This window comes from Felis catus, chromosome A1 (assembly GCF_018350175.1).
Source record: "Felis catus isolate Fca126 chromosome A1, F.catus_Fca126_mat1.0, whole genome shotgun sequence".
Lineage (NCBI taxonomy): Eukaryota > Metazoa > Chordata > Mammalia > Carnivora > Felidae > Felis > Felis catus.
In genome coordinates this window covers 7,077,099-7,138,046 of record NC_058368.1, presented here as the reverse complement: position 1 = coordinate 7,138,046, position 60,948 = coordinate 7,077,099, and the positions used below count along the sequence as shown (strand labels likewise).

Genomic DNA, 60,948 nt, shown 5'->3' with positions numbered 1-60,948 from the left:
ACTCAATCAGAGAAAGCCTAAAAAAATTACGCAATGCTACAGGTATTAAGAAGAATGGATTAAAATGAAGGAAAATAAGGAAGATTGCTTTTATCATCCAGTGTTAAATCACATTACGAGTAAAAAAATAAGAGGGTAAAAAAATTTTTTTTTCATTTTAAAAAACTAAAAAAATTAAAAGGTGATAGAAAAAGATTGGTTTGGGATCGGGGAAAATTCAGCCAACACAATCTCACCGACTGCTGTTCCTGAAAGGCTTGTCTGTGTCTTTTCTGCGAATAACACACTTTTCATAGGTATGTTTTCTGTGTATGACTTTACTAGCTAACATTTGCCAAGCACTCCTAAGTGCCAGGAACCGAGCGTGTCTGCACGCGTGCCGTGGGTATTTTTTGAATGTTAGCAAGCCCACATGGAAAATACTTTTGCTATCCCTATGTGGCCGACGACGAAACACAACTGTACAGGGTACATAACTTGAGCAAAGGCACGCGGTGGCCAAACTAGCAGAACGTTAAGTCACTGGTCCGGGTTTGCACTCGTGCTGCTCAGCTTTTTTGGCAACCGATGGGTGGCCGTGTGACTCTTCACACGTCCTTCCACACGTCAAATTCTTCGTTGCCCTGTGTTTCTTTCTCTGGCTTTGTTGCATTAACAGCATGAACGTGTCACTTAGCCTGTTAGAGCCGTTCCTTCTGGCCATCACTCTTGCCTGAGGCTCGCGTGTAAGCCTTCTGGCCACACTCGGGGTGTCCAGGAAGCAAGGAGGGCCTGGCCTCCCCAGATTGGGGCTATGATGCAGCTGCTGTTACACCACCTGTAACTCAGCAGCTCTCCCCCATTCAAGAAAGCAAGTGACGGGGTGCCTGGGTGGTTCAGTCGGCTGGGCATCCAACTTCGGCGCAGGTCATGATTTCCCAGTCCGTGAGTTTGAGCCCCGCGTTGGGCTCTGTGCTGATGGCTCAGCGCCTGGAGCCTGCTTCAGAGTCTGTGTCTCCCTCTCTCTGCCCCTCCCCCTGCTGATGCTCTGTCTCAAAACGTAATAAACATTACAAAAAAATTGAAAAAATTAAAAAAGAAAGCAAGTGAGCTAGAAGCCAATTATAAGAAGAGTAACTTCGAATCCATGTTAATTTGTAAAAAATATTAAATAAGTGAATTCAGTGCCAACTTCTATGACTTACGCTATTATTAATATAAACTGACATGCACCCAGCATGACATGATGGTTGAGTGTGAAAGGGATACTATGAATGCCAGAGGCTATCAATTACAGTCACTAAGTGACATATCAGAAATGTGAGGCACACATACCTTTATCTCCATTATCCCACATTATTCTGTTGCATGCCTCATATTTATGATGCATCACTTCTAGACTATAATAAAGTTGCAGTTATAATTACACATGGGTCCATTTTATGACGTCAGGTTTGGGTTTTTTTCACCGTGAGCGTTACTACCAAAACCTTTGACCAAGTCAGTCATAAAACGCATCAATTACGTACAGAAAATTAAAGAAATTGTTAGACTGGGTTTTCTACTGTGCTGTGAACTTTCTGCCTTAGAGGTAGCAAGGGGAACCCAACGTTACACACGTGTGATCACTTAATAATCCTTTTGAAAGTAATGATGATGATTACATGGGGTGTAGGCTATAATGATAGAGCCCCTAATGTAGTAATTAATACAAGGAAACTCAAAGCCCCAGTTGTTACTCCTCTTTAAGACAGTGGTTACTATCCTTTTGTGATATTTTTCACAGATTGTTTAGACTTTCTATGCTTCTTTTTTTAAGCTTGTTTGTTTGCTTGTTTATTTATTTAGAAAGAGACGGAGCACAAGTTGGGGAGGGCAGAGAGAAAGAGGGAGAGAGAGAGAATCCCAAGCAGGCTCTGCCGTGCCAGCGCAGAGCCCGACGCGGGGCCCGAACCCACAAACCATGAGATCATGACCTGAGCCGTAATCAAGAGTCAGGCGCTTAACCTACTAAGCCACCCAGGCGCCCCCAGACTTTCTCCGCTTCTAATTCGGGAACGGTAAATCACTACAGTAGCAAGCACGGAAGTTTGTTTCAACAAAAGATGCCTCCTTCTTTTGTGCTTCCCATAGTGGTTTAGAAAGGCTCCTCCTACAACCATAATAAAATACCTAGCCGTCTCTTATTAAGTACTCTCACCTCGGAGCCAGAGAAAAAGGGAAGGGAAGCCGCTACGAGACACGAAGTCCTGCACCAAAGCTCACACACCTTATCCAAGAGAGTCTGCTTTCTCTGATTCCAGAGACCGTTTGAAAAGGCTCCGTTGTGTATTTGACAGCCCACAACTGTTCAGCAAATATTTAATGCACACTAAAGGGATGCGGGCCTCTGGCTGGCGCTAGAACAACCTCGGCAAGGGTGTGTCCCTGCCTCTTAGGGGCTGACAATGTCAAGGGCAGGAAATGCCAAGTATTCAAGCAACTGTATGCGGAGGCAGAGAAAAATGAATGCTACAGAATAAACATACATAAGACGGCAGGGGTCGCCCAGTTGCACTAAGGGAAGGCTTCATGGAAGAGGGAGCATTTGGGCTAGGGCTGAAAACGTGGCTCTGTACTCCAGGCAGAAAGTAGGGCACGAACAGGCACAGAGGCAGGACAGCACAAAATGCAGTTCGGGACCAGCAAGTCGGCGGTGGTGGTGGAGGAGGGAGGGTCAAGCTACAAACATGTCTGGTTGCACTGAACGGAACGTTATTGTAAGAAAATCCACCTAAGAGGTATCTGCAGACGGGAAATGCAGACCAGTGGACTCCACGGGGACTGGAAATGGGAAGTTAGAAATGAAGGCTCCTACCCCAATTTCCACGGAGCCCCACTCCCTCCTGCTTTTCTGTGTGGTTCTTCCTGCATGTCTGTTTCACCCTCCTGCCTCTCTCTGCAGACCAGCCCATCTGCATGCAGAACGCCAGCATGCGCGTGGCATGAGCCCGACTTGTGAAACAAACAACTTTGTAAGACTTTTTGTCCCAGTCATGTGTTGTCAGGAGCAATATAAAAGCTTGTGTCTCTCGCACGGTCAGTGAATCCAGAGGCACGGCGTGCTGGGGTGTCGGGACCCAGGCTCGTCCTATCTCATTGCTCTGCCAGGCGTGGTTTCCATTGCAACGAGCCCCCCCTGCTCCAGATGCCATCCAAGCTCCAGCCATCATGTCCACCTTTCAGCCGACAGAAAGGAAGGGGAGGAGAGCACACTCTCCTTCTGAGGACACTTTCTGGAAATGCTACGTACCACAGCTGCTTATTTAGGATGACCATGGGATGTGCCAGGTCAGAGTGAAAGAGGTTTATGCTGGGATGGCAGGCATAAACTAGGACCCCCCCTGCAGCTACGGGGAAGAAGTTACATATGAGCAGGTATACACAGATTCCACTGGCCAGAACTTGGTCACGTGGCCACAGCTGTCAGGGAGGCTGCACATACCCTCCTTACCCCGTGCAGCCATGTACCCGCTGGAACCCGGGAAAAGGCAGGATGAATATCCAATTAGTATCTGTCTCTGCCAGAAGTATCCTTTGACACCCAGCAAATTTCCTGGTTGGAATGTGCAAGTTGTCACAGTCTGTGGACTAGATTCTTGTAGGTCAGTCTTCTCCCCTAGTGCAACCAGGCGTGGACAGGAAGAGGGAACGAGGGCAGGAATTTGGGTCTGGATGGCTCCCCTTTCAGGGGTGGAGGAAAGGGCCTGGGCAAAGCAGGCAAACTGAGTGACCTGTCAACTCCAGTAGGTTACAGATATATCGAAGAGGGTGGTAAATGCTAGACCAGACGCTCACAATCCAATTGAGCAGGTGGATGAGGGAACCCGCCAGAAGGAAATGGGGGGGGGGCGCTGAAGCTTTACCCAAACAAGGTTAGCCCGGCTGCAGTGTGAGGGCTGATTTGGAACAAGGACATTTGGAGAGCAGCAGTCTCCTTAAACAACCCCTGCATTAGGCCAGGTGAGACGGAACTTGACTTTGAGCAGAACGTGAGAAGGTGGGGAGAACTATAAAGCTAGGTAGCAGGGTACCAACAATAAGGGGACACTGACAGTATTATGGCAAGAGAGGAGTGAGAAAACCTATGACAAGCAAAAGTTTCAAGTTCAAAACGACTGCAGTTTGGTACAGTGGCACTTGATATAGGCACGACTATATTACACAGCACCATGTAACAATGGATGGTCATAACGATGGCCTTGTTCTTTAAGAAACTCATCATACCATGTTTCAGGATGCAAAACGCTGTAATACGTTATATAAGACACTTTTATTCAAAGTGGTTAGAAGTTCTGTGTGTTTCTGGAAGGTATGCTTAGGTACCTGGAAGATTCTCTCATGCAAAACATAGTATTTCCCGAATAATAATTAAATGAGTCCTCACTGTACCTAAGGCAAACATGTTGTCAAATGCATATTACAGTACATCACTTAGATTGTTTGATTACACTTACCCTTCCGACCATCAGAGCAAAACTGTGGCTCTGGCAACCCAGGTTCGGTATTCTAAAACCTCAGCCCCGTGAATGTACAAAACTCACCAAAAAGAAGTCGAGCCTCTTATCGTAGAAATGCAGTTAAATAATACCTGAAGCCTTCACGTGTCACAAGACCCTCAACATCAGTTCTAGGTAAATCATACCTTTTGAAAGGTGTGTGTTTCCAATTGAAAGGCTAGAGTTGACAGGACTCTCTTCCCAAAGACCGATTTCCGAAAGATTTCAGTCCGTGGAGAGAAAATATGGAGTGCTAGAATGAAAACGGCATGAAGGACATATGCAGAAAACTATGGCTACCTCCTTTGCTTGCACGGAGAAATAACACACAACTAGTGATGCCTGGTGTTATGCTCGAAATGGAAAGAAACACACACGTGGAAACTTAAGAGGGGGCCTCTTTGGTAACTTTGAAAAAAACAACTGGGAAAACTAGGCTGGGATGGTTGAAAGTAAACACACACAAAGAAGCTTCTAGAAACTTGAGCCCCTGCATCTGACTGCTGAAGCATTCCTCCATTTCTAATGGGGATTTTTTTTTTCAACATCCCTCACAGATTATTTTTGACTTAGCCAAGCAGGGAGCCTATTCTAAAGCCTCCCAATTTGAAAATCACGGAAGCTTTATAAAGTCCCCCACCTGCACCTCTCTTTAGGAACACAGTCCTTTCTTCTCTATAAAGGATGAAAACCTCCAGCATATAAAAACTTTGTTAGGCTGTCACTATCAATAGGGCAAAAAAAAAAAAAAATAATAACCGTTGACAAAGAGGAGACAAATTGCATCTTCGAATAAGTTTGCTTGAAGCTCTTGTTAAAAGCTATAACCTCCGATGTTAACTAAATTTAACCCATCCTGACCCTCGCGGTGGCCCTTAACCTCTTCTTTCTTCTGCTTCCTCAGGCTGCTGGAGACAACGGGCCCAGTCCTTGGAAAAGCGTTCTCTGTAGCACACAAAAGGCCCAGCCTTCCCGCTACCCCGCCAGGAGGCCCCGGCTCAACCGAGGGGTCAGCACCTGTGCGGAGAAGCAGGTGACAGTGGACCGCCGGCGTCCGTCCCGAGCGCGCTGTAAGAGTGTCTACCCTGCAGCCACTCCGCTGCAGTTTCAGGCATTCAAGCCACTGCGGTTCAGGTTTTCTTTGTGAACGCAGACTTTAAACAAATTAACCTATTGCTGTTCAACTGACTGTAAAATTAATAGATTTACTGTTGCAAAAAAGAAAGAAAGAAAGAAAGAAAGAAGAAATACTGAGAGCTTTCACTTCCACTTTGGTAAGGTCACGGATGCGTCCTAAGCTGCCAACAAAACGGCCCCGAAAATCTTTGCAGCAGAACCTAGCAACTTTAAGGGAGGGGGTGGGGGGGGGCAGGCAAACAATGAAACGTACAGTGGAAATCTTCCCGACCCGGTGAGCATGTTAAAACTTCACATCTGACGAGCTGCTCAAAGTGAGAGGACAAATCTCGTTACTCACATTGTAGTTGCCTTCCTTAAAGAGCCTAGCTAGAAAATCTCACGTGTCGGCAAACGTTAGTGGGTGTTATTTAAAATGTAAAATGCTAAGAACTTGGTCCTGTTGTGCTTGGATTTACCCAGCAGGCATTGTACCTTCTGCAAAGTTTCCCATGCCAGCTGTTGGCAGTTTAGCATCACGTCCTATGACAGGAATGGGAATTACGTTCACGAAGGGTCTCGTTTTTCCGGTGGGGGCTCTCGAGGCTATTTTCTGCCTCGTTCAGTGGCACAAGACTTTTCACAGAAGATAAATGGATCTTCCCGATAGACCTCTCTTTCATTCGGCAGACCTGAAAGCTTTGCAAAACTTTATTACAACAGGTCATTCATTGTAGATGAATTTATCTCCCTTGCTCGCAACCGCCATCATGTTTTAATAATTGGTGCCATCATTTTCTGACAAGAGGAATGATTGGTCTGGAGCCTAACGTTACGGGAAGCTTTGCACGTGGTCCACGTATTCTGAATCTAGCAACGGTTGGGGAGGACGGAAAGGGTTTTCACGCAGATGCGGTCACCAGATGTTCTCCGGCTCTTCTGGGGAATCGGCACACGCAGCCCCACGATGGATTTAGGTTGAAGGAAGAGATTCATTCCCTCGGTCTTTCAAAACAGTGAAATGAGCTCCTACGGAAGGCTGAATCTCCCTGCCTCGGAGTTTTCTAAGTGTGTGAACGTTTACACGCCTGGAATAGATGAATCACAGTTCCCCCTGGGGGTCACCAGTAGAGCTCCGGTGAGAAGGTTTCCAGCTTTCGTGTGTTGTGATAACGGGCACATGGTACTGGGCCGAGGGTATCTTCAAGGTGTCTTTGACGCGTTAGCTCACACTCAGCCACGCCCCCTCGCGCACCTTGCTTTCCGTGCCCCTCTTGACAAGCTTGTAAACACAGATTAAGGAAAGCGTGGACCCTCTTAGCGGTTAAGAAGGCACCGTAATGAGAAAGTTGCCGCCACTTAAGACAACTGCCGTCAGCTAGATTTAGTAGGGACTACGTAGGATCTCACACACGATGGACTTCAATTTCCCTATTTTCACCGAACTGTCCTGATGAGAGCTTACGATGTAACGTTGGAGGGGATACACAAGCTAGCCGTGATCCGTTAACAACTAGGTGTCGAAGCATATGCTGAATGTGTGAAGCCGCGCAGGCTCTGAGTCACCTATGTGACCTCAAAGTAAACACAGGATTTCATTAGTGGAAGATCAGCCTCTTAAAGTTATTGTCTGTAGTGACTGTGGCATCACGACAGAGTCGAGTGTTAATCACTTTTTGAAGAAATCGCCCGTAGAATAATTACTTTGTGGAGCGGGTACATTGCGCCCCAGTGACCTCAGGCCGAGACTGTCTCCAGGGGCTCCTCTGTTCCAAAGATTCCCACCATGCCTGTGGAGAGAGGGGATTTTCAAGGCGAGGGGCAGAATTTCCCTTTAATCCTTTCTCAGAGCAAAACACCAACGTACACATTGTGTGAGAAACCGTGTCATTTGGGGACCAACCGTGGGAATTAACCGGGAAATTACTCTGTGGAGGAAAATGCAAACGTTTTAGAGTCCCCTGGATTTGAGTTTTATTACTTCTGTTTGGGTTTTTGGTTTTGGTTTTTGTTTTTGTAAATTATGGGTAGAAACAATAGCAACTGAGAATGTGTGTAAGTTCCTGAGAGCCCTAGAGGCCATATATACAGGAAGGGGACCCAAGCGAGCCAGTTACCTGCTTTACTATCTTTATTCCAGGGTCTCCAAAATCTGCCACCACGGAGCTGAATCCAAGACTCCCAATGACTTTTTAAAAGCTGCCGCATCTCATTTCAGCTGGAGGTCAAGGCCGAGTTCAAGAGAAGAGATTTAGAACAAAACAAACAAAAAAGCTTCTCTCTGAGGGCATGTCTGCAATGTGTGTATTTTCCGGCTCATCTGCTTCCAGGAACACTAAAGCACCTCCTCCTTGAGATATCTGATGATGACAGTCTAGGAAACTTCTCGAATCATCTACACCGGACACACAGCCTTCAAAGAGGGGATACCAATGGGGTCCTGGCAGGTAGCTCCAGTTACCTAACGATTGCTTCGTGTGAATTCATTCAAATTGCAACCTTACCAAATTTCAAGTCCTTAATTTGGGCACTAAAGCCCTTTAATCTTACATATTTCACAAATACCTTCACAGACTTGTAACCCCCCTGCTTTCTTAGTTGAGTCTAGCAGTGGAAGGAATATTTAGTATTAAGACTACCAACTCTGGCTTCAGGCTGCCTGCATTCCTTTATTTATTTTTTTTATTTTTATTTTTTTTAGTTTATTTACTTTGAGAGGGAGATAGAACCCATGAGCAGGGGAGAGGCAGAGAAAGTGGGAGAGAATTTCAAGCAGATTCTGTGCCGCTGTGGGGCTCAGACCCACCAGCCGTGAGATCACGACCTGAGCCAAGGTCAAGAGCCAGACGTTTGACTCTGCTACCGGTACATGACCTTGGCTGAACCTCTTTATGCTTCAGTTCTCTCATCCGTGGAACAGGGTGAGATGCTTGTATTGAGGATTAAGTGATTTGAGAGAAGTAAAATGCCTAGAACGGTGCCTGGCAGGTAAATTCTATAAATGGGCATATGCATAATTGTTGAGCACCTACCCACGGTATCTCATAGTCACTCTATCCCCGTATCTACACTAAACAAATTCATATCTTGGTATTACGGAATAATTTTGGTAGGGTAACATGAATCTCTAACTCTTCTGGTGTAACTTGGAAATGGCCAACATGCAAATACTAACCGTGGACTTCGGGCCACCTACACGCTGTTTCTGGGTTTCCCACTTCACTATTTCAACAAAACAGCACGTAAGATGCCAGACACTGGGACAGAAACTTGGGCCTCTGCTCTCAAGGAGCTACTTAAAGCTGAACTCGTGTTTTGATCTGCAATAAAGCAGGTAGAATCGGATGCAAGAAGTCATTTAACGAGAATAGAGCAATGTGTTGGCGGGGCTATAACATCCTCTAAACGTGGTTTGCTCGCAATACGGTAAATTCCCTAATGATGTAGCTTCACTAAGTCACGACGGCAGATTTCCACTGGGCGCTGAGGAATTTCCGATCGAAGACGAGGTGAGAGGGCAGGAAATTGACACCCACAGAGCAGCCTCGCGGACAAGCAGGTGACACCTGGGAGCACCCGACTGCACCCGAGTTTTGGGACCGCCCCACGAACTCCGGACGAACCACTTCACCACCACCGGCCCGTTTTCGCCTTCGTAAAACCGACGGCCTGCCGGAAGCTCTCCCAGTTACATCCACTGAATCTCACACGCCCGGCCCCATCTCCGGATCTATCTCCTGGGACCCAGCGCTCGGGAACCTAAGACGGTCTTTTATTTCTCGGATCTGTTTGCTCACCTGCAAACCGGGGGCAGTGCTCCTTAAATCACGGTAACTACAACAACACTGACGAAATATTTTAGTCAACGTTAAATTAAAAGAGAGGAGGCGCAGGAACCGCCCCTCGCCCTCTGCACTTTCTGTCGGAGGACCTCTGCCCGCCGGCTGGAAGGCGCTCCTCCCTACGTCACCTTTCCTTTAAAAGACGCGGGCCGAAGCCCCGCCCACTACGGAGGGCGAAGAGGGCCTCCCCGCGAGGGCCGTTCCCCGGCTTCTTCTGCCAGACCTACCAATCGTCGGCCCGGCACAGGTACAGCTAAAGGCCAGGGGCGCCGAGGGGGTGAGGGGGCCTGTGGCAGGAGGGCTTGGGCTTAGGCACAGACCTGCGGAGGGAGCGGCCTCGCGCTCGGCCGTGTCCCTGGAAGGTCAGCGCCGCCCTAGCCGCCGAGCGGAGCGCGGAGGGGCGCCGCAGGCCCTGCCGCGGGGCTGGGGATCCGGCCGGCCTCTAGGGCCGTTTTTGGGACCGGGACGCCGCGGAACCGAGGCTGGACGCCGGCCTCCTCCCGCTCCCCTGGGCGGCCCGCCCCGCCATCGGGGCGCACGTACGGGCACGCACGCACGCCCCACGTCCCCACGCCCCTTCTCTGGCAGAGGCGCGCCGAGACCCCCCCCCCCGCCCCCCCGCTCCCCCGCTTCCCGGCGTGGGCGTGGCCGCAGCCGAAACACTTGACCGCGGTCCGTTCTGCGAAGCGCTCCGCGTCCTGTACTGTAGTCCCTGGCTTCGGCCACATGCCTTTTCTAGAACCCGTAGCCTCCGGAGGAGGCCCTGGCGGGGAGGGTTACTGAGCGATTGCGGGATCTCGGTTTTTCCGATTTACTGTTTAATAGGCTCCATGGCTTAAGACTCTTGAAAGAAGTAAATAGCTTTCCGACTTGAAAAGCCTCAGTTCCACGTTCGTGGAAGGCCTCCGTCTAAGTACAGAGAGTGGAGGGGAGTCTGTAAAGTCAACGACTGTTTCTTGTGCCGCGGACGATACCGTAAAAGATAACAGATTCGTTCCCAGCCTCCGAGAACTTGCCGTCTAGTAAAGGAGAGAAACAGCAGTAAGAAAATCACAAAATTGTAATTGCGATAAGGGTCATAAAGGACAGATAAACTATACTGCACTTGATGTTGAGCTCCACAAACAGATGAGGGAGCAGGGAGAGTAGTGACTAATGGGCGTAGTTTGGAAGGTAATCCGAAGAATGCCCAGAGAAAGGGAGCACTGAGCAATGATCTGGCGTTTCCTTAGCTTAAGGGAAGAGCATTTCTACCCTGCACCGCCAGTGTTGTTTAGACAAGGAAGAAGTTTGGTATAGAACGATGCTAGAGACGTGGCAAGAGCCTTTGGCCTCATGAACGATGTTGGCCTGTAATTTGGGGCGGTTTTGAGGTGAGGAGGGCATGGGGTGTGGTGAGAGCAACGCAGAGACGGGAAGGGATTGCAGGGTTCAAGTGTGTAGTTAGGAGACTGGTGGGAATCCAGACGAGAGGTCCAAGTTCAAGATGTCTTGAACTAGATTGGTGGCAGTGGTTATGGAGAGAAGTGGATGGATTTTGAGTGGTGTTAGGAAGTGAAATTTGTGAGACTTGGTGTTGGGTTAGCTAGGAGAGTGAGGGAGAGCAAAAACGGAAACGATGTGGCTCTGGGTGGACTGTGATGCTGGTCCCTGAGATGACGGTTGTGGAAGAGGAAATGACCGTGTAGAAGATTCATGTACAGGAATAAGTCCGACGTTAATGTTGAGTCTGTAGCTCTGGATTTTAAGGCTTTAAAAAAAAAAGTTTCTGGATGGTCGGTTATTAAGCTATTGCAGTAAAATAACTAAAATAGAAAATAAATGAAAAATGTCGTAGCTAAAGAAATGTGGTTAAGAAATTGGCCAGAGACATGTGTTGGCTTTTTCCAGTGTTGCAAATCAACGTTCTAGCTCTTACAAAGCCAACCTGAGTATGGAGAGTACTTTGTTCTCCTTATGGAAGAGCAAAACCAGGGCCAAGGGACAGCAGCGGGCAAGCTCAGTGACCATGCTTCAGTCCTCTGGGATTAAAGCTGTACAACTCAAACCCGTTGGAATGGGGCAGATGGATAGTTGGGAGGTCGACAGGCAGAAGCAAGGACTTTGTGAAACTCCTGTGAGAGGTGTGAGAGGCTTCTTAAAGCCCTAGGGATTGGCGAAGTTAATTTCACAAATACTTAGTTCACTAGACTCTATGTAACTTTGATCCAACCTCTCTGGAAATAACATCAGTAAATACGAGCTTATGAATATCAGCAAAATCAGAAAGAAAAGCAGTGAGGGTGCAAGCAATTTAATCTCTTACAGGACAGGATCATAACCTGTATCGTATCCACATATCATAACCACATATTTAAATCATTTTCCGAGAAGGTTCGTGACAGTACCTCCTGAAGAGATACCACCAAAAGTAATGCAAAATAATCTATCAAGGGGAATGCAGCTGTCCTTTGGAGCAGTAATAACTTGGCCACTTTTTTTTTTTTCTTGTATATGACCAGCAACCTTCCTCATAATAGCCCCAAACTAGGAACGGTCTAAATGTTCCTCAACAGAAAACTGGGTTTAAAATCTGGAGTATATTCATACACTGGGACAATCCTCTGAAATAAAAAGGAACAAACTGATGATACTTGCAACAACACAGCTGAGTCCCCAAAACATGCTGAGATGCCTTTCAACAAAGAGTACATACTGCGTGGTTCCATTTATATGAAATCTTAGGGCAGACTGGTGGAAAAATATCAGGACAGTCTTTGCCCCTGGCTGGGGACGGGGACTGACTTGGAAGAAGCATGAGAGAACTTTCTGGGGTGATGGTAATATTCTACACGTTGGCAGGAGTTTTGGTTCCAGAGATGTTGGTACTTGTCAAAACCGATTAAAAGATACAGTTAAGGTTTGTACATGTCATTGTATGTACATTTTGCCCCAAAGTGAAAGGAATCGTAAACAAATAGTGAACCCTAGTTCATGGTGTGCATGCAGAAGTATTTGAGGATGAAGTGTACCAATGTCTGCAATCTACTTTGAAATGTATCCAAACACAAAGGGATGGAAGAAGGAATAAATAGATAAATAAAACAAGGATAGCAACATGTAGCATCTAGATGAATGGGTATTGGGTGTTCACTGTATAGTCTTTCAACTTTTCTGTATGTTTAAACATTTTCATAATAAAAATGGGAAGAAACTAGTCCTCAAAGAATATTGTTCATTTTAAACAACTGCAGACCAATGTGACAAGATAACGCAGCCCTAAGCTCACCAGAAATACACAGCGTATGGCTCACCAGAAATACACAGCGTATGGAAGTAGCCACATGTTTATTTCATAATGTCCCGCTTTACGGCTTAATATTTAGAATCATTTCAATTTCTTATGGAATGTGTGGGTCAAACAGTACAGCTACTCCACGTTGTGTGCATTTGGACTAATGCAGCTGTCATTTTTCTCTCATGGTCCCAGGCAGGTTAGTGATGGTGTTGAAGAGATCCAAGCAGTGGAGAGAGGACCGAAATTAGTAGGGGTGAAAGGGTTTGAGGGCACTTGTCAGTTTATCCTCCAGTGCTCGCAGAATACATTTTGGGCGATCCAGTCTCAAGTAAATAAGGAATAAAAAAAAAAAAAAGAAATTATATGGTTGGTTTTTTTCCCCCTAGAGGTAGAGTTAGCTACCGAATTAAAAACTACAACTAGATGCAGATCCCCCCAGTTTAGGATGATCTTAGTAAGGTCTGAGTTACCATGAGACCAGAAATGGATACCCATACTATAAAATTGTGTGATTTAAGTAAACGACTTTAAGATAATTGGCTTTTAAAATAGTTTTGGGTGTCTCAGAAGGGATAGCTGTGGCAGAAGGTAACCAAATGCACCAATATTGTCATGAGAATGTAAGCATTTCTATTTCGATTTAGACCGCTGGCTCATTCAGCCTACTGTTTGTTTGACAGAGTATCGGAGACATTTAATCAGAGAAATCTTATGAGAGAGCAAGGCTTCCTATTTTACGTCCACCTTGAAAGGGTTCTTAACCTTTGTTCTCATAACCCCAGACATCCTATAGCTTAAACTATTTGAACCCACTTAACATTATCGTGTTTTATTCTTGGGGCTCCTGGATGGCTCAGTGTGTTCAGTGTCCAACTCCTGATTTCAGCTCGGGTTGTGATCTCAAGGTTCATGAGTTGGAGCCCCACATGGGGCTCTGTGCTAACCGTACAGAGCCTGGTTTCGGATTCTCTGTCTCTCCCCCTCTCTCTGCCCCTCCCCTGCTTACCCTCTCTGTCTCTCTCAAAATAAATAAATAAACTTCAAAAAAAAATAATAATGTTTTATTACTTATTTCCTTATGTCTTCTTGTTTTGAGGGGGTCCTGACCCAGCGGGTGTTTGTTTGTTTTTTTGCGGAGGAAGGGCAGAGAAAGGGAGACACAGAATCTGAAGCAGGCTCCAGGCCCCGAGCTGTCAGCACAGAGCCCGACGTGGGGCTCGAACTCACGAGCCGTGAGATCACGACCTGAGCTGAAGTTGGCTGCTTAACCGACTGAGCCACCCAGGCGCCCCTGACCCAGGGGTTCTTAACAAGAGAGGAAAAAGGAAACACCTCGTGTGTTGAAAAAGCATCCCCAGATGATGCTGGTAGGCCTCTGGTTTCTGAGAAACACTGCTCCAAAACATGTTAACTTTTAATCAGTTAGCATCGTACAAGTTCTACCTCAGACTGAAACCATCTCCATTTACGACGGTGGGACACTTTGAGGCTGCTTTGATGAAAACTAGATGGGGAAATAAAGGCGATCTGCATTATTAAAAACTTCAGACTTTTAAATCTGTTAAGTCCCTAGACATAGGCTTCATTTAGATACGGCACTGAAACTAATGAAGAGAACATTTTTTAAAGGTGCGTAAAGCCAGAGTGCCAGCTTATTAAATTATAGTGAAATCTGTAGCCTGTTTAGACTGGAACAGTCATAATTGCATGACTAGTGGACTTTTTCCTTCCCGTGGACAGTTGCTTCTCTTCTAAAAACTTTCTTCAAAATTTTTTAATGTTTATTTATTTGAGAGAGAAAGAGAGAATTAGCAGGGGAGGGGCAGAGAGAGAGAGGGAGACACAGAATCCGAAGCAGGCTCCGGGCTCCGAGCTGTCAGCACAGAGCCCGACGCGGGGCTCAAACTCACAAGCTGTGAGATCATGACCTGAGCTGAAGTCGGACACTTAACCGACTGAGCCACCCAGGTGCCCCTAAAAACTTTTTAATTATGAACAAAATTATACAGAGAGGTTGTAAGACTGGTAACAGAACACCCGTGTAACCATAACGTAGATTCAGCAAGTGTTGCCATACTGCACGTATATTTTCCGCCACATCCTGTCAGAGTAAGTGGCAGATGTCGCAGTCCTCTACCCCGCAAACAGCCAAGTCCCCTCCCAAGAATGGCATTGTCCCTGAGACCATGCACAGGACTTCTCTGGTAGCATCTGGTCCATCAGGAATCTCGTCCATATCCAGCTTGTCCCCTGTATCTCTCTTTTTTTCTTTTACAATTTATTGTCAGACTGGTTTCCATATAACACCCAGGGCTCATCCCAACAGGTGCCTTCCTCCATGCCCATCACCCACTTTCCCCTCTCCCCACCCCCCATCAACCCTCAGTTTGTTCTCAGTGTTTAAGAGTCTCTTATGGTTTGCCTCCTTCCCTCTCTATAACTTTTTCCCCCCTAGTCTTCTGTTGAGTTTCTCAGGATCCACATATGAGTGAAAACATATGGTATCTGTCTTTCTCTGCCTGACTTATTTCACTTAGCATAACACTCTCCAGTTCTATCCATGTTGCTACAGATGGCCAGATTTCATTCTTTCTCATTGCCAAGTAGTATTCCATTGTGTACATAAACCACAATTTCTTTATCCGTTCGTCAGTTGATGGACATTTAGGCTCTTTCCATAATTTGGCTATTGTTGAAAGTGCTGCTATAAATATTGGGGTACACGTGCCCCTATGCATCAGCACTCCTAAATCCCTTGGGTGAATTCCTAGCAGTGCTCTTGCTGGGTCATAAGGTAGATCTATTTTTGATTTTTTGAGGAACCTCCACACTGTTTTCCAGAGCGGCTGCACCAGTTTGCATTCCCACCAGCAGTGCAAGAGGGTTCCCATTTCTCCACATCCTCGCCAGCATCTATAGTCTCCTGATTTGTTCATTTTAGCCACTCTGACTGGCGTGAGGTGGTATCTCAGTATGGTTTTGATTTGTATTTCCCTGATAATGGGTGACGTTGAGCATCTTTTCATGTGCCATCTGGATGTCTTTGGCGAAGTGTCTATTCATGTCTTCTGCCCATTTCTTCACTGGATTATTTGTTTTTCAGGTGTGGAGTTTGGTGAGTTCTTTGTAGAGTTTGGATACTAGCCCTTTGTCCGATATGTCATCTGCAAATATCTTTTCCCATTCCGTCGGTTGCCTTTTAGTTTTGTTGATTGTTTCCTTTGCAGTGCAGAAGCTTTTTATCTTCACAAAGTCCCAGTAGTTCATTTTTGCTTTTAATTCCCTTGCCTTTGGAGATGTGTCGAGTAAAATTGCTGAGGCTGAGGTCAGAGAGGTTTTTTCCTGCTTTCTCCTCTAGGGTTTTGATGGTTTCCTGTCTCACATTCAGGTCCTTTATCCATTTTGAGTTTATTTTTGTGAATGGTGTAAGAAAGGGTCTAGTTTCAATCTTCTGCATGTTGCTGTCCAGTTCTCCCAGCACCATTTGTTAAAGAGACTGTCTTTTTCCCGTTGGGGATATTCTTTCCTGCTTTGTCAAAGATTGGTTGGCCATAGATTTGTGGGTCCAATTCTGGAGTCTCTATTCTATTCCATTGGTCTATGTCTGTTTTTGTGCCAACACCATACTGTCTTGATGATTACAGCTTTGTAGTAGAGGCTAAAGTCTGGGATTGTGATGCCTCCTGCTTTGGTTTTCTTCTTCAATATTACTTTGGCTATTCGGGGCCTTTTGTGGTTCCATACAAATTTTAGGATTGCTTGTTCTAGCTTCGAGAAGAATGCTGGTGCAATTTTGATTGGGATTGCATTGAATGTGTAGATTGCTTTGGGTAGTATTGACATTTTAACAATAGTTATTCTTTCAATCCATGAGCACGGAATGTTTTTCCATTTCTTTGTATCTTCCTCAATTTCCTTCATAAGCTTTCTATGGTTTTCAGCATATAGATCTTTTACATCTTTGGTTAGGTTTATTCCTAGGTATTTTCTGATTCTTGGTGCAATTGTGAATGGGATCAGTCTCTTTATTTGTCTTTCTGTTGCTTCATTATTGGTGTATAAGAATGCAACTGATTTCTGTACATTAATTTTGTATCCTGCGACTTTGCTGAATTCATGTATTAGTTCTAGCAGACTTTTGGTGGAGTCTGTCGGGTTTTCCATGTATAATATCATGTCATCTGCAAAAAGTGAAAGCTTGACTTCGTCTTTGCCAATTTTGATGCCTTTGATTTCCTTTTGTTGTCTGATTGCTGATGCTAGAACTTCCAACACTATGTTAAACAACAGTGGTGAGAGTTTTGTCCTCTATGTCTCAACATACCTTTTCAGTTGCTTTTTTCAAACACACTGTATTTTATCATTATGTCTCCTCTGTCTTTTTAAATCAAGATTAGCCCCCCCCCCCTTTTTATTCCCCATAACACTGACTTTTTTTAAAGACACCGAGCCAGTTGTCTTGTCCTACAGTCTGGATCTGTCCGATTGTTTCCTTGTGCTGTCATCTGATTTGTCCCTCTCTGAGTCTGGCCCTTGTATTCCTTGGAAACTGGAAGCTAAGTGTAGAGGCTAGACCAGGTTCCTGTTAGACCTTTTCCAGCCAGGACTGCTTTGCAGAAGGCACCGAACAGGTGCCACACTGCACAAGGAGGCATGCCCTAGGATGTTGGCTTCTTCCCACCGGCGGGATGCTGAGTCTGACCTTAGGTCAGGCAGGGTGACGGCCAAAGTGTGTTTTCCCCATTTCGATTTGCAGGTAATCTTTGCGCCGCCCTTCGGCACCATATGAATACCTCGTTTCCTCATTAGCTTTTTACCTCATGATTTTGCCTCCATCCGTGCCTGAATCCGTGATTTGATTGAAGGTGGCAAAATGGTGATTTGTAAATTACTTCTCTTCTCCATTTATTAGCTGGCATTCTCCTCTAACGAAGAGCTTTTCCTTCACCAACTGGGGATGATTACTGATTGTAGTTCTTCCTAAAGAGGTAGGATGACGCTTCGTTCTTTTTCTTGACCAATTTTCACAGTGAGGAGTCAGGGTAATAGTCACGCAGGGCTCTGGCAAACGATCTTTCTTTTTGATAGATTTTTGCGCATTCAGTGTGTTGAAATAACTTTCAGCCATTATTCTTTAATGTTGAAATTACCGCACATTTGGCCAGTGGGAGTCTGTCCATGCTACCGACCCGTGAATGAAATGTCAACAAACGATATTAAAGTATTATTGGGGCAATCAGAAAATTGGATATTTAAAGGAATGATTATTAGTTGGGGTAGCGTTATCATGGTTATTAAAAAGATAAAAGGGGGGCGCCTGGGTGGCTCAGTCAGTTAAGCATCCCACTCTTGACTTCGGCTCAAGTCATGATCCCAGGGTCATAGGATCGAGCCCCACATCGGGCTCTGCCCTGAGCATGGAGTCTGCTTAAGATATTCTCTCCCCTCCCCACCCCCACCCCTGCCGCTCAAGAGCTCTCTGTCTCTAAAATAATGTTTTTTTATGTTTAATTTTGAGAGAGAGCCACTCATAGAGCATGAGCAGGGGAGAGACAGAGAGAGGGAGACACAGAATCCGAAGCAGGCCCCAGGCTCCACGCTGTCAGCACAGACCCCGACTCAGGGCTCGAACCCACGAACCGTGAGATCATGACCTAAGCTGAGGTCGGGCGTTCAACCAGCTGAGCCACCCGGGCGCCCCTCTCTCTAAAATAAATTTTAAAAACAGATAAAAGAGTCCTAACCTCCTAGAGACGACATATTGAATGACATATTGAAGTATTTGTTGGCAAGATAGGATTTACCTTGAAGTGGTTCATGGGTGGCTGGCAAGGGGGGTGGGGGGAGGGGAATAGCCCAGGCCGAGAGGAGGTGGGTTTGGCCACATTCTATTAATTATGAGGCTGCGTGAGGGATGCTTAGGGTTTGATTATCCTATTCTTCCGGGACATGTTTGAAACTTTTCCTAATGACAAGTTTTTAATTATTTGAACCTAAGGTGGGATTTGCGGTTCAGATTGAGTAATCTCGCAGCTCTTTTTTCTTAACTGTGTATTTATGTTTTTAATCTATGAAAAGCTTATTTTGAAGGAATGTGTACCTGTTCAGCTTTGCTGACGTAAAGCCAAAATGGAGCTCGTATTGGAGCTTAATTGCTGTGTAAATCCAGGAAATTTGAAACTCTCTAAAATGTAAGTAATGGTAAAGAACTTAAAGAAAAACGTGGTTACGATATTTCTCTACCTTTTCCTCTTCTTGGAAAGTGTTTTTAAAGCTTTAAAAACAATTCCCCATCATTATTCTGAAATAGTCTTTACTTTGTAAATAAATGTACTAGTATAAAAAATACTTCTTCCAGGGGCTCCTGGCTGGCTCAGTGGGTAGAGCATGTGACTCTTGATCTCAGGGTCGTGAGTTCAAGCCCCCATTGGGCGTGGAGCCTACTTAAAATAAAATTAAAACTAAATACATAAATAGAAATACTTCTTCCCTGTAAAAGATTGAGGAAAAAAATGACAAGAAGGATAGGGGGACAAAATCACTTGGGTCTTCGACCACAGACAGCCAGGGTCTTCATAAATTTCTTTTCATCTTTTTCCTATGCCTTGTCTGTTATTTGCTTACTTGTCAAAAATCCTACATTTGGAATTAATATTATCTGTTTTAATGTATTGAGGATTCATTACACACGACGCGTCAGCTTTCATCTGTTATTGCCGGGGCCGTCCTAACTCACTGTGAAATTCGGTGCTGTGGCTGTTTTCCTGACGATAAATGGAAAAAAGGTCATCTCTGGTCTCTTCAGACTGTCCTGCTTTTTGGGTTTGGGGGCTTCCTCCACCAACAAATACCTGGCTTTTTGGTGAAGCAGTGCTATGGCAGCTATTTAAAATCCAATTTGCTCCTGTCCTAGAGCCTTTAGCACAAGGACCGGGGGTGGGGGGAGTCCCCAACCAGGTAATGACCGAAAGGGAATTCATCCCATTCACCGGGGGTGGAGCGTTGGCCGTAGATCTCACTAAGGTCAGCGGACACGTGAAGTGCCAGCCAGAATGCGAAGCCGGGGGACCCCAGCACAGTGCTAGGGAGTGACGCGCAGAGGTCCGTCCCGGCTGTTCCCCTTGTCTCAGACATTCACTGAGCACGTCCAGGCTGCGCTGGGCTCTGGGCTCTAGCGTTCGGAAGGCAGCCGCGAAGAGAATGGGACTGGTTGTGAACATGTGTGCAAATAACCAGATAGTATGTCCGGCAGGGGACGTCTGTAAAGGCAAGGCAATGGCTTTGAAAGCGATGGAGGGTGCGGTATTCTACAGAGCAGGGGGGGAGGCCTCGCTGAGCAGTAACCCTGGGGCCGAGCCCCCGGGTTCACGAAGCACACAGCCGGCTGCGGGGCGGATCTACCCGCGTTACATGCGCCCGGAGGAAGACTGTGTTCACAGGCCATCGAGGCTGGAACCGCGCCGCGGAGGCGGGGCAGGTGCTGCGGGCAGAGGTGGCTGGGGGCCGCTGTCGGCCCCTTCAGGGGCTTGGCTTTGTCCCCCGGAGTGAGATGAAACCGGTGGAGGGTGATGAGCAGAGGAGGGGCGTCATCTGCCGTGTACCTTGTAAAAGGACCCCTGGGCGTCACGCGGGTGATCAGTTACGGGGGGAAGGGCAGAAGCCGAGTGCCGGCCGGAGGCCAGGACCCATACACCAGATGAGAGAGGATGCTGTCTTCGGAGTGGGGTGATAGCAACAGGGAAGGGGGGGGGTTGGATCCCGGAGGTTTGTAGAGGGTGAACAGAGCCGGACCGACGAATCGCTGAGAGAAAAAGGCGAGGGAAGGATGCCTTTGCTGTCTGGGGCCTTGAGCAGCCGGAAGGGCACGCGGCCTTTCTATGAGCTAGGGAAGACCGAGGGAGGAGCGAGAGCGCGGGGGCGGTGGTGTTCCCTGTGGGTGACGTCCGATATCTTAGCGGACAGGTCGGGGCGGCAGGCAACTCTACAAGTTGGGGAGTCAGGGGAGAGGCCGGAGCCAGGGCAGCCCGTGGCGGGTGTTATCCAGCTAGGACGGTGAGATTGCGTGCATCCCTTCACTTTCACTCGATTTACCATGTCTTTTTTTTTTTTTTTTTGGTCGTATCACTTGCCACCAGAGGCGTGAGGCGGGGGTGATGAGGGCAGGATCGGTGGTCGTACAGCCCAGTGAGATCCAAGCTAGCAACCAGAGGGCGTTTCCGGTTCTAGGGAACACTCCAGGTCTCTCATTGCAGGTGACCTGGGGACCACCCTTTGAGAAGCACTGCTGAGGGCACCTCGTCCTTTCCTCTTTGGTCGTGGACAGGGCCCCCTCCCTGAGTTCTTGCGTTACTCAGCAAACCCCAGAGGATGTGAGTGGGTCCTCTCATCCCTCCAGCCCGCACCTCTGGGCTTGGCCTAACGTGCAAATGGAAGGAGAGAGACGCTTAGCGGGCGAGAGAAGCAAGTGGAAAGCCAGAATGCCGTTTGGAAGAGCAGTGGTTATTCCCATGCAGTAAACCAGCTTCACCCCGTGCGCCTAACGCTTAGTTAATGCTTGGTCGTCCCGCCTTATTACCTCGTGAGTCACCCGTTGGGTTTATGAGGGCGGCGCTTTGATTCCTGTCGGGATATTTCCTCTCTGAGAGTCCTCCCAGAGTGCTCCCAGCTTTCCCAGAATAGCGCTTTTGTGTTCTGGATACCTCCAGATAGACCGATAAGTTCTCAACAGCTGACTGTATTCACAGTTTATGACTTGGTATTTATGAATTGCCGAGGATGTTATGGACTGCCTTCTAAATAAACCTGTAGGATGATACTTGCTCTCAGAGTCAGCACTGTAGTGCTTGGGAAATAGATCAAATGAGGCAGCACTGGGGGAGGAAACGATGGAGAACGAAAGCACTGTGCAGATAACGGCTTGTTCTGACAGTAACTTGCACTGGAGCCGGGACCACCGTGACCTAGTGTGACTACAGTCACCTGACAGTCCATGTCATTGGTGGAAATTTCCTGTGCACGGGTCCACAGTGTTTGCAGATGACACAGGCCTGCAGCCCCACACACGCCCTCCGTGCACCGTATCAGACCACGGGGATGAAGTGATGGCACGGTAACAAACCTTTCTCCCTACTTTTTAGGATGGCCACTCTTCTTCTAAAGAGGCTAACGTTGCATACCGTAAAGACTGGAAATAATTGCATTAGATGTCCTGGTACATACACCCTGCGCCAGACCGCACCAGCACGGCCGTCCCTCCGAGCTTCTGGCCCGAGACTGTCCTGCCCGATTCACGCAAAAGCTTTCGGTACTGTTGCAGACACCCAGGATGAGAGGAAGAAGAAAAAGAAGAATGAACCAGCTCTTAGCAACATCGGAAGAAAAATTCACGAGCGGGTTATTCACGTGCTGGATGAGGCGGGCAACGACTTGGGCAACATGCACCGGGCAGACGTGATCAGGCTCATGAACGAGCGGGACCTGAGGCTCGTGACAAGGGACAGCGGCGCGGAGCCCCCGCAGTACCAGCTCCTGACGGGGGCACAGATCCACGAGGAGCGCCTGCGACTCCGGGAGCTGGGAAAGGCCCACCCGAAACCCGGTAGGTGACCTGCTGCCCACGCCCTGAGCCCCAGGGACCGCAGAGGGTGTCTGCCGAGGTGCCTGGTGACCGCGGGGGTGTGAGCAGCGGGGTAGTTCACGGCCTCCCCATCTTTCTCCGGCTCTCGCTTCATTTCCATTCCTCCTCCCGTCCTTTTTCCTCGATGCCCTGTGGTCGGCATCGCTTCCTCGTGTAAAATGAGGGGGAAATAGGGAGGCACCCCAGAACGACGGGACCCCTTTTCCTCTTGGCCTGGCCCGGGGGTGGCAGCATCTCTGGCGGCCGGAATGAAATGAGCCTTGGAGGCAGTGGGATGGGGGCCCTGTTCCCCTCTTTCCCCCTCATCTCTAACGTGGAGGCGCCTGGCCAGTTGGCCGGAAGCCCTTTCTGATCTCCGAAGGGATTCACAGAGCATCTTCCACACCCTGTTGGTAGTAAGGCTCATTTACACATTTACCGATCACCTTACCACGGCCTTGTCTTTTATGCCTTATGGAGCCAGGAACTAGACATCAAGTGAAAATTTTTCATGAGTCCTAATAAGTGCTGACCGTTACGAAAGCTTGTTTTATGGAAAACACTCTGGGGCAGGGGGCAGGAGACGGGTCCCAGAGCTGCCACAGCGAGGTTGTGCGTCTTAGGAAAATCACACGGTTCTCTGTGGCTCGGTTCTGTGGCACCACATTCAACAAGGATGTTGGCTGGGAAACGAAAAGTCTTCAGAAGAGGCCAACCGGGATGGTAAGGGCATCACATTGCATCGCAGAAAAAACGCAGAACAGCACCGAGAAGCTTGGAGAGCTTTGGCGGGGGTGCTCTTTGCAGAGATAGTTGAAGCGCTAAGGTGGTAAACGCATTAATTTTGTTCCGGTGGCGACGTAGGACCAGCTGCGGGAGCTTGAAGGAAGCGAGGAGGTGTTCCTAAAAGGAGGTCTTTTGGGAAAATTACTTTTGGGAATTAGAAAGCATACCGAAAACTATACGCAACTGTTACCCACCATCCAAAATGAACAAGCGTTAACATTGTTGTACTAAAGGTTGTTAAACGAAACAAAACATTACAGGAAAGTCGAAGTCTCCATGCTCCCTTTTCCTGTGCCGTCCTCCCTCCCTGCCGCCGTGGACATGAATGTGAGTCTGTGCTGTTAACTTCAGTGACGTACAAATCCGTGGTATATGGCATGATTCTGTACACATGACAATTGTGTCATGCTGTCTTCAAGAGCTAGGTTTATGTAACAGCTGTAGCTGATTTTTTATAATTACTCAATGGAATCCTCAGAATGTACCAGATACCGTGGATTGGTCAGGGCCTTTCCATGGGCATTGGGCTCGTTTCCAGCCTTTCATTTCCAGACCAAAGCTGGCTCGTTTCCAGACCAAAGGGCACGTCTGTCAGGGTCTCCAGAGTCTGTGGGGCAAATTGTCAGCAATATGTGAAATCTCTTTCTCTACATCCTCACCCATACTTGGTACTCTCATCTAATTTTTGTCCTGCCAATGGGTGAGAAACCCGATCTTATTATTTCTTTGGGTTTCATTTCACCATTTGAGTTGCCTCTTCTGTGAACTGCCTGTTCACATGCCCTCTTCCTCTACTTGCGTGGTCCCCCCTCCCACCCCCGCCAATTTATAAGATTCTCTGTGTGATGCAAAAAAACCTTATCGTAGTTAGATTTCTTTTTTTTTGCCCTTTTCAAAATTACACCATGGTGTCTTTGATATAGGAAATTGTCAATTATTTTCCTTAACAAAATCCTTCTTTTTTTTAATGTTTATTTTTTAGGGAGATAAACAGAGCATGAGCAGGAGAGGGGCAGAGAGAGAGGGAGACACAGAATCTGAAGCAGGGTCCAGGCTGCAGGCTGGAGCACAAGGCCCGATGCGGGGCTCGAACTCCCACACCATGAGGTCATGACCTGAGCCGAAGTCAGATGCTCAACCAACTGAGTCACCCAGCCGTCCCTTAACAAAATCCTTTTAGCCTGAGGTCACAAACATACCCGGTCTTTTCTTCTATTTTAAAGTCGTATTTTTTCACATGCAGTTAGTGCTCCCAGGGAGATTGTTGTGTGGATTAAAACCTAACTTTTCCCCCGTATGAAAACTCTGAATCTTCCAATGCTTTTACTAGGGAATCTGTTCCTTCCCTGTAATTTTCTAAGTCAGGATTTCCATTGCTGGATACAGGACAGAGAGAGCTTGCTCTCGTCTGATGCAGTCTGGGTGACCCCATTGTCACTAGAAGGGCACCACTAAAGGAGTCAGATGAGAAGAGTACTTCCCAGGGGCGCCTGAGTGGCTCAGTCGGATAAGCATCCGACTTCAGCTCAGGTCATGATCTCATGGTTTGGGGTTTCAAGCCCCGCATTGGGCTCTGGGCTGATGGCTCAGAGCCTGGAGCCTGCTTCGGATTCTGTGTCTTCCTCTCTCTCTGCCCCTCCCCGGCTCATGCTCTCTCTCTCTCAAAAATAAACAGTTTAAAAAATTTTTTGAAAAGAGAGTACTTCCTAAATGCTGCTCCAGTCAGAAAGAAAAATAAGGCCAATTAAGTTTATCATAAAGCTAAACTTGTTCCTTTTAAAGGACCGTTCTTTTGTACTGTCATCAAATGAGGGTACTAATAAATGGAAGCATTTCATATCTAGATACTTGACAGGTAAAAACTGGTACCTTTGTGTCTACTTTCCTTGTTTAAAAAGTGTTCACCAGTCAGACTAAGTCAGGAGAGGAGCTTCCAGGCCCCTGTGGCAACCGCAGATCTCACGAAGCGTGCATGACCCAGCTCAGGTCCCCCAAAGGGACCAGTCAACAGTCCTAAAAAAGTCTCTGTTTTAAACTAGGCCCTACCCTGACAAAGGAGCTAACTTTTTCTTCAAATATTGGACGACATGATTTGGACACAAAGAGTAAACAGATTCAGCAATGGATTGAGAAAAAATACAGAGTTCAAATTACTATAAAGAAAGGAAAGAACGTAGAGCCAGAAAATAAAATGGTAAGTGAAAGCAGGTCTGAGAAAGTGCTCATTCTGTTTGCTGATCTAAGAGAACAATCGTAGAAAGTCTGGGTAACGTAAAGGCAGAGTAGCTGGCGAATTCTCCCGTGACGGCAGTAGCTTCCCAATTCGCTTTTCAAAATGCAAACATACGCTCCATATACTTTTTCCACTGAAGCATAAGTATCGTCATGTGAAAACACTGCACTTCGTAATCTAGTGAAAGAGTAATGTATACTCTTCTCTTTGACAAATTGTACAGTATCTAACATTTAAGTAGAAAAACAGATTCATTTTTTAAAGTCTATTTATGATTTATGAACGCCTCAGAATTCTTCCATATAAAGTTAAATGGTCTTTGTGAAAAGTATCAGTTTACACTCTCAGGGTCAGTCTACAGAGTATCTACTTCACTTTTAGAGTCCGAGAACTCAGCAGCTAAAAGGCAGCATGAGTCCAGTGGTTTCCACCCTTGTTCGTGTTAGAATCACCGAGACCTAGGACCCAGCCCAGCTGATCCTGGATCTCTGAACTGGGTGTGTTTCCCAAATGACTCTGTGAGCGAGTGTTAGGAACCGCACAGGACTGACAGTTGTGGGGATAAGGAGGTCCTCTGCCCATGCCCAAACCCACCGCTCTGTACTTCTCTTTTCCGAGAAGGTAGTTGGAGCCAAACACAGCCCCTCAGGGCCACTGACAGCGGGGATTTTAAACTATCGACTTTTAGTGCAGGAGTATAGTTACATGGAGTTTGTAAAACTGCCTGGTTATGGTTCAGGTTTCAATGACTGCTTAACCAGAAAGGACCAGTTTGATTGAGCTGATCACTTAAGTAACAGCAACTCAATCAAGAATGCAGATTTGTGTGGGTATTAGAGCATTAGCACTAGAAAGAATCGAAGACATTGGTTTAAAATTAATCTTTGGCCGTTCTCCCCTTCTAGGAGGAGATATGTAATCAAATACTCCAAACTATGCCCGGAATAGCTACCTTCTCAACCCGCCCACAACCTGTTAGGGGAGGGAAAGCTGTAATGTGTGTTCTTCGTCATTTAAGCAAAAAGGAAGAGAACGCATATAGAGAAACTCAAGGAGCCCAGAAAGAGGACCCTTTGAACAAAGAAAATGGAAACAACAGAGAATCAGATGTTGTGCATCCGTGATTTTAATAAAGAAAAATGTGCTTCTGGGAGGAAAGAACTGAGCTGGCTGGTCTGTGGTCCTTTAAGCAAAGCAATCTGGTGTTCAGTTGAGGGTAAGTATCGCGACCGTCGAGAGCACCCCGCCTTCAGTACAGTTCAGTGACTCTCCGTTTGTAGGCAGAGATGAGCTTTGTCCTTGTTTCTTTTTAGGAGGAATGTATCCACTGAGACGAGAGGCCAAACTCCGTTTTTCACGAGACGGTTTTACCTTTGGAAATAAGAAAGCGAGACAATGAGAACGCAAAATCAAACTATACAACTAACCTAATAGCTGTACCCCCCAACAGGCACCCAGCACCCCCTTAGAAGAAAGTGAAGCCCAGCGATCACGTTCCCAGTAGAGCAGCTCACACAGCAGTGACGAGCCGAAAGTACCCGAGACTGCATCCGGCTGGGGCACTTTGGGTTTAAAACCCACAGCGGGCCCCAGTTAACTTACTTTGAGGTTCATTTTCTTCTTGTCAGGGTCATGCACAACGGCGTGCCTAGTGAGACTTTGCTACGATGAAGGGAAAAGAAAAAGTTATGTTTCTGAAACGCTGCCATTTGGGTGCCTATTAGTATGAGAACTTCACGAGTTCTTTAAATAAACTGTCGACCTTCTTTCTGTTACATACCGTTGACGGACTTGACCTCTACTTAAAGATTCTCCCACCAGAGCAGAATTCGTCCTCACATCCTACACCTCATCACTACCTTTCCCAAGGACTCAGGTTCGGAATTTAGACAGTCTCGCCGCGCCCCTCCCCGCCCCCCCCATGGCTTCTGAGTTGCTTCCTGAGGGGGAGGAGGGGGAGCCAGTTCTGGATGAGCTATTCCAGGCTGAAGAAGCTTCCTGTAACTGAATCTAGGCAACAGCATTCCCAAACACCAACGGAACACCTGACCGGTCTCCCTGCCCTTGATAATGATGCCGACCGCAATCAGCTCCGAGCTGCTGTCGGTTTGCACCCACGCTGGGCCTGCCTCACTTGTGTGTTCCGTCTTAACCATGGCACACGGCACACGCTTGGAAGAGTACCGGCCAGAGAGCCTGCCGAACCGCACGGGCCCTCCAGTGAGTGTCACGTGCTCACCTGTTCACATCTCGCCCAGATCTAGACTAGACTCCAGTCCTAAGGTCCCTCATGTCCTGATGCCCACTTCTCAATCCCTAGATGGTGAGTCTAAAAGGACACCTAATAGGCATGTGGTACCACAGGCCACTGGTTCTCAAATGTAGGTACGTAAGAAGCACCTGGAAGGTTTGTTAAAACACAAATTACCAGGTCCCATCCCCAGTTTCTGATTCGGGGGCGGGGGGGGGGGGGGTGGTGGTAAGGATATGCATTTCTAGCAAGTTCTCCGGTGATGCAGAAGCTCCCGGTCAAGGGCCACACTTTTGAGAACCACTGGCACGGGTGAATTCGGTTGTTGTGCGGACTTCAGAACCACCCCTGCTGAGGCGAGAGGGGACGGTCCGGGTCACCCAGCTTTCCCCATCGGCAGGCCCCGGGACACCGTCTTGGGACCCAGGGCTCCCAGGAACCCCGCCGGGAGGCCGCCCGTCTAGAGGACCGCGTTTGTGAGGGCGAGTACTTACCTTCATTGCGAACGTTTTGCCGCAGCCGGCGTGCTCACAGGTGAATGGGCGCCTTTCCTCGTGAAAAGAGAGAATGTGGCTCTGGAGATTAAAGACCGTCGTGTAGGTCCTACCACAGCCTTCCCTGGGACACCGGCACACCTCCCTCTCCGGGGCGTGAGTCTTCATATGTTGCTTCAGGTAATCCTTGCGTTTAAAGGTTTTCTGGCAGACTTCACATCTTACGGCCTCTGGTGGAGCAGACACACACTTAACCCATTTCCCCGGGTATCGCCACGCGGGAAAATTAACGCTGAGCTTGTAAGGCAGCTATTTGGGGCCAAAAAGGTCACGATGATCATAAATCCGAACACCGGCTGCAGCGTCTGTTGCTTGGAAGCCGGTCTCGATGCTCCCACGTGCGGGTATTACGTGGAGTCACTCCGTTCCCTTACCAGGGAGCAGGGGTTCTCAGCCTGGTGGCCGTGGGCAGGGGACAAGATGAAGTAGACCCGTGTCCTTCCTCGGCCTCCAGCACAGAAGGCACCGCCTCCCAGGCCGCCCCCCCCTGCCGGAGCCTTTCCGGCCGCTAACTGCACGGCGGCTCCTCCCCGACCCGGGACCCCGGCTCCCGCGCGTCTGCCGGGCCACCGAGGTACCAGCTTCACAAACGTCACGGGAACGCCTTTGTCTTAAGGCACACGCCTAGCACTTCACTGTCCAAAACCGTAGGGGCAAATGTCACACTGCGCCACGCACATCTGCCTCACCTTTATGGGCTTCCCTCATGTGTTTCAGAAGCTCTGTCCACGTTTTTGCCACGAAGGAACATTCTTTTTTGCAGACGTAGCCTGCGTAGGAAAAAGCAGATTGGCGCATCGCCTTCTGTGAATATTCAGCGTAAACACCGCTCGTCATTGGAAAGGAAACTTACGAGCCTATACAGTTGCCCTCCTGCCTCCCAATACCACTCTGTTCCGTCAGCCGTAGGAGGTGGGAATAAAAACTAAGGTTTGTTTTATAGTAAAACCCAACGATTGCACAGCAAGGCGTTCACTGCACGTAGGGTTTCACCTCAGCAGACTCCACGGAAGGATGCCATGCCCTCTCCCGCTGTGGTCAGGGAGCTGGGTAGACCGCGCGTGGGCTCCCGGCTGCCGTCACTCCCCGGCCGCTGGCTCACGGTCCCTTCCCTCCCTGCTCTGTGCTTGCCTCTTGTTTTCCTCAGAGCTCTGGCGTCCTCTGCGTTCACCAGACCACCAACACTGAGTCTCGGTGGTCGTGTGCCCATCCCTGGCCGCCTCAAGCCTTACCATCTGGTAGCTTCTGCACTGCAGAAAAGACTCGGGCTGCGACTAAGGGAGAAAATAAGACCCTAGAGGAAACGCTGCGGACGACAGTGGACACTGTGCAAAGCACCGCAGCTGGAAGAATCAGTCAGGGTAACGGCCAGCCCGTGTTTCACCCACGAGATACCAGAGTGAAACCAAAAGGAGCGAGGCCACCTCTCAGGCTTCACCTACTACTCTCTCGTTTTAAAAAAAAACAACAACCCAAGAACATATTCTATACTCAGAAAATCGGAATACAGATATAAAAGCATCCCTCGTGGAAACAGAGAACAGATTCAGGTAATTTAATCCAGTCTTTCTGAAAGAAGTTACGACCTGATTCCTCCGGAACCTCAAACTGTTACCCAAGCCCTGCGAGTGCCAGTAAGGAAAAGAATGACACAGGTCGTGAAGACGTTTAAATGGCGGTGGCGAAGCCAACCTCGGCTGGAGCGCCGCACTCAGAAGTGTAACGCACCGCCGGGCACTCGCGCAGGGCATGAAGCCTTCGCTCCCAACGGCGACAAGAGCGGTGCGTGAACAGGCGACAGGCGGGCCTCCGGTCGAGAGCCTAACACCTCGAGCTGCGGCGTGCCGCCCCCGCCTGGACGGTGCCGAGTTTCTCAGCGTGGCCGTGGAACAGAAGAGAAGGCGCCTTCCGCTCAAAGCGTTAGGCCAGCCGGCACGCGTCGCGGTTAGTGTCTACTCAAAGCTGGTGCCACAGGGGCCCCCGTACGCACCCTCGTGGACCTTCCCGTGTCTCTTCAGCCGGCTGCGGGAGGCGAAGTGTTTCCCACATCCCTCATGGGCACACCTGGGCGAACGACACACGAGGCGTGAGCCAATCCGTTTCCGGGGGGCAGCCCCTCAGGGTCGACGTGAACTTCGTCCTTTTCCGCTCCAGAGTCTCTCCCCACGACCAAACCAATCGTAAAAAGGAGATTTAAAACTGAGACCGAATCACAGGTGAAATTCAGGTGACTGGCCAGCCTGGAGACAAAATAAACTTAGAGAAAAGTGCCAGCACCTTTTTTTTTTTTTTTTAAGGACGTGATCAAATTAAATAGTTTTCATCTTTATGCTTCTGAAAAGATACACTGTTTTCCTGGCTACAAAAACACGGCTTGGGTGAACCCCTAAGGCACCGGGCATGGTCTCTGCGAGTTTTAACGCCGCGGCCGAGGGCCGGCGTGGCGAGCAGGCAGCGTCAGGTGCACCCGTCTGGCGACCGGTGCAGAGGCACGTCCCAGTTCCGTGCGACAGCCCTCGGTGGCCGCCCACCGGCCCCGCGTGGGCCAGGAGCACCGCCAGCCCGTGCTCCTCAAGACCTCACCGGGTGCTCCTTCGCACCCTCCCCGAGTCCACCCCCGTGTGTCCCGTCGCCGTTCCTGTCCCTCCTGAAGGCCCCTCGCATGCAAGGCCGACAGGCCCGATCGCTGTGGCTCTGTCGGAAGGGACCGCTTCGTGTCTGCACCGTGACATTTCATACGACTGAATAAAGCCACTTCTCAGCGCTCCCTTCAAGCTTAACCACAACTGTACCGATCTCACAAATTATTCTGGAACACGTTAGCTATTTCTTTTAGCAGATAAAAGCCAAATTAAACTTTTGACGTGCCCCCGATATAGACGTGGGCGTTCGCTGCACAGAAAAATGTTAAGACGTGGCTTCAGAACGCTTGTATCCCACCTCTGCATTTCAATCTTTTTTTTTTTTTTTTTTTACTTTTTATCTATTTTGAGAAAGAGCGAGAGCACATGCATGAACTGAGGAGGGGCGGGGAGGGAGAGAGAGAGAGGGGGGGAGAGGGGGAGAGGGAGAGGGAGAGAGAGAGAGAGGGGGAGAGGGAGAGAGGGAGAGAGAGAGAGGGGGGGAGAGGGGGAGAGGGAGAGGGAGGGAGAGGGGGAGAGGGAGAGGGAGAGAGAGAGAGAGGGGGAGAGGGAGAGAGGGAGAGGGAGAGGGGGAGAGAGGGAGAGGGAGAGAGAGAGAGGGAGAGGGGGAGGGGGAGAGGGAGGGGGAGAGGGGGAGAGGGAGGGGGAGAGGGGGGAGAGGGAGGGGGAGAGGGGGGAGAGGGAGAGGGGGGAGAGGGAGAGGGGGGGAGAGGGAGGGGGGAGAGAGGGGGAGAGGGAGAGAGGGGGAGAGAGGGAGAGAGAGAGAATCCCCAGCAGGCTCTGCGCTCTCAGCATGGAGCCCGTCCAAGGGCTCAGACTTCTGAACCGTGAGATCATGATCTGAGCTAAAACCAAGAGTCGGACTGAGCCCCCAGGCGCCCCTGCGTGTCAATCGTCCTGCCACCTGAAATGCAAGAGACCTCACCCATGTGGAGAACCTACTTGAACAGTGGCTCACTGGTGTGCTGGCACTGATGGGTCCTCAGCTGCTGGTGTTTCTTAAAGGCCTTCTCACACCCTTCAAAAGTGCACTGTTTGATAAAGGTTCGTTAGATTTTGGAAAAATCAGAGTGGTTCACAAGAGAATTCCCTCAGGAGAAACACACTGTGAAGATTTTATACTTGCTGCCTGCTCCCTCCGAGTTACTGTCAAATCCTATGCCAGGAAGCTTTAAAGATTTAACACACTGGAAACAGCAAAACGGTTTCATTTGGGGCAGTCTACCGTAATAAACTTCATTAGCAAAAAAAAAAAAAAAAAGGATGCTTTCAAAATAAGCCATTATTATGACAGCTGGTAGCTGGGCTAAATTCAGGTATCTGCCAGACAAAATCTGGTTGATGAGCCCTTTAGGAACATTAGACAATAAGCCTAAAAATATGCAGAGAGTTTAAGCACAGAAAATCATTCATACTTACTACATATTGTTTTTGCTGATTTTCATGTTTGCGTTCAAAATGTTTCTTCAAGTTTGATTTTGTGTTGAATTTCTGATCACAGCCACTAGCTGTACAACTGTAAGAAATTGCATAAATCAAAATATTAACAAACCGAAGGAAGAGAAGTTTTAAGATGTATATATCCTCCTCCTTTATAGACGTACTGTCCAGGGGGCCTGGGTGGCTGTCGGTTGAGCGTCTGACTTCGGCTCAGGTCACGATCTCACGGTTCGTGGGTTCGGGCCCCACGTCGGGCTCTGCACCAACAGCTCGGAGCCTGGAGCCTCCCTTGGATTCTGTGTCTCCCTCTCCCCGCCCCCCACTTGTGCTCGGTCTCTCTCTCTCTCTCTCAAAAATAAATAAACATTAAAAAAATTTAAAGAAACTACTGTCCAAAGTACAGTATAAAACAGACTTTGACCAACTCCAAAGCGTTAAAGCCGAAGCGTCAGCCTCACTCTGACGGGATTAGCAGAGAACAAGATGCGTCTTCACCCAGGCTTCTGAAACCAAGCACGTTCATCACACATCCTTTATGAGCCGGGCACACAAAAGGTGCAAGACATTACTTCCAAAACCCAAACCCTGCTCAGGCTTAACTCCATGTTTAAGCGAAACTGTTTTTTAATTTAGAATCTGAAAACCTTCATTTTGCTTGAAATGTCAAAGTAAATTGCATTTCCAAAGGAAAAAAAAAAACCCTCAAAAACACTACTTTTAGCTTCTGTTCAGAGGTAGAAATGGGTATTTAGAGCAAAACCACCAACCATAATGCCCTCTGGCATATCACCAAGCCATCCTAGTTCCCCTTAATGAGTGTTTCTATATCTTGCCCTTGAATTACCCAAATTCTTTGTGAAGTTGTGTTTTAAACGTGTGCTCTTCTTGTGAGAGTCCTCAGCCTGAGGGACGAAGCAGGACTTCTATGACGGCCCTAATCTCAGCCATCACGGACCAGTAAACACGGGGTGACACTGCCGGGCGCTGTGCCGTCTACAGGGGGCTGACCGTGAGCGGGGGCAGCGGGAGATCCCACCGGAAGCGTGCGGGAGGCTGCGGCAGAGAACACGACGGACGCCAACGGGTGGTCGTTTTGACCCCAGGGACGGTAGGCTTTTAGCTGGGTACACGGTCAACAGAAATAGAACTTTTTCCTGCCTGCCCTGCAATCAGGGGTGGCCACACAGCTGTTTCTGGCCCATCCGGCTCAACGACCACAAAGTGTCTAAAAGGGGGCACGCCTCTTTTGCGCCTTCGCCCATCCTGGTGGCTGGAACGCCTATGATGGCTGGAACGCCAAAGGTCATCTTGGACCGCGACGTCGAAGCCCCAAGATGAGGACGGCAGTGACAAGTTCCAAGGAGCCCAGGTCCTACTGACTGTGCAACACCCCCAACTGTCCACGTCAGCGTTTCTGTTACACAAGAGAAACAGAGACGGTGTTGTTTGAGCCTCTGTTGTGCTGGGTTTTCTGTCACTCTGGACTTCAATCCTGACACAGGCATCTAACCCAACACCAGTGTGGGGCAAGAGGACAGGGCCCAGAAATGTCCCGACCGGGAGCAAAGAGCAGGCGCAGGGGCACAGGAGACGCGGACAAAGTTGCAGCGTGGTGCACGGACCGGGTTTTATGTCTGAGAGGCAAGCAGATGGGGCAAGATCACAAAAAGGCCAGATCGCAAAGGTCATTTGCACAATATGCTAAGACCCTGGACTTCGTTATGAAAGCAACACTTAAACCCCGCACAGCTTTAAGAAGGGAAGCCGTCTAGAGCAGAGACAACACCATTCAGGTCGGAGTCAGAGCCTGAAATATGACCGCGGCCACGGGGGGAGGGGCAGGGAGGGGTCTGACGAGAAGGGACAGTACCTGACGACCCACGGGCTGCAGAGGACAGCCGCGAGGACGGGGCGTCCAGGGAAGCTGCCTCGCCTTCGCTGAGGGCCATCGGGCGGACAGGGATGCCACCAACAAGAACGAGGGACAGGAAGGCCGAAGGAAGCAGAGCTCAGGCTGCACTTCAAGAGACTTGGGCCACGTGGAATTAAGAGGCCAGAGAGAGAGAGCCGGAGGGAGTAACACCGAGCTGCCCTGTTCCAGAGGGAACCCTCCCTTTCCAATTCACCCTGGGAATCTGTCCAGCCCCAGTTCTTCTTGAAGATCCAGTTTTTTAAGGAGCATACAGTAGCTTAATTCAGAAACCACGAAGCATGAAAAGGGACACAGCTGCAGGTTTCCTTCCACCCCTCACCCCTGCCTCCTCCCCCCCCCCCCCCCCCCCGCCCCGGGACTCCCCACTACTCCCAGCCAGGACAGGCGACCTGTTCGGCTTTATACAGACAGAAGCAGATATAAATGCAGATTCTTCCCGCGTTCTTCTCCCTCCTCCTTTTATGCACAAAAAGGCAGCCCTCTGTCCACTCCTCTGAACTGTGGTCTTTTGATGAATACGCCGTGGGACACTCACTCACGGCTTCACAGACGGTACCTGCATTTGTTTTTCCGGCTGTCTAGGATTCTACCGTGTCGATACGCTTCTCAGTCCCTCCTGATGAGCACGCGGGTTGATTCCAATGCTGTGCACAGAACCTCGTAGCGGCATTTAATTCAGCCACAAGTATATCTGTAGAATAAATTCCCCGAAGCGAAACTTCTAGGTCAAAGACTCTCTCCCGGCCCCATTTGCCAGACCACGCTTCGTTACTCTTTGCTGGGCTGGTCGAACCACATTCTGAAATACGTTCAGCTTCACTCAGGGTCATCTGTTTCGGTGGTACGCCGTGTGCTTGAACTGAACACGGCTGCCCCCTCAGGACTTTGTCCCGTTCCCGCTGGCCAGCACGCTGGTCAGATGGAGGTGGCTCTCCACATGGACAAGGGCAGTGAAGACGATCCCCTGCCAACAACTGACAGCTCCCCTTCCTCAGACTGTCTGGACCTTAGTGAGACGTGAGACACTTCACATTCGTCATCCTCTTAAAACTGGAAGAAGTGAACTCAGATCATTAGAAAACCTCACTGCTCAAGGAGCTGTCTCATAGAACACACTTGTGACACCAAATTCTAACATCTGCAGGACGTGCCATACAGCTATTTTTCGACGTGGTCTCCTGGATGTAGCTCTGGGGATCTATAAAGTCGTTACTCTTTTTCCAACGAAAACTCCGTGTTGTCACGGAACATTTTGTCCCGTGGTTCTCAAAGTGTGGGTGCCAGACCAATGGCATCAACATCACCTGAGCCTTTGCTAGAAATGCAAATTCTCAGGCCCCACCCCATGTCTACTGAATCAGAAATTCCGGGGTGCGATCCAATACTCTGTGTTTTTTCTTAACAAGCTCTCCAGGTGATTCTCACGCTCCCTATATTTGAGACCCTACTTTAAAGAAGCTGATTTATGGGGCGCCTGGGTGGCGCAGTCGGTTAAGCATCCGACTTCAGCTCAGGTCACGATCTCGCGGTCCGTGAGTTCGAGCCCCGCATCAGGCTCTGGGCTGACGGCTCGGAGCCTGGAGCCTGTTTCCGATTCTGTGTCTCCCTCTCTCTCTGCCCCTCCCCCGTTCATGCTCCGTCTCTCTCTGTCCCAAAAATAAATAAACGTTGAAAAAAAAAATTTAAAAAAAAAAAAGCTGATTTAAAAGACAAGCAACACCTCCACCCTTTTCAGAGATAATCAGCAACTCCAAGGAAAATACAATTAAGCCTGGTATGGGAGAGGTGAAGCGGCTCGATCTGAAGAAATACAAGATCAGCTATTAAAAGCTCTACTCCTTTATGCTTCTGTCTCTTCTCCCAGCAGCTTATTGGTTCATAAAGACCCTGTTCAATGCAGGGCCAAGAATCTGCCAGGGAACCATGACCCCATCTAGTCTGAGCGGAGTGTTTCTCGAGGAGGGTGTCCCACTTAGTACACACGTTAAAGGGAGGAGAGAGGATGCCCACTTAAGAGGACTTCAGACAGACTCACTCCTGAAGTTCTCACGAGTGACCCGCACACTCCTCCTCTCTTCCACGCGTTCGAAACCCAGGCTCCTCTTGTACCAGGAAGTGCAAATGAAGGACACTGCACATCCCCGGCCTCACGAGTTAACAATCTACTTTCTTACCAGGTCTGTATGCCAAAAGCAACCTCTTTAAAGGCCGTAAGACTGTTCTCTACTTACACAAATGGCTTTTCCCCAGTGTGAATCAGGACGTGGCGGGTCAGATGGTAGTCCCTGACGAAGGCTTTGCCACACCCTTCACGGTCACAAACAAACGGTCTCTAGCAGGAAGGAAAGAAAAAAACATGTCACTCCTGCCCCAGTTAGTATCTCTGGTACCATTTAAAGACCTAAAACGTGTAGGGGACATTTTAGCCAGGCAGGGACTCTGCCTCCAGGGATGGTTTCCACTGAGTTACACAAAGGCCACAACTGCCTCCCGAAGTCGGGGCAGCAGATCCTGCCCTGTCAGTCACACGCGAACTAAGCGGGTGGCCTTCACGGTAACAGCACCGCTCACGTGCTCCCAACCCGACCGCAAGCGTCCACAGCAAGCCCCTTACAGATGACTTGTGTGCTGTTGGCGTTGGCCGATGTGCACAGATCGCCACCACTGCATGCTTTTATCCGCTGAAAGCCTACGGCAGAGGAAGGTGCGGGTTCCCTCTCATCCCGGACAATCCCAGGGTCTGTGCTAAGAGAAGGCCTGACACACCCATAGGAAAACGCTCGCAGCCTCACTGCGACCACCGCTTGGGACCCAGGAGGTGGGAGGAGGGGGTCTCCATTCTGAACCTACAGGAAAAGTCGAAACACATCCCGCAAATAACCAGTGTGGTTTATTTACCTATGAAAAACATAGCCCCATGGCAGTCCAGGGGGGAGGTACCGAGGCCTCAAATGTCAGTGCTAGTAACAAAGCAACTAGACGGGAAGACAGAAGAACTGAATTACCAGGGGAAGATCCACAGAATTTTGCACAATATTTGCCATTCTTTTTGTTGTCGTCGTTTTTGTTTTAAAGAAAGTGCAATTCATTGAGAGAGGCGCAGCTGAGGGAGGGGGGTGCAGGGCTACCGCTCCCATGCCCCCAGGACACAATCTGTCCTTCCCCTGGGCCATGGCTCCGGGGGCAATCCACAGAGGGGACAGGAGGCTCACGCTGCCCCAGGGTTTCTCAGAGAGGGACATAAAAGTGACCACGTGCTTCTCTCCCTGGACATACTGGTTTCAGAACCCAGCAGCTGAGGGGCGGAATGGGCAAGAGAAAGGACAGGAAGGAGAACACAGCGGCTGCTCCGAGGGGAGCCAGTCACTGGGCAAGACTACCACGACACCTGGTGGCACGGGTAAAGTCCGGGACAGAAAGCAGCAGTGTAAACGGTCGGTGAAGAAAAGAGCTGGAGGAAATGGTCAACCTTCCAATGGCAGAGAGGGTAGGGAGCCATGAGGTCACACGAAGGAACGGCCCGGAAGTTAGGTAGGTTTGGGAGCAAAGGCGGGGGCTGCAGGTCCCTGGATTAAGAAGTAAAGGGCGTTAGCTGAGGCAGTGTCAGCTGGGAACTGACACTGGGAAGCTGGGCAGGTTCCCTGGCCTCCATGAGCTTCCCTTTCCCCAACTGCCATCTTCCAAAGGCTTCCTACTGCCCTCAAAAGAAAACCCAAACTCCAAACCCTATTTGCACCCTGGCCTACAAATGATCCCACCACACCTGCTTCTCCGACCTCCTCTTATACGGCCCCCAACTCGATCACAATCACAGGCTCCTTCTGCAGTTTCTTTCCACCGGGACTGTTTTCCCTTGTGTCTTCCCGGGTGGATCCCTTCCTTCTCACTCAGGTCAAAAGAGACCTTTCCTGACCATCCTCCAGGAGCCCTCAATGTACTGCGTCTCATTCCTACTTACTCCTTTGTCCCCATTCAAGGACAAGGTCGGTGACAGCAGGAGCCTTTTGTTTTTGTCGACTACTCCCGTCAGAGCTAAAAAGGTACTGATTTGTGAAGGAATGAACGCATGCTGCTTGCAGAACCTCCAGTACTAAGGCGTTACCCCCCTCCCCACCCGCCCCCCACCCCGTTCCAGTTCCAGGAGGCCAGGGATTAAGGCAGGTGTCTGCTGGGGGTCGAGGGCGTAGAAAGCATGCGAGTAAATGAATCCTTCCTCTGCACCTATTTACAGATTATCAGGAGACGGTGACGGACCAAGCCTCAAGATCAAACGGGAAGCAGCGGCTCAGGGTGCTTGGAGCCCATGGCAAGGCTGTCTTTGGGTCTCAGAACTTGTCTACCTCTCCTCGGCTCCTCCCTAACCTAAGGCAGAGCTGGTTCGCCTCTGTGATTCAGGCTGCCAAGACTGCATAGGTCTCGCAAACAGGCTTGTGCAGCCACACGCTGCCCCGGGGCCTCTGGGACACAGCCCAGCTGGCGGGCCACCCCATCCCGAGTCCCCGGGCCCGGACGCCACACCCCTCCGTGGCCGGGCCGGCGGCCCCGTTACCTCCCCCGTGTGCTTGCACAGGTGCGCGTCTAGCTTCCACGCCTTGTTGTAATTGGCGCTGCAGTCGGGGAAGGAGCAGATGAACCTCCTACTGGGCGCGGAGGGCGGCGGGGCGGGGCCCTCGCCCGCCGCGGTGAAGGCGTCGGCGATGGTCAGGGATGACACCGCCTCGGCGACCGAGGCCTGCGGCTCCAGGACGCCTCCGCGGGCGCTCAGCCACGTGCCGAGCCACGGGCGACGAACGGCTGCGCGCGGCCGCCGCCGGACCCCGCTCCTGCCACTCCCGGAGGCTCCCACGCGCGACCCCGCCGGACTTCCGGGAGCACGACCCCGGAGGGGCGGGACTGGAGCGCCGGCGCGCGCGCGCACAACACGCCCCGCCCCGCCCCGCGCCGGCGCCGCATTTGCGCATGCTCCGGGGAGCCGCTCGCCGGCCGCGCCCACCCACTTTGGGTGGAGCTTGCTCGCGGTGCCTGCGGCCGCGGCTTCCTCTTCCCCAGCGACAGGCGCTTTTCCCTGATGGGCTCTAAGGGGCCCGCTTCCCCAGCGCCGCTGATTTGTGACCTGTTTTCCGCCCGCCACCACTCTCTATAAAGCATAACTTAAATTACATTATTAGTTTGTCTTTTTTATGGATAGATTTCCTTGCATGCTTTCTACTTGGTTCCAAAAGTTGTCGGCACGTTTAGAATCTCTTACAAATTGTGAGCCCAGAACACACCCCGGACCAACTAAGCCACAATTTTTGGAAACTCCCTAGGGATTCCGGTGTGCAGGAAATTTGGGGAACCAGTGCCCTGAGACCTTGCTGCTCCGAGTGTGGTTTGCGGACGGGCAGCATCATGAGAAATCAGAACCACAGACCTACTTGAATCAGCGCAATCTCCAGGGGGTGTGGTGCACATTCAAATTTGAGAAGCGCTGTTTCAGAGGCTTGAGTGAATGGAGGTGTCTTGGTTTTACCAGGATCACTTGTTTAAGGATGTCCTTGGATGAGGGTAACAATGACAGGATGGATCGTCTGATGATCCACCGGGTGTGGCTTGTTCACATCTTGCATCATTCCAAATCGTTAAGCGGGTCCTTATCAGAAGGTGATGAACAGGTCTCTGCAGAGAAGCGCAGCTTTGAAAACAAGCTCGGGGCTTGCCGCCCAGCCCTGATCTGGGATCCTCACATCGTACTCGCTCCTGAGCTCAGTCGCGTCATCTGTACAGTGAAGATGATGATCATAATGCCTGTCTCAGAATGTCATTGAGGACTGTACCAGGGCGTCCGGGAAGTGGGTGCACCTGTTGCTTTTCTTGATTGCCGCTCTAGCCCCGCTCCATGGGACAAGGTCACACACATCCCTCCGTCTGACAACTCCCAGAGTCTCAAATGGTTTCCTTTGTGTTGGATCTGGCTTTCTGCTCCTACTGTGCATGGGCGTGGCAGGGTACCTCCCTGAGCTCTTTGAATCTTGCTCGCCTTTCAAGTGGACTGTTAATTACCGCCGTTTTGGGAATGAATGACATTATATGAACCGACAGTTGCATTTGTCACATGGCCCTGTGCTAGCCCCGTTTACCACCAACTTTCAGTTCTCCCAACAGCACTGCATGTTAAGCAGCTACAGGGTCCAAGCCATGCCTTTGTTTCTTCCGTCTCTTTCTTTACTGTGAACAGATCCTTTGCTCCACCTCGTGCTCTCTGCAGTTTGCTCCCCCAATGCGTTTTTTCCAATGTCCCACATTTCTAAGTGACAAATGCACTTTTTTTTTAAATTTTAACACCAAGCAAACAATCTTACCATTTCCTTCTGTTTACACCTCCTTCCCTCTCTCTCTCCCAGGCAACAGTAGTAGAATTCTGTCTCCCACTCATGAAATCTTAGAACAGTGGTTCTCAGGGTGCCTGAGTGGCTTAGTCAGTTACGTGTCTGACTTCGGCTCCAGTCATGATCTCACGGTTCATGCGTTCGAGCCCCGTGTCGGGCTCTGTGCTGACAGCTCAGAGCCTGGAGCTGCTTCGGATTCTGTCTCTTCCTCTCTCTCTCTCTCTCTCTCTCTGCCCCCCCCTTCTCTCTTTCTCTTTCAAAAATAAATAAACATAAAAAAATTTTTTTTTAGAACAGTGGTTCTCAACCCTGGCTGCACGTTAGAGTCACCCAGGAGCTTTTGGAAATGATGACAGCTGGGGTCTCCACCCACGCTTGTGAAATCACAGTCCCAGGTCGTCCTCCTTTCTCCGCCCGTCACTGGCCTGGCTGACTTATACACCTGTCCTGTCCATTCCCCTTCTCATGCTCTGTCTAGCTTTTCTGTGCTCTGGACCTAGACACCTTAAACCCCTTCTCATGAGGCTGCCAGCATCACCTCCCTAAAACATCTAAGATTTTATGGGTTTCAGTGTGCAAGACTGGTAATTGCAAAGCATTTTGAGTCCTCTTAGCTATTATGCCTGTAGTTCAAGTAACAGCACTCAGGTGGGAAATGGGGGCCCTGAGCTCAGACCCCGCCCCCCACCCCCGGCAGGCTCCTTCCTCCCTTGGACACAATTCTCAGCCCAGATAAGATCCTACTTCCTCTAGATAAGCCTTATTTAATAACTCAAGCCCCCACCCATATTTTCTGCCTTTGAACTTCTACAACCCTTTCCTTCTGTAGCACTGAGTAGACGGTTCTCGAATGTGCTGGGTTATCTTTAACTATTCAGGCATATAATTTCCTGTTACCCCATCTTGATTTAATCTCCATAAGGGCAGAGTCCGAATCATATTTTGAATATCCAGTGGCAAGGTGACTTGTGTGCCCTGGGTGCTAACATTATTTGTTAGTTAAATGGGCACAGCCATGAACCATTGTATGAAATCATTTTTTTTATTTTTTTTAATGCTTATTTATTTTTGAAATAGACAGAGCATGGGTAGGGGAGAGGCAGAGAGAGAAGGAGACACAGAATCTGAAGCAGGCTCCAGGCTCTGAGCTGTCAGCCCAGAGCCCGACGCGGGGCTCAAACCCACGAACCGCAAGATCGTGACCTGAGCTGAAGTCGGACGCTCAACCAACGGAGCCACTCAGGCACCCCAAAGTGAAATCTTAAAGGTCCGGCATGAACATCTTCACCAAGGAATCTTTCTGCACGAGGAACATAATCCCACTCAAACTAATCTACGTGAAAAGAGATTTAGGGAAAGCATTCAAGGGAATCTCTCCGCACTGACTGCAGAAAAAGGCCTAAGAATCACAGTCATCTGCAGTCTGTTTCTCAGTCTGTCGCTCCTTGGGTCTGCTGTCCTCCTTAGCCTCTCTCCGGGCATCTGTTACACTAGTCCGGGAAACTACTGGTTTCCCGTAGACGTGGGTGCCTGCGTGTGCACCTATGTATAAGTGTGCCCGTGTGTGCATGTTTTTTCCTGCCCCCTTTCTCTCCGAGGCTTCATGCCCTCACAGCCCCACGTCTCTGGGCTGCATGCCTCTTCACTCTTCTCTGCAGATCAGCTCTTCGATGAGACTCTGAGTTTCTGCCCCTGTAACTGGGGTTTTCCAAAGGCTTTGGCGCAACCCAAGCAGCCCCGACCTTACGTGGTCTGGCCCCTTCTCTCCCCACGGCTACTCATTCCTGAAAGAGAAGCTCAGGCCCACCTGACGTTCAGGCTCTCTTCCCCAAGCCCAACGGCGTCAGCCCGGAAGGGATAAGACTATGCCTCTTGTAGGTCAAGCCAAAAGGGTAACAGAGACAGAATTCTGATATACCTGTTTTAGCTAGATGATTGCATTCACTGGCCCCAGCTTTTTCGCCACTCTTTGCCACGTGGCTTTGCTCCTCCCATGAAGGGGGCTGGAGACATTTTCTCTCTCCTCGACGCTAAGCTCAGCTGGGAGACTTGCTTTGGCCTTCTGAGAGTGACAGCGTGCGGGTTCCAAGCTTGGGCCACAAGAGAACTTCTGTGTGGCTGTCTCAGGCTTCTGCCATTGCCACAAAGGACATTTCTGCTTGAGCCTGGCAAGGGAGAAGGGAGACGTGAGGAACAAAGCTGAGTCATCCCAGCTGAACCCAGCGTGGATCAGCCTACCATCAGCTGACCCTCCGCCGGTCTATGCAACTTGACCGTAAATGATTGCGAGCCATTTGGTCGTGGGATGAGTTATTAGATAGCAATTTTGCGGCAATGGCTGAGTTGTACATTGTCTTCACGAGTGCTTTCCCTCCACCAATCAACATGCTCCAGTATCTCATCTTTGAAACCAAAACCAGGGCTCCTGGGTGGCTCAGTCGGTTAGGCGACCGACTTTGGCTCAGGTCATGATCTTGCGGTTTGTGGGTTCAAGCCCTGTGTCAGGCTCTGGGCTGACAGCCCAGAGCCTGGAGCCTGCGTCCAATTCTGTGTCTCTGGCTCTCTCTGCCCCTCCCCTGCTCACACTCTGTCTCTCTCTCTCTCCCTTAAAATTAAATAAAACACTAAAAAAAAATTTTTTTTAAAAAAACAACAAAACCAACCAACCGAACAAAATTCCTTTGTGTCCTTATGCCTCTCCTAACCATTGCATGATTTCACTTCTTCCCTTCACAGCCAAGTTAAAGGAAGAGTCTGTGCCTTTCCTCCTCTTTCCCTGACCATCACCACCATTATCATTTTCTTCATCATCATCAAAATTACAAGCCTACATTAAAATAGAGTGAAGAGTACAGAGAACCCCAATGGACCTCATTTGTTGCCATTCTAACTGCCCCCAGCCCCAACCTTCCCCCTGCTTTTTTTTTTTTTTTTTTTTTTGGCTAGAGTATTTTTTTGACTTTCTCTTTATTTTTTTATTTTTATGTGTGTTTTTTTTAAATTTTTTTTTCAACATTTTTATTTATTTTTGGGACAGAGAGAGACAGAGCATGAACGGGGGAGGGGCAGAGAGAGAGGGAGACACAGAATTGGAAACAGGCTCCAGGCTCTGAGCCATCAGCCCAGAGCCCGACGCGGGGCTCGAACTCACGGACCGCGAGATCGTGACCTGGCTGAAGTCGGACGCTTAACCGACTGCGCCACCCAGGCGCCCCTTTGTGTGTTTATTTTTTAAGTTACATCTAAGTTAGTTAGCATACAGTGCTATAATGATCTCAGGAGTAAGTTCCAGTGATTCGGGCCCTATGTATAACACCCAGTGCTCATCCCAAAAAGCGTCCTCCCTAATGCCCCTTACCCATTTAGCCCATCCCCCCCACCCACAACCCCTCCAGCAACCCTCCGTTTGTTCTCTGTATTTAAGAGTCTGCTGGAGTATTTTTTTAAGTGTATTCATTTATTTTGAGAGAGAGAGAGAGCAGGGGAGGGGCAGAGAGAGAGGGTAAGAGAGAGAATCCCCAGCAGGCTCCACAGGGTTAGCACAGAACCCCACGTGGGGCTCAGTCTCACAACCGTGAGATCACGACCTGAGCCGAAATCAAGAGTCAGTCCCTTAGGGGCGCCTGGGTGGCGCAGTCGGTTAAGTGTCCGACTTCAGCCAGGTCACGATCTCGCGGTCCGTGAGTTCGAGCCCCACGTCGGGCTCTGGGCTGATGGCTCAGAGCCTGGAGCCTGTTTTCGATTCTGTGTCTCCCTCTCTCTCTGCCCCTCCCCCGTTCATGCTCTGTTTCTCTCTGTCCCAAAAAATAAATAAATGTTGAAAAAAAAATTAAAAAAAAAAAAAGTCAGTCCCTTAACCGACTGAGCCACCCAGGCACCCTGCTTATTATAATTTTGTAATTATATCTTCATTCTATTATCATACCCAGCAAAATGAACAGTAGACCCTTAAAATTGTCTAACACCCACAGACCCTCAAACTCAGCATATTCAAAACTTCTCTCCTCTTCCCCCGCCCCTCCTCCAGGGTCTTCTGGTCCCAATGAATGGGACTGCCATCCCCCCAGCTGACTGAACCCATGGCTTCTTCCCTTCTCTCACCCCCTGCACTTATTAAATGGCCCATCAATGTTGATTTTACCTTCCCATCTTCAGTTACGGCCAAGGAAGGCCCTGATCCTTCTAGTTGCCATGGTCAGCTACGATCCCGTCAGAAGAAGAGTATTTGGGGATCAAACGAGGCCACGCCCCAACCACGGGGAGAGAATTCTGCTCAGAGCTTTCTTCCCCCAAACTCCTCCAGATCTCCCCGGTTCTCCTTCAGTTACTGCAACAATACTCAGACCTTCTCCCACTAACAAATATGGTACTAAAGCAAAAGAGAGTAGGATTAGAAGGGAGAGTCCTGGAGTCGGAAAGGCGCACCCTATGGTGTATTATTGTCAACAGAGCGGGAGGTCCGGGCTCAAGGGGGTGGCCATGAGACCGGAGACAAGGAGACAAGTAGGAGACATCTGAGTGCACAGGCAAAAAGGAAAGTCCGTGATGGATGGGCTTTGTAGTTTGGCAGATCCAACTTTGAATCCTGGCTCTACCATTTCCTCTTTGACCTTAAGATAGTTGTTGAATCCCTCTGAACTTTGTGTGATCTGTACCATTGGAATAATAATATATACGCCACAGGGTTGTTGTGAGAATTATATGAGGCAGTTAATTCTTGTGTGGTGCTCAGCACAGGGCTCAGCAACCCCCAAAATAGCAGTCTTTAATTTTTTCCCCCATTTGCTGCTGACTTCTGCCTTTCACCCTCAAGATACACCTGCGGTTGGCAGGCCTCTGTGACAGCCCCCAGTAATCACTGCTTCCTGGTATTCATGTCCTTGGGTAATTACCCCTCTCCTCGAGTGCAGACTGGACCTTGTGGGTTGCTTCTAACTCAAAGAATAAAACAAAGGTGATGGGATAGGTTGAGGTTACAAAATATTGGGACTCCCGTCTTCCCAGCAGGCTCTCCTCCTTTTCTTGGCCTGTACACTTTGACGAAACACACTGCCATGTTGGAGAAGCCTACGGCCAACAGTTGAGGGTGACCTCTGGCCAACAGCCGAGCAGGAGCTGAAGCCCTCAGTCCAACAGGACTGAAGAGGAACTGAATCTTGGCAACAACCATATGGGCATAGAAGCAGATCCTTCTCTGGTCAAACCTTCAGATGAGACCCTAACCCTGGCTGACTCCTTCACTGCAGCCTGGGAGAGGCCCCCTACTAGGTTGCAGCAGGCAACCTAGTAAAGCTATGCCTAGATTCCCGACCCACAGAAATTGTAAGGTAATCAATATGTGTTGGTTTAATCCATTGAGTCTGGGGGTAATTTGTGATGCAGTATAACCGACACATAGAGTCGGAATCTTGCACTGCACGAGATTACTCTAGGCTTGGTGGTCCCGAACTGACACAAGGAGAGAGCATCTGAACAAAGAGGGTCCTGACCGGAGAGGGGACCTTGACACGGCATCCAGCCATCGTACAAGTCTCTTCCTAACCAAGCCAGTTGCACGGTGTGACAAGAATCGATGTAGTTGTGGTGATAGCTGGACAAAATAGCCCAAATGTGTCCCGCTCTGGAAGACCTTCAACGCGTGGTTCTTTTTATCCCAGTTTTACCCTTATCTCCAGGGTTGAGTTCTCTTGGACCGGTCCAGCACGGCCAAGGTGGTTAGCTAGAGCCATTGCCCTTTGGCTCAGGCAAGGAACCAGAACATCCTGCCTGAAACATACCTTTAACTTAAAGAAGTAGAACCACATTCTCTTTCTCCTTTTTCTAGGCTTGTGGTGAGAAAGACCTTTGGGCTGGGCCCCAATCACCACTAACCACTCAAGTCTGACTTTGGAAAACTCTTCCCAAAGAAGAGTTTGCCTCATCTATAACATAGAGGAGACCCTGCCCTACCTCCCTCACGGGGCCGTTGTAAGGAGAACTCGGCGGGTTAATTAACCTCTCCGTACCTCAGTTTCTTCACCAGTCAATTAAGGACCACAGTACCTACCTCACAGGTTGTGAGGATTAAACAAGAAAACGCATATAAAGCACGTGGCCAAACGCATGGCTCGGAGCGAATGTTAGCTCTTGTCGCCATCATTCCTGCGATCCGTGTGAACACCAAGAAGCGCTACACGTCCGTAACCTGACACTGGGTTCTCAAATATTGGCTCAAACAAAAAATGAATGGATGGCTGGCCACCATTACATTGGCCAAGGTCAACCCAAAGTGAGCTGGAAGTCGATGGTTAGGTAAAGGTCCCTCCGCTTTGCCTTCGGATTGAGCAAGAGAGATTCCACCCCTCGGCCACATTCTCGCCCTACTGGCCATCTCCCAAGGAGCCTTGAGGAGTCACTGATTGTCTAATTGGCCAGTTCAAAGAGGTCCCCCTGGGCTGTCACCTGTAGCTTCGTCCTTGCTCCCAGCTGTACTGTGCCAACAGATTCCTTGCCCTCTCTCGGCACCCATTCTTTGCGTGTCCCCCTGGAGCGATCCAGTGTTCAGGGCTTAAACCCAGTACCTTCTCCTCCCTGGTTGGGTGCTCACCATGCCGTTCCAAGCTGGCTTCTCTAATTCGCCCTCCTCCAGCTTCCGTCTGACCATCAGTGTTCCCGCAGCTGTGACTGGCCCACCGGGGTACCGCCACAGGCCAGGCTTAATCACTGCCTCTCACTGCAAATCCTTTTTAGTCTGGAGTGGCCAGATTCCATCTGACAAGCGACGCCTAATTGCCCTCTGATTACCCACGGGGACAGGTGCTTGAGCAGTGCGGTTTCCACCCACAGCCCAATGCAAGGTTTTTGTGTTTGATAAATCCTTCCACCAGCTCTGTGCACTGCCCCACCAGACACACCTGTGGCAGAGGTGAGGAGGCACACATTCAGGGGTTTGGGGTTTACATTAGGGGCAGAATTCCTCACGCTCCCTTCACCGCCACTGCCAGCCTCGCGGTCCAGCCCACCATCGTCTCACCCGATCTCCAGGTGCGCCCTGCACCCAGGCTCACTCTTTCCAATCCTTCCTCCGCATGACTGCCAACGGGTCCTTCCCGAGTGCCAGGGATTGCCACGGTGTCCCTTAGCTTCAGGACAGAGTCCCAACGCCTCAAGCCTTGCAAGAGAAGCCTCCCAGCCTTATTTCTTGTCAGCCGGCACGCGGCCTGGCATGTCGTAGATGCCAACAGGTACTTCCGAGCTAAGTCAGCGTGTTTCCCACTAATGCCAAGAAGCAGCGGAAACAACAGCGGGACGTGTTGTGACATTTCGCTCGGTGGAACGTCTCTTGGTCCCGAGAGCAGTTCATAGGAAACATTAATTTTTGCCTTGAACTTTTAAAAGATGAAACTATCGTTTTTCTAGCATGCTGGTGACGTTTTCATCTTCTACCTTTCCCTCACGTGCTTCATGGGCTCCCTGTGTCCTGTAGGTTGACTTTGAAATACCATTCCCCCCTCTTCTTCTCAATCACTGAGGTCAATTTTTGGCCCATTTCTATAGCACTCTACATGCACGATCTCACTTATCTGTCCCCTGCGTTCGGGAGGCATAGGGATTTGAGCACAGGTAGGGACAGCTGTCGCCTCTCCTGCCTAGGTCCCTGCTCCTATATAAAAAGAGAAATGCCTTCATCCGTTTGCAGCTAGAATGGATGAAATGATGGTTCTGCTTGGCTTTTCCAGCCTTTTGTCATTCTTTCCCCCACTGGAGATGAGGTTAAGGGAGCTGATTTATACGGGTATTTCCTCCACCAAATGTACAAAAAACATATTCCACTGCTCACCAAAAACTCTCCCTTTGTCGCCTTCCTGCCCACCACTACCACCGGGAGGTCGTCCCCCGGGTCCTCTCCCAAGTAAATACACATCTGAGCAGAAAAAAATTGTCCAACAATCTCATGGAGTCACGGAGTTGGAGCCCACATTAAGAATTCCTGTTCTGGGGGCGCCTGGGTGGCTCAGACACTTAAGCGTCCAACGCTTGGTTTCGGCTCGGGTCACGAACTCACGGTTCGTGAGTTTGAGCCCCACATCGGGCTCTTGGCTGACAGCACGGAGACTGCTTGAGATTCTCTCTCTCTGCTCCCACGCCCCCCCACCCCCGCCGCTTCATGCTCTCTCTTTCTCTCTCTCTCTCAAAATAACTAAATAAACTTAAAAAAAAAAAAAAAAAAAAAGAATTTCTTGCTCCAGAGGGTGAATAGGAAAAGATTTTTCGCAAGTGATGTTTAGGGCAGCTGACTCTAAACAGAGCCAGCAACCTGGTTTAGAATTTTCGATCTTTCCCTTGGGGCGCCTGGGTGGCGCAGTCGGTTAAGCGTCCGACTCAGCCAGGTCACGATCTCACGGTCCGTGAGTTCGAGCCCCGCGTCAGGCGGTCCGTGAGTTCGAGCCCCGCGTCAGGCTTGGGCTGATGGCTCAGAGCCTGGAGCCTGTTTCCGATTCTGTGTCTCCCTCTCTCTCTGCCCCTCCCCCGTTCATGCTCTGTCTCTCTCTGTCGCAAAAATAAATAAACGTTGAAAAAAAAAATACCTTTAAAAAAAAAAAAAGAATTTTCGATCTTTCCCTTGTTTTTTTGTTGTTGTCGTCGCCGATCGTCTTAAGTCCTGGAGTCAGCGACTATTTCGAATGGCTTGTCTCCAGCTCAGTGGCGTCCTCCAACATCCCCAAGGGCGGGCAGCCCAGGAGAGGAAGCACCGTCGTCTCAGAAGGGAGCACGTTCTCCTGTGCGATCGCGTGTGACAATAAATCTTGACCATAGACGCGTGGCTTGCTTACTCCCCCCCTACCGAGATTGACCATTTGGCACCGAATAGTATCTGTGATCATGGGAGTGAGCCTGCTCGTAATGGCTTCAGGTTGGTTCTTTCAGATATTTATTGGGGATCTCTGTGTGAGATGCCGTGGCAGCCACAGTCGGGCCACCTGGGCCAGTGCCATTTTAGTGGTAAAAGGCGCAAAAACATCGGCGTGAGATTTCCCCTTGCTTACAGCCGGGTTGCGGAAAAAAGGCTCTCCGTGAGTTTCAATCCCATCATCATCACACACACACTTTTTATTAAGCTTCTATTTAGCAAGCAACGAAAGTATGTAAATCCGGAAGAAAGGGCCTCAGTGTCCTCTGGAGAAAGTGGAAGGACTTTTTTTTTTTTTTCTTTCAAATCACCTTGAGCCATTAAGAACCTTTGGTGGCTGGTTGTCTTTGCCAAAAAGTGCTGTTTGAATATTATAACTGGACGAAGAGTTACGTAAGCACTGTTGTTTCTATTTAAACTGCTTCAGGGAGATGCCAATAAATAGTAAGGATAAACTGGGGCGCCTGGGTGGCCCAGGCGGTTGCACGTCCGGCTGCACCTCAGGTCATGATCTCGCGGTTCGCGAGTTCGAGCCCCGCTGCTGTTAGCCTGTCAGTGGAGAGCCTACTTCGGATCCTCTGTCCCCCTCTCTCCGCCCCTCCCCCACCTGCGCTCTCCCCCAAATAAACACATCTTTTAAAAATAAAAAGAAAGAAAAGAAAGAATAAAAACAAAAATAATAAGGATAAATTTCTTGAGCGGCGGCCCGCTCATGGCGCTGAGACCAGCTGGGAAGGCATAGCCGTCTCCGTGGAGTGATTTCAGGGGTTCGAGGAGAACCCCACCCCGTGCTTAAAAGTACACACTGAGGTATCGGGGTACCCGAAAAAACAACAACGGCAAATATTCCCTGGAAGGCTGTCTCAGCACCCTCCAGAGCCCCTGTAATTGAACAGCTGGGTTTATTGCCCATCCCAGCGAAGTCTGGAAAAGTCTGGCTGGAGATACAACTTGAAGAGTTTTGAACTCTATTTTTAGGACCTCTAGCTATCTAAAGGCCACCACCCAGGTCCTTTTACATTTCTGAGGCCTGACACCATCCTTCTGGGTGCTGGCGGCCAGGACTCCCCAGAGGCGCGCCCTGGGGCCGCGGGAGCCTCCCCCACCGTGGGCCCGTGGGAGACCCTGGCCCCCAGCCAGCGGTTCGGGACAGACCAGCCCAGGGATCTTGCCTGCCGCAGGGTCAGGCTGAGTCTGGCCCTGACTTCCCCCTGCCCTGCTGGTTCCCCTGGGAGTGTCTCCTTGTTAAATCCTGCGCACAAGTCCGAGTCTCAGGGTCTGTTTCTGGGGAACCGAGAGCTAATCGTTTAACAAGGCTTCTTGCATTTAACAAAGCAACATGCCTCTGAATGGCATGGAGAACCCTACCCCACCCCCAGGCTCCCTTCAATTTCTGGTATTCCAGAAGCAACTATGTTACATTCAGCTTAGCTTTTATATTTTGCTTTTTTTTTTTTTTTTTTTGGTGTGTTCATTTACATGACATCTCTAAATCATGGTCTTACAGCGCTGTTTCCTTTTCTCTTGATTTTCCCAAACCGAATATGAAGATTAACACCTACACGCACACGTGCACACACACTTCTCCTTCCGTTCTCCTAAACGGTTATAAACTGACAATACTAGGTTACTCTTCTATAGAACTTATTAATGGGTGGTTCGGTTGGTTAAGCCTTGACTCTTGCTTTCGGCTAAGGGCGTGATCTCACGGTTCATGAGTTCAAATCCCGCATCAGGCAATAAACATATACATATATATATGTATATATATATATATATACATATATATATATCCTTTAGGCATGGATTTTGTAATCCCCAAGGGCTCCAAAACTTTTAGGATCTTCTTCTTCCCCCTAGTGTTCTGGAATTTTCTAGGGATATGTAGCGCTGTGTCTCGCTATGGCCTGTTTTACCACTGGACCAGGCGGAGTGGGCTCACGTATTCTGGAAACCCATGATCTTCAGTCAGAAGACTTCGTCTCTAATTGTTTCTTAAATGATGCCCTTGAGAGCCTTCGTGTTCTCACCTTTTCTTTCCTATTTTTCATTTCTTTTTCTTTTTGCTCTCTTTCCTGGAAGATTTCCCCACCTCTATCTTCTAAACTATCTACCGGGTTTTTTAATTTTTCTACACTATTTTTATGTGTTTATACTTTCTGCTACTATGTTTTTTTAATTTTTCATAATGTTTATTTATTTTTGAGAGTGGGGGAGGGGCGGAGATGGGGGAGACACAGAATCCGAAGCAGGCGCCAGGCTCCGAGCTGTCGGCACAGAGCCCCACGCGGGGCTCGAACTCACGAGCTGTGAGATCATGACCTGAGCCGGAGTCGAACGCCCAACCGACCGAGCCACCCAGGCGCCCTGTGCGCCTGAATGATGACGGAGAACTGGGGAAGCCCGGTGTTTGGAAGGCTCTGCGCTCAGGCTGGTCACGTGCCCCAGCTGTCTGCAGACGGGGTGCTTCCGGCTGCTAGAATCCCAGAAGCTTTGTGGAGGACAAGACTGGGAATCTCCCTGTTCATTAGACAAATTTTCTCTGTCTCCCTTACCCTCCACTGTGCTAGATCCCCATTAATCCAGAGACCTTATGTTTCCTCCTTCGTTGGCTGTAACTCCACACTTCTGATGGAGCAGGGGGCAAGGGGAAATTGCCTAAAGCGACGACTCTGTGTGTGTGTGTGTGTGTGTGTGTGTGTGTGCACGTGTGTGTTGTAAGACCTAAAATTTCATACGCTGCCTTGACATCTTAGAGCCTCACGGGGCCCCAAAGCTCTAACTGAAAGTTTCCCTACTCTGACCAAGCATGTTCCCCCCACCAACCAAGAAGGGCACCCCCTCCCCCCACCTCGACGAGATCCCTTGCCAGCCAGACCAGCCACATTCTACCCATTTCTCAATCTGACTTCACCTCCTTGCCAGCCCGTGACTTAAACAAACAAATCATATTCTCCCGTGGGAAGCGGGGGGCACCCCGCCCCTTGTTACCGCACAGGCTGTCTCTACTGGTTCACTCTGCCCCTGATGCGAGCTTTGTATGGCCCTGCGTGGCAGGCTGTGTCCACCTCTCCCAAGCAGTGAGCATATGTGACTAATGGACTACTGTCACCCCCCCGTCCGGGGTCAAGTGTCACGTGCTCAGCCATCACACGCTGTTCGGATCCCTCCCTCACCAATGGGGTGCAGAATCTGAAACAGGCTCCAGGCTCTGAGCTGTCAGCCCAGAGCCCAACGCGGGGTTCGAACTCACAGACCGCGAGATCATGACCGTAGCCGAAGTTCGATGCTCAACCGACTGAGCCACCCAGGCGCCCCCTGACTGCTTCTTAAACAGACCGTCAGTCAGTTCTTCCGTTTCTTCCGCAGGTAGACAGAAATGCTGTAAAGTCAGCCTGGAATTGATTCGGGCTCCATTTCCACTTCTAGCTGTGTGGCCTTGAGGAAGTTATTCAACTTTTCTGTGCCTCAGTTTCCTCATCTGAGAAGTGGGAGCATTAACAGTACAGGGTTATGGTGATGAGTACATGAGTACATGAGCCCCTACATGCAGAGGGGGCTCACTTTGGGCTTCTTAATGAAGAGGGTAGACGAAGTGTGAGCATTTCCTGCTCGCTTCTGAAACCCTAATAAACAGACTGAACGGACATCTTCCCCAAAAGCACATTACCCCAGAAGGACAACAGAGCAAGAGACAAGATTGCGGCCACAGAATTCGGGACGCTGCGAGGCAAGAAATTTGGCTGGTGACTGATTCGGCAGAGTCAAGAAGCCAAAGGGAAAATTAGGTGGGTTAATGCAGGGTAAGTACTCAGAACAGTCACATGCAGTGAAACCATTTTGGAGGCTCTTAGGCTGAGAGAGAAAGAAAATACTTGGGCGATCATGAGATAAATCCAGACCTGCTTAAAAAAAGGGCGGGTACCAGTGGGCACCGTCTAGGAACTGGGGGGTGGAGGGGTGAGGGGGTAGGCTAACATTCCTAATGGAAAGCACGTTGTGATCACGTTAAGTTGGGGGGAGGGGTTGGGGAAAGGACCATCTTCATACAAACAGCCAAAGGGAGTAAGTTGTATATTCAAAATGATATATAAAGTTTCACCACCGTTGTACATGGGGGGAGGATTTCAGGCAGTGCACCTCCCGTCTGGAGGCTGACGCCACATGGAATCAACACGGATCCAGCACGCGGAGGGAAGCCCAGGGCATCGGGGACTGGAGTGAGGGATTTCTGATGGGGCTTCACTCGCCCAGGAAGGGGGCTGAGGTCACTGGCTTGAGTTGCCGGTCCAGCTTTGATAATGGTACCCACCCACCCCCACCCCGCCCCCACCGCCCAGGGCTCGCCCTCTTTGCCCACCCTGACTTTGCCCTGGAGCCCGCGTTGCTCCTAAGGAGAAATGGTACAGAGCCACCTGGTGGTGGAGAAAAGACACACAGGCTCCGGGTGAAAAACCACTGTATTTTATGACATCAGCTGGTGGGAATACACCTGCATAGTCTCGTACCCTTGATCCCTCCCAGGCGGGGAGGCAGCGTTTTAACGCGGTCAGCAGATGTTTACAGCAATCTGTACTTGTCCCGCTAGCACAGTGACCACAGGTAATTATCTTAACTACCTGATAAAAACGTAATTGGCATGTTGTAATGCCAGCTATTGTCCGAAAAGCCTTTGACTGACCGTCACTTGTGACGGCTCCTCGGTTATCTTTACAGGCACATCATCGAATCCAAAGTTGATCACTAGTTTGTGCCTTGATTAGAGTCAACAGCCAAATCGCGTCATCGCGGTCCTGAAAGGTTGGCTATCTGCCTCAGCCATGCGGTTTTGATTTTGATATTGTTAGGAAATAAGAGGTTAGTCCGATTCCTGCCAAACGCCGTGAAGCCACCCCTCTGTGCCAAGGATAAGCCTAATCTGTCAGAGGCTGCATGGCACGGGTGTCCATTTGCAGGCTGCCTGGATTCCTGTTGCCTCTTCCGGACGCCCCGGTCATCTCATGCGGGCCTTTTGTCACGTTGCAAACAGCAGCGACGCACGGCTGCCTTCTGAGAGCGCGTGGAGCGCGACATCCAGCAGCCGGGACGGGCTTTCGGAGTGTGGGCGGCCAAGCAGGTGCTTCCTGAGCCGGGCCACCCGCGGCTGCAAGTCTCACCTGCGTCTCCAGGGCTGTTGCGAACAGGCCAGGACGGTGACAAAGGGCTTCCTCGCCCGGTCATCAGCTGTGACTGCGGACGCACGTGCGCATTTCCGCCTTCAAACCTCAGGCCCCGTGGAAGCAACCAGCCTCCTGCCCAAGCTCGGGGGGATGCTCCCATCTTGGATGCTCAATGAGACAGAGAGAGACAGAGAGACAGAGAGAGAAAGACTTTTTTTTTTTTTTTTTTTAATACGATGACCGATGAGGGTCTGCCTCAACTTGCTTACGTGCTTCCGCCGATTTGGGCGATGTCTCGGCAGCCTGCCCAGCGTTGGGAAAAGGACAGCTTCTGGGCTGTGTTTAGGAAAGCCAAGACTCAGGACCACACACAGGAGCACCGTAAGAGCCTCGGCATGGTGAGAGACATTTCCAGGCGCTACGGAACAGCCCCCGACCAGACGGGGGGATGATCTTCTAGAAATGGCTTCGGCCGCGCTCTTGAAGTCAGCGAAGACAGAATTCGGCGCGATCCTTAAAATCGGCACTTTTCCCCATGTCCTCAGGGCAACCTGGGATGGATTTTCTGCTCATCTGAGCTCATCCAGCCGCCACCCCGCACCGACCTGATCTTTGCCCAGCAGACACGCTGGCGCCTGCCTGACCTCAGCCCTTCGCCCTCGAGGGCCTCTGCGCCCGAGGACTTCCTGCCAAGGCGTGCCAGCCCAGCCCATGTGTTAGCTCCCGGCTCTGCTGGTCTCATCCTGCCGTCTCATTGTTTCACGAGTGCCCCGGAACACCTGTGGCTGCCTGGGAAGGCGGGGGGGGGGGTGAGTGCCGCAAAGACAGGGGGGCAACAAGTGTGAAACGGGTGAGAGGATTCATCTGGTCATTTGCCAAGTCCTCACCGAGCGCCCGCTCTGTGCCAGGTGCGCTCTAAGCGCTGGGATGGCCGTGATGAACAAAACAGGCCAACGTCCCGCTCTCACGGAGTTTCCGTTCTAGTGGGAAGACGACGAACCACGATGTAGAACCCGAGGCGCGGTCCAAGGGCACCCGAGAGTCCAGGGGCCAGACAACGGGAACAACGCCAGAGCCTCCAAATGATGAAAGCGAGTCAGCCTTCAACCTCAGCGGGCACCACTGTGCATGATGTACACGCATCAGCCCGTTGGCAGCGAGGGATGGGCTCTGGGAAGTCAGTGCCTTGCTGACGTGTTGGGTCCTCTGGTCTCAAATCATCCTACCGGAGGGACGTGATGAGAGTGGTCCTGGGCATGACAGGGCTGTTTCCGGCCGCCGGATAACACTTTGCGGCGCTCACCTCGACCCAGCAGCCCAGCGGCAGGAGGAAATCAAGGTCATTTCTGCTTCAGAGTTCACATCACCCTTGGCAAATACGGTTCACTTTATAGAGCAAACAGGATCGCCCAGTTAACCTACGGGGCGAAAGAGAAAGAACTTTACTCACCATTAATGTTTTACTACCTTTCTCAAAAAGTATAACCTTTAACCCCCAAATCAACCCGGGACCGAGGCTGAGGAGATCGGGCCGCTGGGTCAGTTCCGGGTGCCGTCTGTCCCTGGGCCGATGCTCCTTCCATCAGGAGAACAAATAAACAGAAAGATAAGCTCTTTAAAGCGCACCATGAATGAAGCAGACCCAGAATTTCCCAAGAGGAGATAACCGTCCGCTGGGCCCTCATCTGATAGGGGCCTGTCTGCCCAAGCGCCTGGCACGGACCCGGGCCTTTGTGGTGACCGGAGGGAGGGTCCCCTTCCGCCCGCCTGGGGAAGAGGGTGGCCTCTCGGACTTGGCCCCAGCACCAGCTGACTCTCTGAGGGCCTGACGGAGTTGATGTTTCCGCAGAGATCCCCACGCCCTGCCAGTAACTTACCAGCAAGGATCCTAACAGAGCACGAGGACTCCAAAGTCTGAGTCGCCCTTGGTGGACAGAGCATGATCTCGGACGCCACAGGGCTCCCTAGGATGCGGGACATCTGGGCTGACCTTGTCACGTGGCCCTTGTGCTGAGCCAGGAACTGAGGTGACCAGTCAGTTCCTTTCTCCCTTGTAAATGACAGGCACTTACAGTTTGGGTTTCTTTTTTAACATTTATTCATTTTTGAGAGAGACAGAGCATGAGCGGGAGAGGGACAGAGAGAGAGGGAGACACAGAATCGGAAGCAGGCTCCAGGCCCCGAGCTGTCCGCCCAGAGCCCGACGCGGGGCTCGAACTCACGGACCGCGAGATCATGACCTGAGTCGAAGTTGGATGGCTAATCGACTGAGCCACCCAGGCGCCCCAAGACACTTATGTTTTTATAGGTGACTAACGCCTAATTATTTGTGATCTAAGCCACGAGTCACGAGGAGCGAGCATCGTTTGTCATTCACGAACCAAAATCAGCACAGGACTGAAATATACTGACAGGTCCCCTCGGCTCCTCCCCAGGGCTCTGGCTGCCCAGCAGGGATTAGCATGTGCCGCATAGCTGGGATTCCTGCAGTTTGGGGGACGCAGGCTTTGTTATCAGCACCGTCTTGAGTTGGTCAGGCTTTACAAGTGCGGCACTTTTCTTGCTCTTAAATTATAACCCGCTGTTGGTTTCGCCTCCTTACCGTCAGCTTGGCTTGTTGTGGGTTGTTTGATGAGCCGGGCTGTGTGGGGTGGGCGTATTTCAGCATCCTTCTCTACTTTCCCAGTAGTTACACGCACACACGTCAATGCACTGAGGTTCAAATGTAAACCACCCATGTCCCGACTGCTAAATCAAAAATGCGCATAATTCTGCCGACCGCACTCGAGATCTTTTTCTATACCGTGCGGAAACTGTTTGAAGTGGGCAGGCCACGTTCTTTCGCTTGTCAAAGTGGGCTGCTGTCCAAAAATTTCTCAAGCCACTGTCCTGGGAGCCTGGAGTCACAATGCACCAGTGTGCGTGTGTGTGTGTGTGTGTGTGTGTGCGTGCATGGGTGTGCGTCCTATGTTCAACATATGGCTTTATCACAAACGGTACCGATGTAGAAGACGTGTGGTACACAACCCCAACGTACAAATAAGGAAACACACAGCACTCCCCATCGGAAATTCCACAGAGCCGGTGGGTTCTCACAGGAAGCTTTCAGTGGATGTTCCTTGAACTCTTGTACCCGGGACCAAGCTGTAGTCGCAACCGAACAAATGCGGTTCCAACACACATGTTGGTTGATAGGTTTTAAGAGTAAGACGAGAGTAAAACAACAAAGACTCTGTCAGAGCATCAGTCATTTACCAAGGATGCGTGTGACTGCTACATCAGGTAACGTTTTCGAATACCGGAAGAACAGATTTTTAATTTTTCAGCTCTCCGCAGCTGCGCGGCTAACCCATTGACACACTTTTAAGTTTAATCCGCGTCATCGGCGCTTTCTCCGTCAGCTTCTTAAGCCTAGACGATCAAAGAAACAATAAACCAAGCTCTGATTTACAGCATTTAGCCGACGTCTATGACGAAAACGCTCCCGTCGTGGCTGATTTCGATCGACGGTGCCATGACGTCACTGAACTAGCGGGTGGGAAGATACCCACTTATACACCCTCAGAAGGTGTCTACGGTACAGCCACAGCGACCCAAACAACCTGGGGGACGCAGATGACAGTAACAGGTAGTAAAAGCCAACCAGAAAGTGATGATCTTTGAGTATTGTTTGTCCTTTGTTTGTACGTACTTTAGTTCCCCATAAAGGTTATGTTCAATAACCGGTTTGATAGCTGGAAGGTTCCTGCGAGCCTGCACCAGCCGTCCTGGTGCACCAGGGAATGTCCTGCGCGAAGACGGCTGTGACTTAAGGAAGGTTAGTTATTGTTTTCAGACACAGTGATTGTATTTTTCGTTCTCGCTTCCCTCAGTTTGTAATCTGGCCAGCAGCTAGGCCTGGGCTCACCCCCCCCCTCAGCGTCAGCCCCCCACCTGGAGGCCCTGGGTCCCCCCCTCCCCGAGGGCTGCAGCCAACCCTTCTGCAGGGCCATGGGCCCAGGCAGGTCCGCACTGGCGCCCTGCCGGAAGCCCAGCCCCCCACCATAAAGAGGAAGTGTTAGAAGCAGTTTGAGAATTAGGAAGAGACTGCCAGCCAGTGACTAAGAGCCATAAAAATGTCTTGAGAAACAAGGTGTTGGCTTTTAAAGTGTTTAATTTTCTTTCCCTTAAAAACTGAACCAAAAACTTCAATTACAGGCAGATCGTAAAACCCCAAATTCCAGTGTCGGGGGACATGTCTGAGGATATGTCTTCTACATATGACAGAAGTCACACAAATGACTTCTACGTTTTTTTGTAAGGCTTTATCAAATCACCAAACATGTCCTTCTTTTTTTTTTTTTTTAAATCTTTTTATCGGTCAAGTGTGGAATTTGTTGCTTTTCATTTTTCACAATATCTAATTCTCAGTGATGACCTTAAATGTCTTTCGAAAAGGGTCCATTCGCTTAAAAAGATAACAAGACAAAAGCATTTCTCCACCCCCCCCACCCCTGCTTTTTTTTGTTGAAACAAACGAGGATTCTGGGGATCCCAGCGGAGGCTACATCCCTGCCCTCCTCCCATCTGGGACCGTTTTAGATCTGCTCCCAGTCTCCCTTCCTACCCGCAGTCAGGTAAGGAAGTCTAGGATACTTCGAAACTATTCTCTTCTCAGAAGAACCCTCACCCTGACCTTCTTGGGAGAAAAAAGTTCAAAGAAACAAATTATTGATTGGGAAGCCATCGTAGAGTTTTGAGCACTAAACTCTGCCCTTTGAAAGGCATGATGGGAAAAATATATTGAGATACTCGTGCTAATAAGTAATTCTATGATTATTCTATGCTTATAGCACCTTCTACCCAGAACTGATATTTCGTAACAGGTGGGACAAAATGAAAATAAGAACAAACTCTACTTGACCCAAGAACCCGGAGAAAAGTAGGCAGCCTCAAAACTTCCTTTTTTTATTAGGGGAAACAGCAATGTTGAGATAGAATGATCTGGTTTCCAAGAGGCACCCGGAGAGGTTGGAATGCAGGCAGCACTGGCTGAACACAACTGTCACCTGCGGTTTGAATAACTGTAACACGAATAGCATTTGCGTACATTCGGATGAACTCGTTTCTTTGTGCCCAGATGGCGTATTGACATAACCGCTTTCACGTAAAGGTCTTTTGACGACAAAAGCATTTTCGTTTTAGAAGGAGGAAGCGTTCCTCGTTGGGCTTAATTGATGAGGTTTAAATGTCCCCTTTTTTCCTAGTACATCTAGCCATCTAGCTCGCAACTCGTGTCCTATTGTTAGTGACCAGCGTGCAGGGTGCAGGGGACAGGCAGTGAGGGGTTTTGTAGGGCACACATCTCCCTGGGCCTCCCTGTCTCGACCCACTTGGGTCTGCCCCCTCTGTACCATCTGTTTGATGGGAACCCGAACATAGCAGTCACTTCCCTCCTGTTCCTGAAGAGGCTGTGAGAGACCCGTAGGAGAGGGTGTGTGGGCATGCATCATCTGGAACAAACTATGGCTTCCATTCTTTCTCGGATTTCCCGCAGCCCCAGCCCAGGCGGGGGCGGCGTTCTACAACTGGCCAAGAACGGAAAACTAGCTAGTTGAACAAGGACTCGTGAGCTTATGCAGGTGTCTAGTGTTGGGCCCTCGTTGGTATTTTGTCTTTATTTTTTCATTTTTATTTTTAACATTTTATGTGTTTATTTTATTATTTTTTAATGTTTATCTATTTTTCAGAGAGAGAGCACGAGTTGGGGAGGGACAGAGAGAGAGAGAGAGAGAGACAGACCGACAGACAGACGGAATCCAAAGCAGGCTCCAGGCTCTGAGCTGTCAGCACAGGGCTTGGTGCGGGGCTCGAACTAACCTACCACTGCGAGATCATGCCCTGAGCCGAAGTCAGATGCTTAACCAACTGAGCCACCCAGGCGCCCAGTATGTTTGTCTTTAAACACCAGAAGTCAAGTTCCCTTTGGAGGCTGGTGGGTAAGGAGGAGGAGGGGGAAGCTGGAACTCCTTCCCCAGCTGTGGAACTGAGTGAAACAGTCTACTAACAGCACCTTGGGGGGACTAGCTGTGAATCCTAAAACATCATTTGTTTAACGACGAGTTGCTGACTCATCGGCTGGGAGGCTCAGTTGGTCAAGCGTTGGACTTCTGCCCAGGTCATGATCTCATGGTTCCTGAGTTCAAGCCCGAATCAGGATCTCTGCCGACAGCACAGAGCCTGCTTTGGATCCTCTGTCCCCCGCTCTTTCTGCCTCTCCCCTGCTCGCCCTCTCTCTCTCTAAAAAACAAATAAACATGAAAGAAAGAAAGAAAGAAAGAAAGA

The 60,948-nt window shown here is 49.8% G+C and overlaps 2 protein-coding genes and 3 long non-coding RNA genes across 9 annotated transcripts; 1 reads left to right on the top strand and 4 right to left on the bottom strand.

Annotated features, from left to right (window-relative positions):
* Nucleotides 1-4,272: 4,272 nt before the first annotated feature.
* Nucleotides 4,273-9,065, bottom strand: LOC109496316. The gene is made up of 2 exons (XR_002740454.2): nt 7,751-9,065; nt 4,273-7,423 (listed from the first exon to the last, which is right to left on the bottom strand). It is a non-coding gene; the product is annotated as an uncharacterized LOC109496316 (long non-coding RNA).
* A 514-nt stretch (nt 9,066-9,579) lies between these two features.
* MTIF3 (mitochondrial translational initiation factor 3) lies at nt 9,580-26,552 on the top strand. 5 transcript variants are annotated; one of them, XM_006927182.5, is made up of 6 exons: nt 9,604-9,722; nt 17,665-17,740; nt 18,843-18,943; nt 21,890-22,350; nt 25,194-25,348; nt 26,293-26,552. In XM_006927182.5, exons 3-6 carry the CDS (start codon nt 18,882-18,884, stop codon nt 26,509-26,511), a joined length of 897 nt encoding a protein of 298 aa, XP_006927244.1. In that variant the 5' UTR covers nt 9,604-9,722; nt 17,665-17,740; nt 18,843-18,881; the 3' UTR covers nt 26,512-26,552. The 5 variants fall into 5 exon arrangements, with proteins under 5 accessions (XP_003980317.1, XP_006927244.1, XP_006927243.1 ...); XM_006927181.5 differs by having other exon boundaries at nt 18,831-18,943; XM_006927183.5 differs by lacking the exon at nt 18,843-18,943.
* On the bottom strand, nt 26,496-47,218 carry GTF3A (general transcription factor IIIA). Its single transcript, XM_011282105.3, has 10 exons — nt 47,162-47,218; nt 38,757-39,344; nt 36,439-36,539; nt 32,254-32,350; nt 31,777-31,865; nt 30,183-30,256; nt 28,882-28,962; nt 28,133-28,362; nt 26,990-27,049; nt 26,496-26,758 (listed from the first exon to the last, which is right to left on the bottom strand). Exons 1-10 carry the CDS (start codon nt 47,216-47,218, stop codon nt 26,594-26,596), a joined length of 1,542 nt encoding a protein of 513 aa, XP_011280407.3. The 3' UTR covers nt 26,496-26,593.
* LOC123382271 lies at nt 32,918-34,551 on the bottom strand. The gene is made up of 2 exons (XR_006590405.1): nt 34,145-34,551; nt 32,918-33,688 (listed from the first exon to the last, which is right to left on the bottom strand). It is a non-coding gene; the product is annotated as an uncharacterized LOC123382271 (long non-coding RNA).
* Nucleotides 47,219-53,907: 6,689 nt separating the features above from the next.
* On the bottom strand, nt 53,908-56,602 carry LOC123382227. The gene is made up of 2 exons (XR_006590281.1): nt 56,502-56,602; nt 53,908-56,200 (listed from the first exon to the last, which is right to left on the bottom strand). It is a non-coding gene; the product is annotated as an uncharacterized LOC123382227 (long non-coding RNA).
* Nucleotides 56,603-60,948: the final 4,346 nt, after the last annotated feature.

Bases quoted from the DNA above. Each gene is read 5' to 3' on its own strand.
- GTF3A (XM_011282105.3), bottom strand. From the start codon at position 47,218: ATGGTCAGACGGAAGCTGGAGGAGGGCGAATTAGAGAAGCCAGCTTGG. The intron at 39,345-47,161 runs GTGAGCACCCAA...TATGCTTTATAG, and splicing joins AGCCAGCTTGGAACGGCATG to AGAGTGGTGGCGGGCGGAAA. The intron at 27,050-28,132 runs GTAAGTACTCGC...CCTTCATCGTAG, and splicing joins GCAAAACGTTCGCAATGAAG to CAAAGTCTCACTAGGCACGC.
- MTIF3 (XM_006927182.5), top strand. From the start codon at position 18,882: ATGGAGCTCGTATTGGAGCTTAATTGCTGTGTAAATCCAGGAAATTTG. The intron at 18,944-21,889 runs GTAAGTAATGGT...CCTACTTTTTAG, and splicing joins AATTTGAAACTCTCTAAAAT to GATGGCCACTCTTCTTCTAA. The intron at 22,351-25,193 runs GTAGGTGACCTG...GTTTTAAACTAG, and splicing joins AAAGGCCCACCCGAAACCCG to GCCCTACCCTGACAAAGGAG.